At 44.0% G+C, this 72,089-nt stretch overlaps 2 protein-coding genes across 3 annotated transcripts; both read left to right on the top strand.

Annotated features, from left to right (window-relative positions):
- Positions 1–13,970: 13,970 nt before the first annotated feature.
- On the top strand, positions 13,971–18,646 carry LOC142499911 (putative inactive cytochrome P450 2G1). Its single transcript, XM_075609966.1, has 3 exons — positions 13,971–14,057; positions 18,183–18,324; positions 18,465–18,646. Exons 1-3 carry the CDS (start codon positions 13,971–13,973, stop codon positions 18,644–18,646), a joined length of 411 nt encoding a protein of 136 aa, XP_075466081.1.
- Positions 18,647–22,219: 3,573 nt separating this feature from the next.
- On the top strand, positions 22,220–60,976 carry LOC142498732 (cytochrome P450 2G1-like). 2 transcript variants are annotated; one of them, XM_075607067.1, is made up of 10 exons: positions 22,303–22,435; positions 24,389–24,657; positions 33,710–33,872; positions 45,151–45,300; positions 45,993–46,153; positions 46,471–46,647; positions 57,050–57,191; positions 57,897–58,084; positions 59,182–59,323; positions 59,907–60,976. In XM_075607067.1, exons 2-10 carry the CDS (start codon positions 24,478–24,480, stop codon positions 60,089–60,091), a joined length of 1,488 nt encoding a protein of 495 aa, XP_075463182.1. In that variant the 5' UTR covers positions 22,303–22,435; positions 24,389–24,477; the 3' UTR covers positions 60,092–60,976. The 2 variants fall into 2 exon arrangements, with proteins under 2 accessions (XP_075463183.1, XP_075463182.1); XM_075607068.1 differs by lacking the exons at positions 24,389–24,657; positions 33,710–33,872 and having other exon boundaries at positions 22,220–22,435.
- Positions 60,977–72,089: the final 11,113 nt, after the last annotated feature.

The following is a 72,089-nucleotide window of genomic DNA, read 5'->3' as shown; positions in this document are numbered from 1 at the left end:
CTATCAACCCCTGTGCATCTAAAATCTGTTCATTAATTTTCACCACCTTGTCATACTGTCTAGCAAGGACTGGGTCTTCCCTTTGCTTCTGGTGAAAGTCAGGGAGATACAGGTCTGGTAAATCTCCAGAGCCCATATCCCCCTCCCTTTGGCCATCCCCAGCCATCACTTGTGACCTCTGACTACTAGAATGGTCACCTTGAGACCCAGGTTTCTGCAACCAGTCCTGTTTGTCCAAGCGTCTTTGCTTCCAAGTCTTTTGAACCCGGTGTCTACTGGGAAAAAGGTCTGCCGAGAAGGGTAACAGTTTGCCAGGGTTCTCCTGAGCCCTAGAAGGAGGCTCCTCGTGAAGGACTGGGGCCATTAGGTCCGAAAAGAAAGGCCAGTCCCGACCGAGCACAACGGGGGCAGGAAGCCAAGGAGCGACTCCTACTTTGAGGTAAGCCTCCTGACCTTTTACCTGTAGCCGGATTTTGGCCGTCGGATAGCGTTTTACATCGCCGTGTATACATTCTATGCTCCACGGGGAGTCAAAAGAACACACGTTGGGCGGTAATAGTTCCTGGAGGACCAGAGTTTTCCCAGAGCCCGAATCTACAAGGGCCTGGATGGTTTTTCCCCCAATCAGGGCTGGAAGTAGCCAGGGCTTGTAATTTTCCCCAGTAAAAGCCGAGGCAACGGTTCTGCTGAATGAACAATCCATCAGTGGACAGTCCACATACCGGTGGCCTTGTTCTCCGCAGGCGGAACATGGGAAGGGTTCCCTCGCAGGAGGGGGCTGTGGATAGCGCTCCGCTGGACCGGTTACTGGAGACCAGGCATCTGGTGGGTCCTGTGGGTGACGTCCTCGGAAGTTCCTCTCACTTTGCGACGAGCCGAAATCTGGAAGGAGATGAGGGTCTCTGCGGGGACCAGCATTTGGACTCCGTCCTTGCTGGAACTACTGCTCCTTCCGTTGGACTTGGCGGTTCCGTGACGGGCCGTAGGTTCCCCATTGATCCGACCTCCCTCTTTGGGCATCCGCTAGTGCCGGTGGAGTCGGGTCCAGGACACTCGCCTGCTGCTCAGCCCCAAGGAAGTTCTCCACGAGTCGGACCGCCAAAGCTAGGATTTCAGCAGCGTGGCGTTTTACCCACGAGCGTGCGGAAGGGGGTATTATTTGTAGAAATTGTTCCAAAACCACCTGCTCAAGAATTGCCTCCTTAGTGCACTCCTCAGGTTGTATCCAGCACGTACATAAGTCCAATAATCGCTGAGCGAGGACCCAGGGTCTCATCTTAGCGGTGTACTTCATGTTCCGGAACTGCTGCCGGTAGGTCTCTGGGGTCAGACCTAAGCGATCCAGTATGGCGGCTTTTACTTGTCGGTAGTCCATTGTCTGATCTGCTGGGAGACCCTAATATGAGGCCTGGGCTTCTCCTATGAGGAGCGGGGCCAAAGCAGTTGCCCAGCGATCTGCAGCCCAGCCCTGAGCTTCAGAGACTCTTTCAAAAGTCAGTAAAAAAGCCTCTGGATCCTCGTTCGGAGCCATTTTCCTCAGGAGTATCGGGGGTCTGCTTGCAAGTTCTGGACTGGCAGACCCCTGGAATTGGGTCAGCAGCTTGGCCATTCGCTCCTCCTGTGCTGCCTGCTGCTGGGTTAGGAGCTGGGTTTGCTGCTGCAAAAGTCTTTCATCTCTCTGCTTGCAGCCGGGCCTGCTCCTGCATTAACTGTCCCTGCTGTTTGGTCTGCTCACACAAAAACTCTTTCAAAAATTCTTCCATTTTTTTCAATCTTGTGTGTGTGTGTGTGGCCCTTTAACTGCAGGGGCCTTTCAAAATCCTTCCCAATTCTTGACACCATATGTTGCAGGGTACATGCAACTACTGTACACACGTGGGTTTCTTGACAAGGCTGTTTTATTTTGCCTTGAAAAATATACAGCACACAAAACAAAAACAGCTCTTTTTCAGCAACAAACGAAAATGGCTTTTCCTTCAGCAAACCGAACAAAACAGTTTCTCTTTAGCAGACAGTTTAAATATATGCAGCTACCCTTTTACTATGCAGGGGACAGACAGTTCACAGTTTCACTACTTTGCTACTCAGACCTTGTTTTCAGGAATCACTTTAGCAGCTTACTCCTCTCTCATCAACAGCCTCCATCTGTCTACAGCCTGGGTTTTAACACACCTTGATTAGGCAGCTGGGATCCAACTAATTATCCTGAGGTTCCCAGCTGAAGTTAACCTAGTCAGTGCTGCACTGCAGACTAGACATAGGATTTCCAGGCATATAACTGGTGGCTTTTGTTTACCCTGTCACAAGGTCCCCGTAACCTGCGGCCATATAGCAGCTCGTAGGGAGAGGACCCGGTAGATTCTTGCGGAGTGGGCTACCTATAACAGTTGCTGCCTATACACCCTCGGTACTACTAACTGTCTCCTACCAGTCCAAACACTATCTAGACCGGTAGACCCTTTTTTCTCTTTATACAAGAGTCAATGGTGCATAAGTACCGATATGACCCACTGTCTGATGTGGACTTGGATGCTCAGAGCCTTATGACCTCCAAGCTGGGATCAGACCTCACCGCATCCCTAAACTGTGTCCCTAATTCTGGCCACCCACCCTTAGTCTCTAAGTCGGGGGGAAGGGGAACAGATGAAGGGGAAGGTAAGTCAGCACACTGTTGCAACTCAGTCTGGCTTACCTGCCTTGTCTCCTCAGAGACCCCTGGAACTGTTGGTCTGAAATGCAGAGGGACGGCGACATCCTAAGGTGCAACTCTTGAGCTCTGATTCCTGGTAAACTCTGCAACCAGAGCCAGTTCTGCCATAAACACGCATGTAACATGCTCCAGGTCATTACCAAGGGAACCTCAGTATCTAACCCGGGAAATACCCCCACCTCCCTCATGCCATGTCCGGCACCCCAATCAAGGAATACCTGGGCAACTTGAAGGGTCCGCAGTCCACCATACGGCATGGTTACTTGCATCCCTGTGCCCGGGAGAAGGTCCTCTGGCTGGACCATATCAGGTTGGACAAGGGTAAAAGCGGCACTGAAGTCAAGCAAGCCAGCCGCTTGGCGATCTCCAATGGTCACTTGGCGTAAATGCTTCTGCCGGACATCATTGGATTTCAGCCCGACCGGCGCAATCTGATGTCTCTCCATCTCCGCTGCTGTACCATGGGCTATAGGTTAAGGAACCCGTTGGCTCCTCTCGCTGGACAAGCTGGATGGCTGTACCTGGCTCCTCTGTTTGTGCCAGTCACACTCAGGGGACTGGCCTCGCAACTGGAGAGCGTTGCCCCTGATGGGATCTACCGGACCTCAGACAGTCCGAACAGTCTGGCTTTATGTGCCCAGATTTATTACACTGGTAGCACCTCCTCTCATGTTGAATTCTGCAGCTTTGGGTGCACTTCCATCGGCTGCAGTCTTGCTCTTCCACTGAGGCATACTTTTGGCCGTCTTGGCCGGAGTGGTCGTGTCCTGGGTAGCCCCTTTTTTGCGCATCACCGCCTGACTGGTGACAAACTCATCAGCTAGTTTAGCAGCTTCCATATAGGTCCTTGGTTTACGGTCAAAGACCTACTTCCTCACGTCCGAGGGACACTGCTGCAGAAACTGTTCTTGAAACACCAAGCCCAGTAACAAGTGGTACTTGGTAGCACTATAGTCCTCCACCCAATGAATCCCCAGCAATGCCATGCGGGATGCAAACCACACGTAGGATTCCCAGTGACATCTCTCCTCTGTCCTAAACATGTCCCGGTAAGTTTCTGGGGTGAGTGCAAACTGTCTGAACAACATGGCTTTTTTGTGTCCATAGTCATTGCCATCCTCGGTGGGAATAGCCTGGAGAGTCTCCTTGGCCGCGCTGGGCAATAACGGGTTTAAACGCAAAACGCATCCCCGTTCTGGCACCTGGTACCATTGGCATTAGGTCTTAAAGTTCGTTAGAAGTCCGTCAATCTTGTCCATGCCAAATTTGCCAAAGCTGTGGTGGTCCATGTGGGGGGGCGGCTTGCTCCCCGATAACAGGGTGGGAGGGTGGGGCTGATGTTCCTTGTGTGGAGGCAAACAGCCGAAATCTTTGATACATGAGGCAAGGAGTGCGGCGATTCCAGGTGTGGAATCAGGAGGAGTGTGATCAAGCGTAAACTGCTTAATGGTTCCTGGATAGAGGATATGAAAGGTGGGAGATTGATGTTTATTTATTTATTTATTTATTTATAAAATATTTTACCAGGAAGTAATACATTGAGAGTTACCTCTCGTTTTCAAGTATGTCCTGGGCACAGAGTAAAACAAATAATACATGGTTACAAATACAGTTACATAAATGAACAAGGTATACATTTATATACAAGACATTGCATGCACAGTTAAAGAAAATATATATTATGAGCGTATGAAACAGTTACAGACCAGATTAAAGTGTGAGACAGCCTTAGATTTGAAAGAACTTAAGCTGGTGGTGGATATGAGAGTCTCTGGTAGGTTGTTCCAGTTTTGGGGTGCACGGAAGGAGAAGGAGGAACGTCCGGATACTTTGTTGAGTCTTGGGACCATGAATAGTCTTTTGGAGTCTGATCTCAGGTGATAGGTACTGCATGTGGTAGGGGTGAGGAGCTTGTTCAGGTAGCTGGGTAGCTTGCCCAGAAAGTATTTGAGGGTGAGACAGGAAAGGTGAACTTTGCGCCTAGACTCTAGTGATGACCAATCTAGTTCTTTGAGCATTTCGCAGTGATGTGTGTTGTAGTTGCATTGGAGAACAAAACGACAAATTGAATTGTAGAGGGTGTCAAGTTTGCTAAGGTGGGTTTGAGGAGCCGAGCCATATACTATGTCTCCATAGTCAATAATTGGCATTAGCATCTGCTGTGCAATACGCTTTCTGACCAGGAGACTTAGGGAGGATTTGTTCCTGTAAAGTACCCCTAGTTTGGCATAGGTCTTGGTTGTCAGGGTATCAATGTGCATCCCGAATGTTAAGTGGGAGTCAAACCATAAGCCCAGGTATTTAAAACTAGTGACAGGTGTTAGGGTGGTTTTAGCGTTGGTTCTAATCAGGAGCTCAGTCACTGGAAGCTTTACAAATTTAGTCTTGGTCCCAAATACCATTGTTACAGTCTTGTCAGTGTTTAAAAACAGTTTGTTTTGGGAAATCCAGTTTTCGAGTCTCAAAAAGTCAGACTGAAGTATGTGTTGAAGGTCAGAGAGGCTATGGCTGTGTGCATACAGGATTGTGTCATCTGCATACATGTGTATTGAGGCTTCCTTACAAGCTGTGGGAAGATCATTAATGAACACTGAGAAGAGTAGGGGCCCCAGAACAGAGCCTTGCGGGACACCACAGGTGATATCCAGGGGGTTGGAGTTAGAGCCTGAGATGGACACATGTTGGGATCTTCCTGATAGGTAGGACTGAAACCAGTTTAAAGCATGTTTCCCTATTCCAGAGCTCTGGAGTTTGTTAAGCAGGATAGCATGATCAACTGTGTCAAAAGCCTTTGCAAAATCTAGGAATACTGCACCAGTGAGTTGTCCCCGTTCCATTCCACACTGGATTTCATTGCAAACTTTTAGCAGGGTAGTTACGGTGGAGTGTTTGGGACGAAACCCAGATTGGAATTGGCTAGGGAAATTTGTCTTGGTATTGAAATCGCTTAATTGGGAGTGGACACATTTTTCCATAACTTTGGATAGAATTGGGAGAAGTGAGATTGGCCTGTAGTTTGAGACAGTGTTTTTGTCCCCACTTTTGAAGATTGGGACAACTCTGGCAGTTTTCCAGGTCTTAGGGATATGGCCTGCAGACAGGATAGAGTTGACTATGGACGCAATTGGTTTGGCAATGGCTGGGGCACCAAGTCGTAGGAACCTAGATTGTAGTAAGTCGGGTCCACATTGGCTGCTTAGTTTTAGTTTGAGGAGCGCTTGTGTAATCTCCTCTTCAGATACTGAGCTAAATTGAAAATTGTGGGCAGTGTTGGGAGGGGGTGGGACTATAGGGGTACTCCCAGGATGAGATTCAGGTTTGGGGTTTGTGCTGCGTTTCGCTAATAAGTTAGTGGCACACCCCACAAAGTAATCATTGAATGCATTTGCAATGTCAGTGGGGTTTGTCAGAGTAATATCCCCCTTAGTGATATTACTTGGTTGTTGATGGTTAGGAGGCTGGAATATATTGTTGATAACCTTCCAGAAATTAGCTGGGTTTGATGTATTCTGGAGGAGATTGTCAGAGTAATATTGTGCTTTTGCATGCCTTGTTTGCCTTGTGCACACGTTCCGCAGGCATCTGTAGTGATTGAGATCCTTGGTAGTGCCAGTTACTTTGTAGCTTTTCCACAAGGCATCCCTGAACTGGTAGAGTGCTATAAGGTCAGGTGTAACCCATGGAAGGTGGGCCCCCCGTACCCTTATTTTGCGTAGTGGAGCATGGGTATCGCAGAGTTTTAAGAACTCGGATTGGAAATAGTCGAGCGCAGAATCAGGGTCGGGAATTAAATCGATTCTGTGCCATGGGCAGTTGGTAAGGTCATCCAGAAACTGTTGTGGGTTAAAGTTTTTAAATGTTCTAGTGAGGAGAACTTTGGGGCTTGAATGGGGCGGTTTAATTTTCCTTACACAGTACACTATTGCATGGTCACTGAAAATGTCAGGAAGGATGCCAGAGGATTGGATTCTGCTGGGGTTTGAGGAGAGAATCCAGTCTAGCAAGGAATGGTTATGCGACTTCAGGTTTATTCGTGTGGGTTGGGAAATGAGTTGCGATAGGTTAAGTGACTTGAGTTGTATCTGGATTTTGTGGTTTTTAGGGTCAAGCCAATTGAAGTTGAAATCCCCAAGAACTAGCAGCTCACTCTTCTCATTCAGAGAGGAAATGGAGGCAAGAAATTGGGTGATATCAGTCAAGGATTGTAGAGGGGCTTTAGGGGGGCGGTAGATGCCAGCAAGCAAGATGGGCTTAGAAAAGGGGAGGCAGATTTTGCCAACTAGAGTTTCAAAAGAGGGTGGACTTGGTGGGCAATTTAACAGTGTAAATTGTAAGGTGTCTGCAATATAAAATAACACCCCTCCTCCTCTCTTTGACCTATCTCTCCTAAAAATGGAGTATCCCTGAATGGCGATATTTGCATCAGGGGTTTTAGAGGATAGCCATGTTTCTGTAAGAACGATGGCTTTGGGTTTATGCATAAGGCACCATGCCCTTAGTTCGTCTAGTTTGGGCAGCAGGCTCCGGATGTTTATATGGGCGACAGATAGCCGTTTTAGGAATTTAAAGGTGGAATTCTCAGGGGCATGGGACAGAGCTGAAATGGGAGGACCTGGGTTAGTTTCAATATCACCTGCTAGAGAGAGTAATAGTATGAGTAGAAATTTGGGTAGTTGTTTGCAAGTTGTAAATTTGTGGTGTTTTCCATTAGAGTGAGCAGTGGTTGGTGTGCTGGTTTTTAGAGTTCTCCACCAACATTCAGTAGATAGTGCAAGGCTTTTGAGTAGTCCAGGGTGTATGGTGATGTTGGGTGTGGGCCAGGATGGAGGAGTTTGTAGTGAATAGAGGGAGTAACATCTCCATGAGGCCAGGAGAAAGAAAAAAGTTAGAAGACATAGCAGGTTCATGATGCCAGAGGTAGGCAGTGTTGCATGGAGCTGTTATGAGCAGAGTGAGTGTGTGCAGACTAAACAGCAGGGGTGAACCTGTACCTTGTCAAGTGTTTTGCTGCATTGCAATGCTAGAGTCAGTTCAGGGTTTCAGTGTATTGTGCAGTCAGTTTTGGGAGAGGCTGCAGTGAAAGAAGTTGTAAAGGGGTGGGGGGTTAAACTATGCAGGCTAACAAGCTTGGGATCATAGTGTGATCTGAATAGCTTACCATTTGTTGTCTTGAGTTAAAGAGTTTGCAGAAAGAAGCAGTCCCCAGTCACACTGTAGTCTAACTGTATCACTTAAAAAGCTCACTTTAAATGCCTCACTGCCTAATGCAGTTCCTGCCAAATGCAGCTGAGCTGTTAGTATTATACACAAAAAAAAGGTCACATGACCCTCCCCCTCCCCAATCAGTCACCTTGTTCCATTTGTTCAATTAACAGCACAGAGTTAAGAGGAAAAAAAAAAAATTCCTTTTTACATTCAAACATACTAACTTATATATCAATTCAACAAGGCCAGATTCAGTCTTATACAGAGAGTTTCAACATCAGGAACATACCATGTTGCCCTTAAGAGGGTCAAACTAATCCCCGTGGCAAACTCCTTGGACCTGCTACAACATCACAAGTCTAGACTGTTTTACTGTGACCAGAACCTATAGTACTGCCTCAGGGATGATTAAGAAAAGTATACTAAAGCACTGGCATATACTTGCTATTGACAAAAAAAAGGCAATAACTTTTTTAATCCACCTTTATTTTGCTACAGGAGAGCGTGGAACATCAGTGACTCTTTGATGCAATTCGACCCGGTGTCTAAATACAATAATCCCACCACCTGGCTGACCAGGACATCAGGAGTGCACAAATGCCATGGGTGTATGAATTGCCAACATATGCTCTTAGGCAAGAATTTTGCACACCCACACAGTGGCAAGGCAATAAGATGTCCGTGTGGCCGTTATTACATAGGCAAGATAATTCTGATGCTTAAAGAGCTTTTTGCATGAAATGCCTCCTGCTATTCAGTAAACAGCGAAAACTCGGCGATAACAGACTTTTTCGGCAAGTTTTTAGGTTCAAATTGTTTTTACAGCAAATGCGCGGTGATAAGCCACTATTTGGAACTGATTAGCAGTTTATCAAACTCGCTCAATTCTAGTAGCCCTGATCAGCTTATTGAGGCTGATCACCTCTCTAGAATTGAGATTTCCTCTCAAAATCGCCTTGCCACAAAAAATTGTCAAGAAGGTGGTGAGAGGCTGTTGAGAAGCGGCGAGACGGTGTCACGAACGTGCTAGCCACAAACCGGGACCAAACTTAGGCCACAGAGTCAGGTCCGGAGTGCGAATTCCGTGGTCAAACATAGATGGGTCGGGATTGGAGAAAGCAGCGTTAACGTTATCCAGGCTGGGGTCAAGTTAGGCGGCCCAGGAGCGGTGGTTGAGGATGCAAGCAAAGGTCGGCAATGGGAAGGCAGGTGCGCAGCGCTACAGCATAGCAGCTTGTGAGGATTCGCCATCCTGGCGGTTGCAGACCGTCTCCTCACCCCAGCAAGCCTTCTGTGATGGTCACTCAGGATGAGCGGTCTCTTGCATGGCCTGATCCCCGTCCGCGGATTCGGACCCCGACTCCCGCTCTGATACACACGTGCGCTCGGCTAGCCTCCCTGCTGATGCGCGGTTCAAATCTCGCCCCCGCTCTAGTGATAGACAGAACTAGCATGGGAGTGACGCGCGCTCTCGGCTCTACCCCGACCTCTGTGACACGCGTGGTTCGGTGCATGATTGATCCCGTCTCCTCTTGCCCTATGAATCAGCGTGGGAGTGACGCACGCTCCAAGCTCTGCCCCCTTGCCTCTGTGACGCGCACGGGATGGCACGCAAGCAGTTCTGCCCCCATCCCCGATTAGGCTGCATCATAGGGCTCACCTGTGTGCACCAGCAGCCTATCAGCGCTTACTTCCGGGTTCAGCCCTGGCTGGCTATTGGAGGCTCATCCATTATATACCTTCAGTCTGCTCTCATTCTTTGCTGAGCATAGTCTAGTGTGACGCCTGGCCTTGCTGCATTCTAGCTCCAGACCTTGCCTTTCTGATTAACCTCTTGTTGCCTGACCCTGCTTGTCTCTTGGATTCCACACCTCTCCTCTCCTGATCCGGCTTTAAATACCATTCTCCTGTCTCCAGTCCCGACCTTGGCTAAGTACTCCAACGATCCGATATTCTCCAATCCTGAACCTGGCTATGTACCCTGACAATACTCTACACTCCAACCCCAAACTTGGCTACGCACTCTGATGATCCTCAACTCTCCGCTCCTGAACCTGGCAGGTACTTTGACTATTCTCCTATCTGTAATCCTGACCTTGCTTGAACGACTACTCTACATCCTATGTGCGCCCGCTTGACTGTGGGTTGGCGTTAACCAATTCCCTATCTCAGCACCGCGGTCGCGCTTCGTTTGTGGTGAGCTACGAATTACACAGCTTCAGTGTAGAAAACTGGAACCTGGAGTGGGGCCGCTTCAGCGTGGGAACAGGAACATGGAACTGGGCCGCTACAGGGGAGAAGCGAGGACAGGGGAAGGATAGCTGTCATGATCGGGGTATGAGGGCTTAATGGGATCTGTATATGTGTTGATCTGCACCCCCCTGCTTCAGCAGAATGGCCCCAGGTCTTAGATTTATTTCCCCAGCAGTCTGTGTAATATTCCTGTATGTGTATAAATAATGTCGGGAGGGAAAGCGTTAACCATATTGTGTATATGTGGATCTGCATTTCCCCGCTTCAGCAGAATTAATTGCTATGTTATGTATTAACATGGATGGAGGGGGAGAATTGTATTGTATCCCTGACAATGGGTAAAGTGTAAAAAATTATAACTTTGTATTTATATATGCTAGAAAGGGGAAATTTGGATATGTTGTAAACTGCCAAGAACACGTGTCGCCTACCTATTGTTAATCTAATTTAATATATGGGAAATATAGTTGAGTTATCGCTGTTTTTACTATAATTTTGGACATAGGACAAAAAGCTTGCCAGATGACAGCTTTGATGTATAATTGTACAATCAAAGGAAGCTACTTGAAAGGTCCCCTGTGGAGAAGTTAGAGGTGAGAAAAGACCTAGACATCAATGGAGGTGACTCGCCTCATTGCATATGCAGCCAGCTCTCACAGATGGATACCAACCATTGTGACCGGTTAAAAGTAACACCCTACATGAAAGTCCCCTGCCCAATAAGCATTTTTGTTAGCCAGGATGGCACCCAATCCTCATGTCACATTTTTTTTTATAAATGGGCTGGCCAAGTAAGAACAGGGGGGGCGGGGGGTGTATTAATGAGGGGCTGGGTAAACCCTGCTTCTCACTTTACCTGTCAACCTGTGATTGGGACAAGGTAATTGTTCACCAATAACTGAACTGCCATGTTAGGAATGGGGGCCTGCGTCTATATAGTTGCTTGCACCCTTTATTCCTGTGCTTGTGGTGATTGTAACAACTTAATGAGCTGCTATTGGACTGAATACCTCATTATCCAACCCCAGTAAGTGTAAATATTTCTGTAATGTTATTTGCTTGATGTATTGTCTGTTCTGCTCATAGGAAATAAACTCATTCAGTTTACTATATCCTAATCTTGTTCAATCTGGCCCGGTTATTCTATATATTGTCTGTTCTCTCGTGTTAGGCATATATATTAATTGGTGGCAGCGTGGTGAGAAACAGATTGAGCCTGTGTTTGCAGTTTAATGTGAGACTCTGCAATACAGTGATAGCCGCTAAGAGTGCGAGCTCCTAAGACTAGTGATATCAGACAAATACGTTTTGCAAGATATAACAACAAATATCACATTGTTTACCTGTACTCACCCTTGAGCACTTCATCCCATCATGCGTGATCTGGCTGAGCAGTACCATGCCTGGACCGGAATCCAGGTAGTGGAGCGATGTGACGCTTATGGACTGCCGGTGGGACACAAGAGCAAAGCACAGTTGGAGCTGGACATATTGGCTCACGAAGCCCGGATGACCCCACCGTTATTAAGGAGGACCACCTGAATATTGGTGGCTTGACATCAGTGGAGGCAAAGAGACTGGCTGATACAATTGCCGGACTTGCCATCCCTGTGTCAGGAATCGGCATTCTCCGCGCTCCTCACACAGAGCACTCTCTCCCCTCAGTGAGTCCCTGGACACACAACACAATCCTGCCTTACTGGTCTCCGCGGCACCCCACCGCCGCCGTCGCGGGATCACTCCCCTCGGCGATTCCTCTGCTCAGCGCCGGGCGTGCCCACGCCCTCCCGCGTGCACACCTGCACCACCCTCTGGCGTGGTCTACGCGCGTACACGCATTACGGAGCGCGCTCATTCTGCACACTCTTCTTCCTGTCCCCCGGACCTCAGGCTCTGCCCCCGCACACCGCACGGGCATACTCAGATTACCAACAAGACTCGCCTGGCTTGTTATGCCTGCACCAATCTGCAGTGTCTCCCTGTAGCTCTTCCTGTCCCGCCTCCGTTTCTTATTGATCCTTCCTGCTTTATCTAGCTCCTCTCTGCTCTCAGTCTTTGCTCGACATAGTCTCTGTATGGAAGTACTTCTGGATTCTCTCAGTGTTTTCACAGGTTCTGACGCGGCTTGTACGACTACCCCCTCAGGCTCTCGATCTCGGAACTCCTTGGACAACGCACACTCTGGTAACTCCTTGAACACGGCTTGGACTACGACCTATCTCAGCTCTCCACTCCCTGACCTCGGCAAGGCATTCTTTACTCTACCTCTACAACCGGTATCGGCAAGTATTGTCTACATTACTACACCTGGCCTGGCATCACTTTATACCACACTCCAAACATGCTCCCTTTGCTGCGGGTTCGTGTATTACCACTTCCCCCTTCAGCTCGGGGGACGGGTCTGGTCTGCGTGCAGCACCGGCGTAACATTATGTCGAGCAGACCAGACCGAACTTCAACAGTTTCTTTCCAATCTTCTTCAGCAAAACCATGCCATGGCAGACCAAATTGTGGCACTTACACGGTAGGTCGCAGTACTCTCAGATCGAGTACCGACTGCGACCTCGCCAGTTGAAAGCCCCCACTCCGCAAGCGCAGTTAGCAGCTCCGATGTAAAGATTCCACCCCCCAAGCCTTATGCAGGTGAACCGCAAGAATGTAGGGGTTTCCAAAACCAGTGTGAGGTGCAGTATGAAATGGCCCCCCATCTTTACAATACTGGTCGCAAGAAGGTAGCCTACATTTATAACCTCCTCACTGGCAGCGCCCTGGCTTGGGCTTCCCCGGTTTGGGAGCGACGTTCTGACCTTACCCAAGATTACACGGCATTTAAAGCCGAGTTCCAACAAGTATTCGATTCCCCCGCTCGTCGGGAGATGGCATCTGTTTCTCTCCTCCAGATCACTCAGGGACGGCGAATGGTGACGCAGTACGCTGTGGAATTCCGGACTCTAGCAGCCGAGACTAACTGGGGACAAGAGGCTCTCGTCTCCGTATCCATGCAAGGCCTGGCAGAACCCATCAAAGATGAACTCTCTCGCCAACCCAGGCCGGATCAGTTGGAGGTCCTCATTGATTTGGCCGTCTGAGTGGATCAAAGTATCCAGGTACGCTGCTCAGAGCGTCAGCGCACTCGCTTCCATAACTTTCAAGTTCCTTTCTCCTGTACTCCCAGCAGCACTCCTGCACTCCCAAGTGCTACCACACCTCTTCGTCCTGCACTGGAGTTGCCAGAGCTAATGCAATTGGGGGTACAACGCATCCGCACACCGATACGGTAGTTCCACCACGCCGGGGGATTGTGTTTCTACTGCGGATCCATGGAGCATCTGGTTTGGGAGTGTCCACTGCGTCTGGGAAACGGGAACACCCAGTGAGTACAGAGGGGCTCTCTCTGGGTGTAATGTCTCCACGTCCCCTCCATAAAGGTGAACTCCCTAAGAAACTTACATTTCCAGTCTCCCTTTCAGGCGATAAGTTCCAGACTTCTACCACCGCTTTCATTGACTCAGGAGCTGGAGGAAACTTCATGGACCTTGAATTCGCCAGGCTAAACCGCATACCGCTCATGAGGAAGAAAGTTCCTATCGCACTCGTCGGTATCGATGGACGTCCACTTACCCCGGCACACATCTCCTTAGAGACGGTCCCCTTGCTTATGTCCACACATCTGCACAAGGAGATCATAGTTTTCAATGCCATTCACGCTCCTGGGATACCAATCACCCTTGGTCTTCCTTGGCTACAGCTTAACAATCCTCTCATTGACTGGATTTCCTCCGCTCCAATCTCCTGGAGGCCGATGTCAGGCGAGAATTATCAACTGCTGGCGAATGCCTCTTTTCCTGAGGTTATTCTATCTTCTGTTTACCAGTTAATCCTAGTTAAGGTGATTAACTGTGCCTGCTATCATGGGACAGGGGGTTTGGCCTGGTATTAAAGGGGTTACACCCCATTTGGCCACCCCTGCTCTCACCTGTTTACCACCAATTCTAGGATAGGATTGCCTGGTGGGTGGGGGGGGGGGGGCTGAGTGAGCTAGTGGTAGCCGGGGAGGAGAGGCATCAGTTAATGCAGGTAGCCTTCCCCATTCCACTGGTGGGGAATCAGGGGGTCTCTCAGACTAGAGCCCAGCTGTTGCAGCTTTGCTCTGAGTTGGAGGCATCAGGGGCGGTAGCAGAGTTGTGCCACTTGGCCAGGGGGTAAGGCAGGTGCTTGTGTACAGGTATCACTGGTCTCGTTCCTGGTGATGGGGAAGCTGGGGCAGGGAGAGGTGCATGCACAGGTAGGTCCCTTGGCTAGGTTAGAATTGCATAGGGGGGTCTGAGTGAGGTAGGTCTGTGGGTAGGTAGGCAGCCAGGAGCAGTAGCCGGGGCTAGGATAGAACAGCATATGGTTCTGTTCTTAGATCAGCCAGAGGTATTGGCAGAAGGAGAGGGCAGCATAATGAAGGAGATGTTGAGGTATGTAGGGATATACCTACAGAAAGGAGCTGGATGCAGTCAGCCCAAGGATTTACAGGCAGCCACAGGGCAAGCGCATAGGGGGTCCCTACTAGCTAGAATTGTGACTCCTATTGTGATTGACTTGGCTCAAGGGCGACGGTCTGTGCTGCCTGTCTGGTTTCCTGCCTGGGGAGGGCGCTCCCGAACCCTGAAGCTGCCCCTGGCCAGTGAACCCCCTGGTGTGTATGTGAAGTGCACCCTATTGCACGGAGTAGTGGTTTATGCCACATGGGGAAATGCCACACTGCCGAGGTGAGGCTGGCCCCTACAAGACTCAGACTTTACCATCCACCCTAAAAGGAGCAGAGGGCATAGCCCTGTTAATGGCGTTGTGTGACCAAGGAACCCCTCTGACTGGGAATCCTCAAAAGCTGCCATGGCCCAGGCTGAGGTATCTGGACTAGTGGACACCGTTTGAGGAGGGGAGGTGTCACGATCGGGGTATGAGGGGTTAATGGGATCTGTGTATATGTTGATCTGCATCCCTCTGCTTCAGCAGAATGGCCCCAGGTCTTAGATTTATATCCCCAGCTGAAGGAAAAACCTCTTCCTTGGCTAGGCTCCAGAACTGAGAGGAACCTTTCCTCTGCCAAGAAAGCTGAAGGCCTTGTGACTGGATTATACACACACACAAACATCTGCACCGTATTGCAGCAGACTTCCCCGGGAAGCTTTCACGCCCTGCCACTTGTTATCTCTGATTTCTGTTGAACTTACAGGCCCGGGAATACGAAAGGAATGAAACGTAACGCACGCCATGTTTCAAATCTTTTGTCTCCATTTATTACACATAGGGTAATGACTTTTATACAGGAAAAAAGAAGATATTGGTTAGAGGCGTAACATAGGCATAACATAGGCGTATCCTGGGTGTGTCTTCGGCGTAGCTTTGATTAGAGGTGTGATTTAGGGGCAGGACATATTAGTGGCATGATTTTGGGATGTGTCTCTCCCAATACAAGCAATGTCTGAATACATAGCTTATTCATTGTCTGTTATCAAAAGAGACCCTGAATCTTTAGCAACTAAATGAAACTATGTTGCTTCTTGCAGAGAACCAGCCTATTATATTCTAACTAAAAGAGCAGGAGACTGACAATACAAAAAGTATCTTAGCAATATCCTGAGCAGGAAGAAAGGAAATGTAAGTTGGCAGAAACTGAGTGCGTTAGGAATTATATTTCAGCAAAAGGCTGACAACAGAATCTTAACTAGTTATGATCAGACAAAATGGATGCTTAACATAAGTGTAGATTCTGGCCTGACCTACTTGTCCTAACAATTCCCTTCTTTTTGTTCTCTAAAAGAACAAATACCCTTATTTGGTAACTCCTCTCTATGGCTAGAGCCTTGTAGTAACCAATAGAGACATATATATCATTAAATATTACTATAGATTAGAAAATGGCTTACATCTCAATATGTCACATAATTTAAGGGTCAGCTATTTGTGAGAATTGGTGGGGGCTCATTTCTGCTAAGAGCAACTGCACAAACATTCTTCTTGCACGCATCTTTCATACTGCATTTACTCAGAATGGCAAAACGGACCAAGATGGCTGCTATGGTCAAAATGGCTGACTTGTGATCCTTTCATTGTGGTTGACTCACGGCCCTTGGTGACCTCCCACCTTCCTCATATCCAGTCTTCTCAGTCCCCCCATATCATTAAGAGACAGTCTATTTAAAGAACAGAACAGTTAACCATTTCATAGTCCTGATGGACCAAGATGTCCAAGTTGTGCATAACTTCATTCCTTTTTTTTCCGGCCATTATATCAGCCCAGTTGATTGCTTCTTCGGTCTCTTCTTCTGGGGGACTGGCGACATCATCACCGCAGAAAGGCATAACGTCGGTGGGGTTTGCAGCGCACACACAGACTTGCAGAAAATGTACGGCTGTACTGTAGGTTGAATTGCTATTAGACTTTTAAGACAACAGCTCGCGATCGCCCACCTGAGTTTTTAGACGGTATTGCAGTATTGCAGACAGCGCTAAAAATCCGAGCGCTAACATATCGCAAACTGCTCCGGAAAAAAAGAAAACGGACCGCGCCTGGCTGCAGTTATCAGAGCGGCGTGGCTATTGCCGCCTTAGGATAAAGGCGATCGCAGCTGTATAATTCTCATCTTCATAATGATTCTATTGGGTCCTGTTAGGTGTTTATAAGGTACTTTTCTACTGTGAACACGTGTGTATTTAGAGGGATACTGTTTATCTTATTGTTCCCTTTAACTGAAGCTATTCCTACTGTTATTGAAGCTGATTTTACTATATTCAAAACTCTTATTTTGTGGGAGAGTCTTCACAATATCTAGCTCAAATGGATCTGACCTATTTTTCTGTGAAAACCTATTCATGTTTCTATGTTTATTTTGATCATAATCCATTTTATCCCTCCGATATTATGTCTGTTTCAGATTAACAATTTCTTTCTCCGTTTTGTCCAATCTATCTTATAGTTGTTTATTTAAATCTGTAATATCAGTATTTTGGCTATTTGTTAATTCATTATCTAGCAATTTCTCCTCCTTATATGATCATGTTTGGATTTCACATTATCAGTTATTTCCTTTTTTCTGTCTCATATTGAATCTCATATGTGCTTTAGTGCTTTAATTATGTATTTGTCATACAAAATTGGCAATCTTTTTTCCAAGCATTTATTAATTTTTTTAGTGCTCATGGTTTTTCCACATAATACATATTATATATCATAACATTTTTTTTTTACAAACATTTTTATTAGTCATTGATACATCACATTACAAACATTTTAGGATAATCGTAACATATTACCATAATAGTTATTTTTTACTTTTTGTTGACAGAAGGGTAAAAGAGGGGGGGGGGCACTGAATACCCACCCGGAGGTGTGGTTGACCGCTCGGGTCACTCAGTGGTCCCAGGGACTAGACTCCCAAAAAAGAGAAAGGAAGAAAAAAAGGGGGGGGGGGAGGAGCAGGGAGGGGGGAGGGGTTGGGAGAGGGGATATTTGGGATCTCCTCTACCCCCCGGCGGCACTTCTCCCATTTCCTTCTGGCTGTCCCGGATAGTTGCTGAGATTGGTGGGAGAATGTGGCAGATACGTTCAGTGGGTCAGCCAGGGTTCCCATATAGTATAGAACCGCTCCGTTGAGTGATTGAGGAATGCAGTCAGTTTTCCCATTAACATAACCTCGTTTAATCTCTCTCACAATTTGTATCGTGGGATATAATAACATTTTTATATGTTATCACATCAAAAAAAATTAGTGCATTTTTTCACTTAGAGTATATTACAATTTAATTTTGGTGCCTGAGGCACAGGGAGATTGAGTGATCTAATTTCCATTATCCCCCACATAGAATGTGAATAGCATGTGTGTCAATGTGTTGCAGGGCATTAAAGTCCGCAAAGGGATTATCCCAGGTTATCACTGACATGGGAAATTCCTGTCAAAATTATGATTCGTAAAAAAAAAAAAAAAAGAACATAAAGAAGAAAGTGCATGTTCTGTTTCTCTAGGGCACCAGTGTCTTCTCTCTGCTGTGCTCCGTTCTCCGGGACCCCACACAGTCCTCTACACTTTATAAATTCAACCCCAATCACTTCTTGGACGGCAACGGATGCTTCACGAGAAATGAGGCCTTTATGCCGTTTTCCATGGGTACGATTCATCACTCTTATGACAATATGATAAAACGTTAAGGTCCCGATTCAATATGCATGAAGATACTGGAGAATACATTGCTCGTTTGACCCATAGAACTTTTTAATCCCCTAAACCCTCACTTTCTCTTGTCCCAGGGAAGCGGATCTGCCTCGGGGAGGGTCTGGCCCGGATGGAGCTCTTCCTTTTCCTCACCACCATCCTACAGACCTTCACGCTGACCTCACAGATGCAATTTACAGAATCCGACATCACACCCAGAATGACTGGATTTGCAAATGTCCCTATATCTTACCAGCTCTCCTCCGTACCACGATAATGTCACTGTATTAGTGACTGTGCAAAATAGATAAGATATATATATCCTCTCTTACTCCTCCTATAGATCCCTATAACTGCCACTTACTGTATAACTTTTTAATGCTTCAATAGACAAAACGGCTCAGTGCTACATCCAATATGACAAATTATATAGTTACTGTAAACACTTATCTGTTTTTCTTTTCATAAATGAGTGTAATTTACTGATGTAGCGACCGTTACTCAAACATATCACGCGTTGTATACCTCGGAATACCCATGTCATGGCGCGTCATTACCGTGGGTTGACTCGTGTTTTATCGAGTGCAGAAAATGGCATTTTTAGTGTTCTGGTTTTTAAACACCTGCAGATTGACACAATACTGTACTGTACACATTACAATGCATTCATTTCTTCTACAGAAACGCGGAGAATTGCACCCAAAGCAATCGGGATCCATGAAATTCAAACAAAATCAACCGTGGGATTGGCTGTGTGGAGTACAGCAGCGCACACGAACACGGCTCTGTGATATGTGCGAATAACGGCCGCTGCATCTGTATTTCAATTCTTTGGCCATAGTATTTTAAGCTTGCAAACAACACCAAAGTATGCAATCTTTACTGCACCCGCAAAAAGCTCTCATAACCTCTATAATGGAGGGAGAACTGTCTTCACAGACTAGTCATTCCTCTTATTGCTCCATATAAAAACTCCCCATACTTTCTCTTATTGCCCCATAAATTTACTGATTATAACTTCTCCGATTGCTCCATATAACCGCTCCCTATAACTCCTTCTACTGCTCCATATTACCAACCCCTATAACACCCCATATTGATCCATCAAATTGCTCCCTGTGGTCAATATTTACTAAAGGGTTAGCACGCCCTAAATCCTATTGAAATAATTGGAAGTTGACATTCTAAAGCTGTGAACGTTTTAGTAAATATGGGCCTATAACTTCTGCTATTGCTCCAGATACTGTAGCTGTGGCCTTCATGTACAGTAAGCACTCTTATGGTTTATATAAGACACCCACAGGGCAGTAGCAGAGGGGATTTTCTCACATCACTATATACTGTAGCTGAATTGAATCACAAGCATTATCAGCATGGAACTTACACTCACGTGAACCTGTCCAGGTCAGAAAAATACATTGTAGGGACAAGTCAGTGACTCAGCAGTCCTGTTAGTTAGATAATGTGGGTGAGGAGTTTGAAGGGTCAGTTAATCATTGAACCAAGTGAGCTAATGATAGTGACATCTTTAATGCACTAAATACACTCATATTTTAGTAGGTTAAATCTTTTTTTTATTTTTTTTACACAAAATCTAACAAGTAGAATTAGTTCAACTTATTTGTTAAGCTTTTAATATTACCATTATAACCTAATGCTCTATAGGATTTTTACCACCTTTACCTAATCTCTCGGTATAAAACAATTTATGATTTTTTAAAGTACAGTAGCAGGGCCGCCGACAGGGGGGACAGATGTCTCGGGCTTGGAGGCTGGGGGTGGGACAGATGTCTCGGGCTCAGAGGCTGGGGGGGCCCAGCTGGCCTGTGCTGCAAGTCGGGCCCGACCTCTAGCCAGGCCGGGCTGCCGGTCCTCTCGCGGCTGGGCCCCGGGTCTCCCTCAGCTGCAGGCCTAATCACTATGTCCCATGCCGACGGACCTCTTTGACATCATCATGCCGTAAGTAGGCTTGGCTCAGCTTCCGTTGCGCGACGGCATGATAGGGGGGCTTGTTAGTAGCTCAGCGTTGGACAGAGGGATAGAGGCCTGCAGGCTGCAGCTGACGGAGAGCCACTGGACCAGTGGTGGGATTCAAAAATGTTAGCAACAGGTTCTCTCTCACCACGGGGGGGAGGGAGGGGGGAAAGAGAGACAGGTGGGAGGGGAAGAGAGACGGGGGGGAGAGAGACGGGGGGGAAAGAGAGACGGGGGGGGAAAGAGAGACGGGGGGGGGGAAAAGAGAGACAGGGGGGGGAAAGAGAGACAGGGGGGGAAAGAGCGACGGGGGGGGGAAAGAGAGACGGGGGGGGAAAGAGAGACATGGGGAGAGAGACGGGGGGAAAGAGAGACGGGGGGGGGAAGAGACGGTGGGGGGGGAAGAGACGGTGGGGGGGAGAGACGGTGGGGGGGGGGAGAGACGGGGGGAGCAGAGAAACCAGGGTAGTGGGGGAGAGCAGAGAAACCAAGGTAGGTGGGGAGAGCAGAGAAACCAGGGTAGGGGGTGGGAGCAGAGAAACCCGGGGGATAACAGAGAAACCCGGGGGGAGAGCAGAGAAACTCGGGGGGAGAGCACAGAGACAGGGGGGGGAGTGCAGAGAGACAGGGGGGGGAGAGCAGAGAGACAGGGGGGGGGAGCAGAGAAACCAGGGGAGGGTGGGGGTGAGCAGAGAAACCAGGGAAGGGTGGGGGGGGAACAGAGAAATAAAGGGGAGAGCAGAGAGACAGGGGGGAGAGCAGAGAGACAGGGGGGAGAGCAGAGAGACAGGGGGGAGAGCAGAGAAACCAGGGGAGGGTGGGGGGGGAACAGAGAAATAAAGGGGAGAGCAGAGAGACAGGGGGGAGAGCAGAGAGACAGGGGGAGAGCAGAGAAATCAGGGGGAGAGCAGAGAAATCAGGGGGGGAGCAGAGAAATCGGGGGGGGGGGAGCAGAGAAATCGGGGGGGGGGGAGCAGAGAAATCGGGGGGGTGAGCAGAGAAATCGGGGGGGGGGGAACAGAGAAATTGGGGGGGGAGCAGAGAAATCGGGGGGGGGGAGCAGAGAAATCGGGGGGGGGAGCAGAGAAATCGGGGGGGGGGAGCAGAGAAACCAGGGGAGGGTGGGGGGGGAACAGAGAAATAAAGGGGAGAGCAGAGAGACAGGGGGGAGAGCAGAGAGACAGGGGGGAGAGCAGAGAAATCAGGGGGGGAGCAGAGAAATCGAGGGGGGGAGCAGAGAAATCGGGGGGTGAGCAGAGAAATCGGGGGGGGGGGAACAGAGAAATTGGGGGGGGGAGCAGAGAAATCGGGGGGGGGGGAGCAGAGAAATCGGGGGGGGAGCAGAGAAATCGGGGGGGGGGCAGAGAATCGGGGGGGGCAGAGAAATCAGTGGGCGGAGCAGAGAAATCAGCAGAGAAATCAGTGGGGGGGGGGCAGAGAAATCAGGGGGGGCAGAGAAATCAGGGGGGGCAGAGAAATCAGGGGGGGGGCAGAGAGATAGGGGGAGCAGAGAAATCAGGGGGGGCAGAGAGACAGGGGGAGCAGAGAGACAGGGGGGAGCAGATAGACAGGGGGGAAGCAGAGAGACAGGGGGGTGCAGAGAGACAGGGGGGAGCAGAGAAATCAGGGGGGGCAGAGAGACAGGGGAGAAGCAGAGAGACAGGGGGGAGCAGAGAGACAGGGGGGAGCAGAGAGACCAGTGGGACCCAGTGCAATGCATTTTCCAAAGTGCAACTTGCAAGCAGTGCAAGTACAGATTTGATACATTGTATGTTTTTCTGTCTCAGCTAAAACAGTGCCGGGAGGGGGAGAGAGGGGGGGGTTGTGTGCCAGTTCAACTGAGCGGCTGTCTGCAATGCTTACCCGGTAGTGACACAGTTGTGGAGCAGCAGCTGCAGGCAATTCTCTCCAACTTCTTATGGAGTGATGCCAGCTTGTGTAACTGGGCATACTCTGACCCCCACTTCCGGGAAGGTGTTACAGGCAGAGCGGAGGCTGGTGCTTCTCTGCACGGGGTCTAAGCAGCAGCAGCAGGACACAGAGGAGGGGAGGCTGAATCCCAGCACTGCACCCGGCCTGACCAATCAACAAGGTAAGTTTTTTTTTTAAATATGTTTTGAGAGAGTGGGGCTTTTTTAAAATGTATTGGGGTGTAGGAATTGGGGTGGGGGTATTTTTTTTTATTTGTATTGGCGGTGAGGGTCTTTTTAATATGTATTGGGGGTTAAGGATCTTGTTTTATATGTATTGGGGGACAGGGAACTTTTCTATATGTTTTGCGGGGGTCTTTTTAATATTTATAAGGTGGGATGGGAGCCCTTTTATATTTATTCGGGGGTGGGGATCTTTTTAATATGCATTGGGGTGTGGGGGAGGAGTATTTTGTAATATGCATTGGGGGGTGGGGTGTATTTCTTAATGTGCATTGGGGGTGGGGAATTTATTTTTTAATATGCATTGGGGGGGGTGTGTATTTTTATTATGAATTGGGGGTTGGGTTATATGTATTTAGAGAGGAGGGTTTTTTTGGTATGTATTTTTTGAGGGGATTGAGTGAGAGTGGGGTTATTGAAGGAAGGTGGGGCGAGTCAGAGGAGAGAGAGGAAGGGAGTGAGTGAGGAAAAGAGGGAGTAAGAGTGAAACACAGGGAAGAGAAATACATGTGAGGAAGAGGGAGTGAGATGGAGGGGAGAGAAATACATGGAAAGAGGGTTGGAAATAGAGGTGTGAAATGGGGGGGCTCGCAATACCGCCTAGAGGGGAGGGGGAAGCTCGAACGTAACGGGTCCTGGGCCCGGGGAACTCTGTCAGCAGCCCTGTACAGTAGTATAAGAAATGTACCTTAATATTCTTTGTTCGTAAAGTACTAATGAGGCCATCGTTACCAGATAAAATAAGTACAAATAAATACATATTCATTTTTGACAGGGATCAAATAGGTTGCTTATCTGAAAGAGACCAATGAAGATTATAACAGTTTTAGGCTTGTTTATGCGAAACATTAAATAAAAAGGGATCATACTTTGGGGGTTAATAAAGTACTTGTACAACTGATTAGGATTCCTTGAAAGTTAGGCATTGATAAGCTGACAGGGAGCTTGTGGAGGGCTGGAGAAATATAGCAGCATACCGAATAATATAATAACATGCAGAGTGATGTAATAAAATCCAATGTGATATAATAACATGCAGAGTAATATATTAAAATGCAAAGAAATAGAATAACATGCAGAGTAATCTATGAAAATGCAAAGGAATAGAATAACATGCAGAATAATAGAATAAAATGCAGAGTACTGTTACAGCATGCAGAGTAATATACTGTAATAACATGCAGAGCAAAGGGATATAATAAAATAACATACAGAATATAATACCATGATAAGAGATATAATACCATGCAGAGCGATAAAACAGAATAACATGCAGAATAATAAAATAACATGCAGAATAATATAATAACATACAGAGCAGTGTAATAACACGCAGTTATTTAATGTGTTGCAGAGTAAAGCATTGCTAGTAATTCTGATAGCAAAAGAGTGAATGAAACAAAATTCACACCGGCAATTCTCTGTACCTGAGTTATGTTTACTGTATGTAATGACCTGATACATTTGAAGGACTCATGAGTAACCACCAACCCCTTTCCCCATACCTGTGCTGTCTACGCATGCCAGGTTTAACAATAGTTTCTCACTCCCCTCTAGAATCAAAATGAACTAACGGCAGTTTGAATTTTAATCGGATTAATATAGGAAATGGACAACTTTGTAAAAAAAAAAATAAGGCCCTTATAGTAAATTTTGGAGGGTTTTTAAAATCTTTACCTAATGTCTATAATGTTAATATGGCAAACTGTTCTACAGTACATACATGAAACTGATCCATGCACATTTAAATAGGAATATAACAGGCACTATTAATACACAAATTTGCAGCGCGTATAGAATGCCAAAAGTCACATCAGGACATGTGGAAACAACAGATCCAGTTCAGCCTCGACTAGTGGAAACAAAAACGCCCACATTCCCTTCTTTTTCAGAAAACATTATTTGGAGAACAGACACAGATATAGACAGTCCGGTTACTACACAACGGTTTTGGTAAATTCTGGTGCAGACTACCGAGAATATGTTGGATGTGAAAGATTTCGCTCTCACCTTTGTGGCTTTTATCACCTGTTTGGTTATACTCACTGTCGGGAAGAATATGTGGAAGAGAAGAAAACTGCCCCCAGGCCCCTTCCCTCTTCCTATATTGGGGAATTTCCTACAGTTTCAGTCAGAGGGGTTGAGCCCATACTTTTTAAAGGTAAGTCTATGGCTATAGCTATGTACCTATGTAATGTGGAATGTTGTTTATCCAGATAACATAACATAGCCCATTAAAATGCAGAATGGTTTCCATAGGACTTAATGTCAGTGTTTATGCAGAACATCAAAACATATCCTAACTCAGGCGGTGGGCAATTCGAAGACTGAGCAACCGATTGAGCCCCCTGTGCTGAACCAGAGATATCATGAAAACCTGATTTGTTGGTGGCTCTTGGGGACTGGAGTTGCCCACCCCTGTCCTAATGGGACAATGACACCTGCTGCATGTGCACTAAATATATTATGTGTTTCTTATGTAGCCCTGACAGTGTATGCAATAGAAAATAATCCTTGGGTCTAAAGGTGTTGACATATTCTAACACATGAGGTTTGTCTTACCAAACAGTAAATAGGATAACAATGAGATGCACATTTCACCCCCAATCAGTTCCATGTGTTCTATGATAGAAACCCCATCCAACATAAGCAAATGTATAGTACATTAACAGTTAGTTGAACATAGAAATTTGCCTCATATGTTAAATATTTCTTGTGTAAGACTATGTGAATTAGCAGTAAAATAAACTTGGATATGTGTGACTGGTTTTCTATATTTTTGGAGAGAGAGTTAAAGCGTCATCAGGTAGGCCACTTGAAAAAGATTAAAACCAAGGTGTCTCAGATCAATAATGTAGAACAGGTTTGCATACAAACCCAGCACACTTGTAATTTTACATAATAGTATTTTTGGGGATTGGCATTGTGGTCCTTCTCTGGACTTTTGTCAATATAAAAATAGGAGATATAAGTTGCCCATTTAAAGTCATACAGTGAAAAAAAGGGGCAAAGAATGTGTGTTACTGTCTAGTATGTGAGGGGGTAACCAGGCTCACTAATAAAGGTCAATCCCACTTGGTTGCCCCTGTCACGTTGTGGGGTCCTACAGTGTCAGATCTTGGACCTGGCTGTCGTATATGTACTGCTACTGTATGCATTGTATGAAAATATGCGACAATAAATAATTTTTGTGTTTTTGCCTTTCCAGGAGTGCCAGCAAGCAGAGGTTGCTTGGCCATGAGTTTCAGGGTGGGTTTTGCAAAGATTGTCTTTTCAGATTGTGACAATGTGGCGGGGTTGCAGAGTTACTGGATACCCCAAAAAGGTAGCCAGGAATCAGGTCAGATTCTCTGATACCTAGAAGTACAATGCTCCGGTCAAAATCCTACCCTGAAAACGTTCTTGCAGTTCACCGCCAGGAGATCCTGCTTCAGCCAAGACCAGAAAAGTAAAAAGGGGCATAGGGATTTGTGTGTCCCGGGTATAGTCAGGGGTCCCTGGTTTTGGGGGACTCCCCCACGGTATATGCCCCAAACCCCCAGACCCGGTATAGGGGTTCGGGTTGTCTCTAACCATGTATAACGTTGCGGGAGTGAAATTATTTCTAAGCAGCTTCGGTACAATTGAAGCAACTCTGAAAATTAACCTAAGCATTATTTGAAGCAACTTTTTTGAAAACTTCTTGTAGGAAGATCTAGGAGCCCTGAAAATAAACATGCACATCTTTTCAGTAGATCTTAGGGGATGAGGGACTGAGTAAGATTTTTAGTAACATTGTGGATAACAGTGTATACTGTATGTGTATGCCCTGTATATGAACTGGGGAATTTCCAAGTCCATGGTTCTGAGAGACCAGATGACCAGATGGTGCCACTGTGTCTGGTCAGGTCCAGACTTGAAAGTCTCAGAGATGCCAAGGGGGTTAGGGTGGGCGGAGTACCGGAGTTACACTCAAGTACACACGTCCTGACATGAATAAGGGCTATACGGCAACCATTTGCCTAGCCTCTGAGGATCCTGGAACAACAGGGGTTTCAATATGCTAAGTGGCTGAGGTGCCAGGTTGGCGCATGTCTCTTAGCAAAATTGAAATCAGTGCCCGCCCGGCTTCAGAGTACCGGAAAATCTGTGATAGGCTGGTAGAAATATTCCCACGCGCTGATTGGCTATAGCATTTTGTAAATGGAACTGAAAATCCTATAAGAAACCTAGCAGCCAATCCAGTCAAGAAATTCTATGCGCCAAGAGAGCAGCGGCAATTTGAACTGACCAAAAGATGCTTTGAGAGAAATAGACGTGAGCCGGCTTCACTTTTCAGGTGCCAAGTTCTGAAAAGAGACGTAGCAGTCGCGGCTGGAACTAAAAGCCGAAAAGAGTACCAGGACGTTTGGTACTCGCTCCCGGACCAGGGATTTCAGCACCTCCAGAGTGGAAAAAGCGGTGGTGTCAGAAATTGCATGCCGAATTGAGTTCCAGGACTGTTGCGGGTACACCTGTCATTGAAAGGACTTATAAAGACTTTTATTAGTTTTGTAGCCCAGATCCCCAGCAAGTGTGTTGTCTTCTGCATATTGTAATTCATTGTGTGTATGTCTGTTTCTAAGGAATACATCACAATTTGTTTTCACTTCTTGGTTTTGCTCAGTGAAATGATCCCGGTATAAAGGTGTAAATACCTGGTCTCCTGTTGTTAGCATATTACCCTAGTAAAGGCAAAATAAATACATTCCACATGCATGCAGCATACACAGAATAAGATTAAATACAGATCATATTCAGTAACCAGCACTGAAGCAGGTCTCTCACAGGGTCCACATTGCGAGTGATGTACTGTAACCAGAGTCATACCACATAACAGTACAGGTGTTTGACATTATGCAGGGCAATACCAAGATTCATGTTGGGTCTGGCACATCATGAGGGGGATTGGGTTAGGGCCATCTATGGTCATGTACATCACACGGGGAAACCAGAGGCTGGTTCAGGCACTGGAAGAATATAGGGAAATCACTGCACATTAGTTGCGTAACTACATAATCAGTGATGGAGCAGGTCAAACGTTAATGCAGTCACAATTATACTCATAGATATAGTTATTGGGGCAGTGCTGGCATGGCAGAACCTTAGCCCCAGGAGGGAAGCACTGGACACAGCGGTTTATTCACACACATACATACATATATATATATATATATATATATATATATATACATACACATAACACAATAATAATAATAATAATCAACTTTATTTCATATAATGCTTTTCACCCAATTCGAACTCAAAGCGCTTCACAATTCCTTACAGCGCGCGCGAACTCCCGCAGGAGCTTTCTAGATGTTGCGGAGTCTGGCTCCGCCCCCGCTTGTGACGCGCATCAGAGTCGCGCGGCGCACACACGTGACATGTGCATCGCTCCCAAGCTGCGTGTCAACTTTCTTTATCATGCCCACCTGTCACCTGTGTCTCTCCTCCTATCCGTGCCTCCGTGGAGGCCGCACCTCCACTCCGCTACCTCTCTCATTGGTCTCCCATATATGCTCAGCTGTGCCACTTTCACTTTGGCTGAGCATAGTTCCAGTTAGCGCTGTTATCCAATTTCCTGGTTCTGCCTTGTCTTGTTCCCTGCTGCCTTGCTTTTAGATTGACCTCCTGTGTACAGACCCGGCTATTACTTTGGACTCCGTACTTCTGGCTTACCGACCCAGCTTACCTCTGACACTCCGCATCTCTACAATCCCGGCCTATAAAATCAAATATGTTTATTGTAGGGCTGTAGTGTGTAGTTTTTTTTATTGTGGGTAGCGGGGGTGGGTGAAGGGGGTATTAGCCCCAACGGTGGGTGTTTAGGTCTTGCGGGTGGGTAGCGGGAGTGGTTAACCCCTTCACTATCGTAGCGTATTAACCGCTAAGCCCTAAACACCCACCAAGGGCCCAATACCCCCTTCACCCACCCACGCTACCCACAATAAACCTGGCATGGGTGGTTAACCCCTTCATTGCCTTAGCGGCTAGCTGCTAAAGTAATGAAGTGGCCTGTAAATGCATTTTTCCTGCCTCAGATGTATGCATGAACTGGAGACCGTTTTAAAATGTATGCTACACTCACTAAAAGCGTTATAAGCGGATCCGCGTTATAGCGGATCGCGCTATAACGGGGTTGAGCTGTTTATATTGTGACAAATGGCTTTCTCCGGGGCTCCGCCGTCTGTCCAGGACTGTTAGAACACGGTCTTTTAGGGTAGGTTAAATGATGAGGCGTCACGTGCTGTTCCTTTAAACGGGCTACTGCCTGGTTTATTCAGTCCCAGGCACTGAGACTGCCACATGGAATACAAAATAATACATAAGCAAACAAAACCCTGCTCACCTGAGCAATAACTTAACTAAGCTAACTTAACTAACCCCTGACTGGGGTTGGAGCGGCTTATCCACTTCCAAAACAAAATTAAGGTACTTTGCAATTTTAGGAAAAAGGAACAGAATGATTTAACCTGTTTGGGGAGAGGCTTTTCCCCTCTCTGCTTCCAGCAGCCTTCCTGCCTCCAGTCTCTTGGGGAGAGGGGAGAGGAACCAGGAAATCAGCCTTAAATACCTGATCTCTGTCTAGCAGGACAGGTGACAGAAATCAGGCAGCAGACAAACTCAGGTCTGGATCCATCATCCCTCAGTTCCAGCACTTACCAAACTGTGGGATGGAGTGCATGCATTCCTTAAACAGGATAGCAACTGTTCAGTAACCTGGGAGCCCTATATATGGAATTTATTACCATCCCCTGGTTTCTGTCACAATATATATATATAAAGAAAAAAAGCGCCATCTCCATAGCATAATACTGTAAAAATGGGAAACTTTATTCAAACATGTAGTAGTCATCAGGATCTATACTCACATGGTGGGTAAAAAACACAATCATTTGAGACAATATGTACTTGCCAGGTACATTCACATGTATTAGACAGGTCTGCAACCCAGCCTTTCAACCATTATCACCTAGCATACAGTGCTCCCACTACAGCAAGGGGTTCTGGGAAATGACATGCAAATGAGCAAACGTGTCACCTTTTGCCTGGAATATCCATACACATGGAGCCCATTTAAGCAAATGCATTGCCATTCACACCGCTTTTAAGCACAGCATGGGACTAGCAAAGCAAGTCAAACCACTCACCGACATGTTGAGCTGTGTGAACGACGATGCATTTGCTTAAATGGGCTCCATTTGCTTGTCCTTTCCCATAATCCCATAAGGCAAACTACTCACAGACATATTTCAACCTTGAAGGGTATCATCAGTGTGAGGTTGGTGTGATGACTCAGGAGATTCCTTCCCCTTCCTCTCCCTCTCTCCCATCATCCTTCCTGCCCCTTCTCAATCATCTCCTTCACCATCTACTTCTTCCCCCTTGCCGCAGCGCGTTCCCCGCAGGTCCCGCGTACCTACGCGTCCCCACAGTTCCTGCCATATTCCTCCCCGCTCCCCCGCGGTAGCTCCCTTACCTTCCCCTGTGGTGCCATCCGTCCCGTTGCCTCCTCCGCCTGTGGTGCCCGTGGCGCGGCTTTCCGCGCGCCTAGTGACGCGTCCGGTGCGCGCGCCCCCTCTGCCCATGGGGGACGCGCGTGCATCATCTCTCCCCTTGCTGGCCATCGCGCGGGCGCACTCCTCGCCCGCGTTTCCCTCTGCTTGGCTCTGTCCCCCTTCTGCTGCCTTTCCCCGCTCCGTGCGGGCCGCGCCTGTGTTGCAGTCTGTGCGAGCGCATCCCCAGCTTACAGGGGCCGCGTGCACAGACTCTCCTTATCAGGATTTCCCTGTCTCCGCCTCCCAAGCTGCTCAGGCCATTCCCAGGACTGCCCCTTCTGTCTCCTCCTCTTCTCTCCCTGACCTATCTCTTCTCCCACTTCTCTCTCTTCTCCCCCCCTCTCTACCATTGGTGCACCTCCCTTTATAATCCCTGTCTGTCCACCTCTTCCTCGCTCTGCATAGTTCCTGTTTCCCTGTGTGTACCTGACCTATGCTGTGCTCCCTTTGTGCTCCTGTGATTACCTGCTCCTGTGTTATTTGGATTTCCCTGGCTTTGACCTCTGCTCTCCCTGGACTACTCTGCTCTCTGGTAACCCCTTGAACCCTGCTACGCATACGACTTCGCTGACCTCTGGCTTCCTAGGACCTGGCTTGCTCACTGACGACTACTCTCTAGATCCCCTGAACATTGGCTAACGGACACGACGATTCTTACGGACACTCCCAAGCGTTGCAAGTATAACTTAACAACTCTCTCTACAGGCCCAGCAACGCTATACCACACTCTGGGCTTGCTCCCACTGCTGTGGGTGTGTGGTATCATGCCGTTCCCACCTCAGTACTGGGGTCTAGCTTGTTCTGCGGGCATACAGGCGTGACAGTTGGTTTGTACTTGCTTTGCAATATTTCTGGGCTGGATATGTTTACCATTACATTTTAAGTTATGGTGGGTGAAAAAGGCAACAAAATACCTCCACCGTTAGCATATAGCAAATAAAGAATATCACTTGTGAGCACATTCACATGTCTTAGACAGGTCTGCAACCCTGCCTTTCAACCATTATCACAAAGCATACAGTGCTCCCACTGCAGAAAGGGATTCTGGGAAAAGACATGCAAATGAGCACACGTGTCACCTTTTGCCTGGAATATCCATACACATGGAGCCCATTTAAGCAAATGCATCGCCGTTCACACAGCTTTTAAGCACAGCATGGGACGAGCAAAGCAAGTCAAACCACTCACCGACATGTTGAGCTGTGTGAACGACGATGCATTTGCTTAAATGGGCTCCATTTGCTTGTCCTTTCCCATAATCCCTTGCTGCAGTGGGAGCACTGTATGTTAGGTGATAATGGTTGAAAGGCAGTGTTGCAGACCTCTCTAAGACACATGAATGTGCTCACAAGTGATATTGTTTATTGGCTATATGCTAACAGTGGAGTTTTTTGTTGCCTTTTTTACCCACCATAATATTCAGGAATACCTAATGGAAAACAAAATCATTTATAATAGCATGAATTTATGAAGGATAGATCATGCCAAACTAACCTTATTTGTTTCTTTGAGGAGGTACATAGGAATGTAGACCAGGGTAATGCAGTTGATGTGGTCTACATAGATTTTGCAAAAGCTTTTGATACAGTTCCACACAAGAGGTTGGTGTAAAAAAGAAAGCAAATTGGACTCAATAATAATGTATGCACTTGGATTGAAAACTGGTTGAAGGATAGAGAACAGAGTGTTGTCATGAACTTTTTCAGGTTGGACTAAAGTTGTGAGTGGAGTACCTCGGGGATCGGTACTGGGACCCCTGCTTTTTAACTTGTTTATTAATGACCTTGAGGTTGGCATCAAGAGCAAAGTCTCCATCTTTGATGATGATACTAAATTATGTAAGGTAGTAGAATCAGAGCCGGATGTAATTTCTCTTCAGAAGGACTTGGAGATACTAGAAACGTGGGAAGGTAAATGGCAGATGAGGTTTAATACAGATGCATTTAGGATGCAGGAGTAAACTGGCGACTTGCACATTAAATGGGGATAAATTGGGGGAATCCTTGATGGAGAAGGATTTAGGAGTGCTTGTAGACAGCAGGCTTAGCAATAGTGCCCAAAGTCATGCAGTGGCTGCAAAGGCAAACAAGATCTTATTTTGCATTAAACGGGCAATGGATGGAAGGGAAGTAAACATAATTATGCCCCTCTACAAAGCATTAGTTAGACCACACCTCGAGTATGGAGTACAATTTTGGGCGCCACTCCTTAGAAAAGACATTCTGGAACTAGTGAGAGTGCATAGAAGAGCCACCAAATTAATAAAGGGGATGGACAATCTAATGAGGAGAGACTAGCTAAATTAGATTTATTTACAGTAGAAAATAGGCTTTTCTTTCTCTTCACTTGTCCTCCCTTTCAACGAGGTGCGCTGTTCATCTTTAAAATCCCCTATTGCTGAGAATTGGGAACAATTCTATTCTTCAGCTGCACCACATCATACTGTATATACAAGTTTAGACTGCCTACAGTTAGAGCGCTTCCTTTTTCTGTTATAATTAGAAAAGAGGTGTCTAAGAGGGGATATGATAACTACAGTATGTACAAATATATTCGGGATAGTACAAGGAGCTTTCAAATGAACTATTCATCCCAAGGGCTGTACAAATGACTTGAGGGCATCCCTTTAGGTTGGAGGAAAGGAGATTTCACCAGCAACAATGGAAAGGGTTCTTTACAATAAGGGAAGTTTAAATGTGGAATTCATTACCCATGGAGACTGTGATGGCAAATACAATAAATTTGTTCAAAAAAGGTTGGACATATTTTTTAGAAAGGAAAGGTTTACAGGGATATACCAAATAAGTAAACATGGGAAGGATGTTGATCCAGGGATTTATCCGATTGCCAATTCGCGGAGTCAGGAAGGAATTTATTTTTCCTCTTAATGGGGTTTTTTGTTTGCCTTCCTCTGGATCAATAAGCAAGTATAGATATAGGATAAAGTATCTGTTGTCTAAATGTAGCATAAGTTGAACTTGATGATCGTACAGTATGTCTTTTTTCAACCTCATCTACTATGTAACTTAAAAAATCTATCTATATTATATACACTACTTTGGTTTTACCACTGTGGGTTATTATGTTATCTTAGGCCCCTATTAGCACACTTTTAAACACTGTGCTGGTCATAAAAAAAAATTGGACAGAGATTGATTGCAGCTTAAAGCAGTAAATCCCCCCGCCCCCCCAACGCTTAAATGAGTTTAACTCATATAATGTAATTATCTTGCCCTCTGAGCATGTCCTGCTCTTTAAAAAAAAAGAAAGAAAAGCATTTCTAGTGTTTAAAAAAATGGTTTTCATAATCACTAGCTTTTCAGATTACCATTGTTACATTCATTTTGCAATGGGCTTTAGGAAAAACTTCATTGTAACCTCCCGAACAATTAATATTGCAAACAATTATATTTTCTAAATGAAGCATTAGATGTAATCAACAACAAACAGCTTTGGAAAGGGCAATAATATATCTCTTAAAGTAATTTAATGCAAAATAAATGGTGACCAAAGCAACTTGCTGGTTTAAGATATGGTTGCACAGTCACTTTCCAGGATTTCTTTACACACACACGCACACATGCACACACCCGCACACACCCGCACCTGCTGACTTGTCTGGTGCTTCCACAGATGAGTGAGAAATACGGCTCCGTATTCACCGTTTACATGGGATCCAGACCCACTGTTGTTCTGTGCGGGTACCAAGCAGTAAAGGAGGCTTTGGTTGATCATGGAGATAATTTTGGGGGACGAGGGAACCTCCCTGTGTTTGAACGGCTTTTCAATAAAAGTGGTGAGTAACCAACAACAAATTCCATCTCAGCGCCCACACTCTGTAAAATCGCTTTCAAAACCTAAAATACAATAGTTGAAGTTTAATTGTTAAAAAAAAAAAAAACAGTAGTACATGTACAATGCCTGATTCTAACTCTTAGTCAAAGGATTATGCATTATTTATTTGGCCATATGTCTCCAGAAGGACACAAATTAACTAGAGGTTGTGCAAAGAAAGCTACTGTATGTACCATAATAGAAAAAAAGAAAAATGATAGCGCACTGCAAAGAAAAGGGCTGGAGGCAAAAAAGTTGAAAAAATAAAAATGCTTTAATAAAGATGCATAATAGCCTAAGCTAAAGGAGAACAAAAAATAAAAAGGATATCCCTAACGCGTTTCACGCCTAAGTGGCGCTTTATCAAAGGGTATCCTCTGTTTTACAAAAGCTTACCTTAAATAGTAGCCCCAATGCGGAAGTATCTTCACGCCAAAAACCATCCGTGACGTCAGATGGTATGGGACTGGATAGTGATGTCAGCTGGCATTAATCAAGACTGAGAGCTTATTCATTTTTTATGAGTATAGATTACTTTATATCTAGTTTATTATTGTTTGCAGTGCGCTATCATTTTTCTTTTTTTCTATTTGTTACCTTTTGCATCAACGCACGCCTATTCTGGGATTGTTTGGAGACCTTCAAGGAGTCTACATGTGAGTTTACTCATTTTTCCTTGCCCCTTCATAATAATATTTATTGTGTTTGTGATGATCTTGTTGTGCTCCAGCCTATAGACCTAGGGGCTTCTGACCTGGTTTATGGGGTTGTTTTACCTATATGTGGGCTTACCTCCGTATACCTGGGTTTTAGTTGTTCCCCAGTTATAAAATTAGGCTTTATTGAGAGCTATGATTTCCTCATATACACAATATTTGGGGATTATGGTCATTTATACATCCCGATTTCAGCTAAATTGCTGCCATCGCTTTGGGTTTTGGAAGCACCCATATGGAGATTTACTTCTCTTTTTTTACTGTACCATAATGGTGCATGGTGTACATCATAAAACTTATTAGGAAAGACCAAGGGAGCTCAACGTGTAACGTATGGAGGAGAATAGGGATAGGGATGTTGTGGCAGGGCGGCCTCACATTGAAGTCAGGAAGAGTCCCAAACCGTGGATAAGGCTTTAACTTCAGTGGTTTATTTTTACACAGTCAGACAATTAGTAGGCACACTGTCCCTTTAAGGTACACACAAAACATAAAATGAACACCTACTCCACTGTAGGGGGGCTAACTATACAATATAAGCCTAGCTGCGCGCTGGACGGCTAAACCGGTTACTAGCTTTTAAATCACATTCATGGATAGAGAAATAAGATCAATTCCTGATCTGTTTGGTTGGGGCTCCAGTCCTAAGAGCGTTTTGGATCCAGTAGCCTGGACAGGACAGCTCTGTAGTATGAGACAGCCACCAACTACATCCAGTAGCCTCCTTATCAAGCTGCTGACAGCTGTTTTAATTCAGCCCTGATTGCTCAGGTACCTCTAACTGGGTTAACACTCTGACTGCTGTTCAGCAGTCCGAGGTATGTTTCCCAGGCATACTCATTAGCAAACGTCTTAACCCTGTCACAAACTTCCTCTGCTTGTGTGTAGAAGAGAGAAATGGCAGAGCACAACCGGAATCATCCAAAAAAGAGAATTAGGAGGAAAGTGCGTTATCCATAAAAAGATTTAATAGTCATGGAAGGAAAAAAGGGCAAGGCATTACCCTACCAACATGTTTCGTGCTATACAGAGCACTTTATCAAGGCATACACATCCCATCATCATTAACAAATTTAAAGAGTAAAAAATAATTGACTAACCAATCATGAACCATGTCTGGGATCCTCTCCATAATCTGCCCGATGAGGTTCTGGTGTGGGGTCACCAGAGCACGCACACGCGCCCCCACACGCAGCACCCGTCTCCCACACGCAATCCCGGGCCAGCAGAGAGAAGAAGAGCCCAAGCTGAGACGCGCTTGCGCAGAGCCAGCAAGGGCTTCGTCACCATGGTGACCATGGAGCGTGTCAAGGGCGGGGGAACACGCCAGACGCGCACGCGCCCATCTCCTACTTTCCTCCTAATTCTCTTTTTTGGATGATTCCGGTTGTGCTCTGCCATTTCTCTCTTCTACTGCTATCTATCTCCAAGGACGGAGGCACACCTGAAGGTCTGGTGGGATCAACATGGACGCTGCAGCAGATTCGTGAGTTTTCTTGCTTGCTACATGGTCATTTTATTCTACAAAGGGACTGGGGTACTTTTCATTGGGGTGATCATTAGCCTTTAGGTTCCCGGACAATTTGAGTGCCATCTATGGTGGTTTACCAACTAGGATTCCGCACCCAGTACCCCCCCCCCCCACAATCAAGAATATATCCCAGACCTCATATAGGATTCATCATCTTTATACTATCATCATCATAGCTGTATACAGTCCTTAGCACCACGCATTATACTCCTCTGCTTGTGTGTGGCTAGTGCCCCACACGGCTGAAGCCTGACCCTCCACTCCTTCTCGCGACAAAAAAAATCTGCATTTGCATGCTCCTTCCCCTGTCTATGTTGTATGTCAAAGGAGAAGGGCCATATACCAACAGGTCAACCTTGGATTTGTGTCCTTAAGGGTATTTAACCATTTTCAGGGTGCGTGGTCAGTGACCAGGTTGAAATGTAAACCCGCAACATAATGTCTCAATGCCCCAATTGCCCATTTTACGGTGAGGCACTCCTTTTCAATGACTGAGTACCTCACCTCTCCTTGAGAACAGCTTCCGGCTGATAATTAATATGGGGTGTTTTATGCCTTAAATTGTTGGGATAGCACGCTCCCAGTCCTACCTCTGATGCATCCATTTTGATTATAAAGGGTTCCTAAGAGGTGGCCCTCTGATAGGCATTTTTTTAATGTATCAAAGGCTCTTTGGCACTTCCCAGACCACCATACTTGGGTCAGGCACTCTTTTTTGTTAGATCTGTCAGTGGTACTGTGATCTCTGAAAAATATGTCAGTAGTCACCCTGCTAACCCAAATGGGAGCGAACCTATGTCTTTTTCTGCGGGATTGGGACTTCCTTAATAGCGACCACCTTATTGGTGAGTGGCCTTACCAAGCGGCCTGACAGACTGCCTTAATTCAGCCCTGATTGCTCAGGTACCTATAACTGGGTTAACCCTCTGACTGCTGAAACCAGTAGTCAGAGCTATGTTTCCCAGGCATACTCATACTCATACGCAAATGACTTAACCCTGTCACAGGGGTGTGAAAGAAACGTTCATATTCTGTACATCAAGGGTTTTAAAAAATTGCAGGAGGGAAGCATGTTTCCGAGAAACACAAGTGGTAGAAGAGAAGGTTGTGCTCTGAAGCTGAAGGGTGACAGGTTCAGTGTAAATATACTGTAAGGAAGTACTTCTTCATTGAAAGGGTGAGGAAATTGTGGAATAGCCTCTCAGCCTTCGTGGTAGCAGCTAAAGCATCAAAAAGGCAGGGAGGCATGCTACCTGATTGGCTATCTTCCCTCCCTATTTTATGACGTCACATCACTCCAAGAAGGAAAGGCATGACATAGTATGCTGTTATGCCAATGTTATTTTACTGTATATTTCTTTTGTTTTACAAACAAATGGGCAAATGTGCTATTAGCAATATCTGTCTACTGGTGCTTGCCCATTTGTAGGTGTGAGTATTTATACACACACACACAGTATATAGGGATGCCTCAGTCACGCTGCAGGGTGTTTTGTCTCGTATTATAGGCAGGAAACCTTAGGGTTCATTGTATTTACAGGCATAAAACAAAATAACAACCAAACAAAATGCCTAGCTCCTCTCTGAGAGTGCAAACTAACACTGTTGTTAGTCACCAACTACCGGTTAGAGGGCTAAGCCCCTTACCAACTACAATATATAAAAAATGGTCATATGCTGGTAATTTTACCTACTGGCTCCCAGTTCTCTTTTTTCAACGTTGATCCAACAATTTTTTTTTCCCCTCCCCTTTTACTTTTGGTCATTATCTTCTTCTTTTGATATCAGTTGGAATCTAGTCAAGTAACATCTTTGTCCAATTATGGTAATTTCTTCTTGAGAAACGTGCAGGCAAATTCTATTTTCATTTTGTCACTGGTCATTTATTCTTGTGATGATGTTTCGCCAGGCTATAGTTTGGTTTTGAACTCATTCGGTCTTTTCTAGTAATTCCCAGAATACATCTCTCCATTCTTCTTTGATTTGTTTGAAGCTTCTGAATTGTCTACGCATTTAGCGTCCAAGTTCCCATCCATACGTGAGCACAGGAAGATTGCACTAGTCAAATACCTTACTTTTGAACCCAGTTGAAGGTTCCCTTGTAAGATTGTAAGATTGTCTTGTTTCTTTCAAATGCATTACATCCCATCTTCTTTCTCCTATTGATTTAATTCCAAAGGTTAAAATCTTTCGATACTTGCTGGCCAAGGTAGAAATAGTCTTTCACTTCTTCTATGTAATCTAGATGTTGTAGAGTTGACACATTAGTTGAACACAGAAGATAAATCATGGGGCCCAGGACAAATGAAAGGAACAGGGCCCCCCCCAACCCATAGCGCACCTACCACGGCAAAAAAAAAATTTAGCGTGCAACTTTTACTTAACCACCCAATACATAGAAAAATACACCCCCACCCAATACATAGAAAAATACACCCCACCCCCCAATAAATATAACAATATACCCCAAACGCCACCAAATACATATAAAAAATATACCCCCACCACAAAATACATATAAAAATATGCCCCAACCCCCCCCAAAACATATACAAATATACCCCAACCCCCTCCCCATGCATATATAAAATACACCCCCAATGCAAATAAAAATCAGACTTAACTTGTGGATGGTCTCAGGTCAGGCCGGTGGCTGTAGGGGGGGCAGTGTTGTAGGCTGCGGGGCATGGCGGTGCTGTGGTAGGCTTTGACTGTCGAGGGTTGGCCCGATGCTGCATGGGCCTGGCGGAAGTTCACAGCAGTTGCTGCCGGCCCCGCTGCAGACACCTGTCCCATGATGCTGCTTCCGTGTGCGCCGGGCCTCCGTCTCACGCCGGCGCGCCGGAAGCTTTGCCCAGCTTACTTCCGGCACTGCCAACAGGGAGATCCGACACAGCGTATTTTTTTTAAAATGATTAATTAACTGGCCCAGCCAGGGGCCCCCCTGACTCACGGTGCCCGGGACGCCAGTACCTTCTGTCCCCCCTGTTGGCGGGCCTTGTTGAACATCACTTTGGTCTTGTGGATTCATATGGAGGCCCACTTTCTTACTGTACTTTCTTTGACAAGTTCTCTGATTTGTTGATTGAGGTATTTTGGACTTGTGGCCAAAAGAACAGTGTCATCTGCAAAATAGTAGGTCACTCCAGTATTAACCATTGATTGTGATTACCTTTTTTCCCCATCTAGTGTACTGAACAATTCTTCATGTATTCAATTCTTGTGTCTTTTGATTGCTTAATTTCTTGTTGTATTTTCATTAATGGTTTATTCTCATCAGATATTTTTTTCATTCTGTTTTTTTTAGCAATTGTATCCAGCTTTTTCTGTGCTTTCAATGTCAGTCTTCATAATTCTTCATAATCGTTTGTTGAAACATGCAATTTTACGTTCTCCCTTTTTTTGTCTTCTTATCGGATGATGCATAATTCTACAGTCTTATCTAAGCTGCCTGTAAAATGCTGCAGCTGCAATATAAGATTAAATAATGCTAAATAATATTGTTACAGCTTTCACAGCAATAGATCGTCTTCTTTTTGGAACACAGTAACAGATGTTTGTGATACTTTGTTTCCAAAGGGCAGGGCTAAAAAAATGTGTCAGAGCTTGTTTCAAAAGTGGAAGTGGATGTGGCCTTTCTAAATAGTTTCTGTAGCAACCAAAGGATAATGAGTACATTATAAAAAAAATCGTAAAAATTGAAAAAAAAAATGCAGACAGTATTATCTAATACTACAAGAACTGATTTATTATAAATATATATATATATATATATATATATATATATATATATATATATATATAAGAGAAAAAAACAAAAAACAGGCGCACTCATAGTGTAGTAAGGTTAACAATTTTATATGGGACTGGATAAAGTATGAACTGTGCACTCACAAACGGAGTAAGGTTAATCGCATGTATGAGATAAATACTCAATCGCCAACGCCAGTGGTATATAGGGGATATATGTCCCCTGACGAAGTCTCTAAGACGAAACGCGTAGGGCGTTATTATTTGGAGTATTTTCATTTTATGTTATTGAACTTTCACTCTCAAAGAACGGAGAAACTATCCCTGTACTATCGGGATTTACTGCCAGTACAGCGCTTGATGCACTGTTAGTGACGAGGCTGACCCGGAAACCTTCCATGTACTCAATATACTGTGAGTGACGAGGCTAATCCGGAAGCTCTCTACGGTGAGAGAAACGCTTGGACAGCAAGGAGGTGCCTGGTTCCTGTCTTCGATATACAGAATATCTACTACAACGGGTTCCTCCTGTACAGCAACGTAACGGCTTCCTAACCTGAGTTGCAATCGAGTTCCTGCTTCACCTGTTGGCGATTGAGTATTTATCTCATACATGCGATTATCCTTACTCCGTTTGTGAGTGCACAGTTCATATTTTATCCATTCCCATATAAAATTGTTAACCTTACTACACTGTGAGTGCCCCTGTTTTTTGTTTTTTTTCTCTTCTAGATATCCTCAAGGGAGTGGTGTTCCCCTCAAACGGGCTGCAAAGACTCTAGAGGACAGTGTTTTGGGACTGGTTTTTGTATCTTCTATTTTTTATTTTTTATGTTTTTTCTATATTTTTTTTTTATTACATATTTTTTATATACTGTATATATTTTTTATTAGTATTTTATAGTTGCTACATTTTTTAATTGTGTTATATACTCCTACACCGTAAATGGTTCTCTAGCTCTTTACAACATATAATATACATATTTGGTCAGTTTTGTCATCATTAGGCGCCACTTCTAATTTCTCTTCCTTGTCTATATATATATATAGACAAGGAAGAGAAATTAGAAGTGGCGCCTAATGATGACAAAACTGACCAAATATGTATATTATATGTTGTAAAGGATTTTTCCTTTTTTGCTGCTTTAAAGTATCCCCGTGAATTTTGAGCAAACAAGCTATTTTAAGCTCTACTGTAGTTTAAATTCTCGTCAGTCTTAAAGTTCTTGATGTTTATTGTTTTTGTCTTTTTATAATGTTTTCTTCTCTCCATTTTTACATTCAGATGTAATTTGCAGTAAACCAATCGGTGATCACATTGTGTTGAAACGGTTAAGTACTGTGCAGTCTTCAATCACATATTTATAGTTAGTTTCCTTCATTATTCCACTTGGCCTACACCATGTCCATTTTCATTTTGGACTAGTCTTGAAGAATGAATGAATGAAAATTGAACCAATCTCTCTCCACAATTATTACTGTTGCCGTAACCATCAGGGTCGCCAACAAGGGGGGACACTCAGGACTGCTTTCTCGGGCCCTGACAGGCAAGGGGCCCTGTCTCCCTGCTGGCAACTCTACAGCTCTCTCTCTCTCGGTGTGTGAAGGAAAGACAGGCCCTCCTCTTTCCTGGGGCTGCCCCCATTTGTCCCTCTCCTCCCTCCTCGCCTGTAGGACAGGTGTGCCCTTTCCTTCCCACGGCACCGCCCATCTGTCCCTCCCTTAAGCTTCGTGGGCCTGCAGGGCTCTGTCTTGTACTGGCCATGCTGCTCCAGTTAAGCCCACATGCCCTAGGCCCCCCAAATACCACCTTCCCAGACCCCAAGTTAAGGGTTTATATGTATTTTTTTATATATGCATTGCTGCTTTTTTATATGCATTGGGATTTTTTTTAATATATTGGGGCTTTTGTATATGTATTGGGGCGTTATTACATATTTTTGGGCTTTTTTTATATGAATTGGGGTTTATTTATATGCTTTGGGGCTTTTATATAAATATATATTTTAATATGTATTGTTTTCTTATATGTACAGTATAGGGTCTTTTTATATGTATTTGAGGATTTTTTATATGTATTGGGTGATTTTTAAAATGTATTGTTTTTTATATGTATTATTTTTTTAAATGTATTGAGATTTTTTTTTTTAATGCATTGTGGCTTTTTTTATGTATTGAGTTGTTTTATATATATTTTTTTTAATGCATTGGGGCTTTTTTATATGTATTGTTTTGTTAATATGCAATTTTTTTTATATGTATGGGTTTTCTTTATATGTATGTTTTATTTTTATATGTATTGTTTTTTCTATATGTAGTGGGGCATTTTTAATATGCATTAGGGCTATTTTTAATATGCATTGTTTTTTTTTATATGCATTGGGGTCTATTTAAATGCATTGGGATCTTTTTGATATGCATTGGGGTCGTTTTTAAATGCATTGGTGTCGTCTTCATATGCCTTTTGTTTTTTTATATATATATGGGGTTTATAAATGTATAGTTTTTTTATATGTATTGGGGGGGTTATATGTATTGGGGGGTTATATGTATTGGGGAGGTGGTGGTGTTTGTATGTATTTGGGGTTTTTTGTATATATTTGGGGGGGTGTATATATTTGGTTTTGGGGGGTTGCATTGGGGAGTATGGTTTTTTGGTATACATTTTCTGGGGGAATTGTGTGAGGGGGAGGGAATGAATGTGAGGAGGGGGATTGAGTGAGAGTGGGATAATTGATGGAGGGGGTGAGTGAAAGGAAAGAGGGGGTAAGTGAGGAAAAGATGGAGTAAAAGTGAAACGCAGGGGAGAGTAATACATGTGAGACAGGGGGCAGGCATTGAGTGAGAGTGGGGTAATTGATGGCGGGGGGAGAGTGAGAGGTGAGATGAAGGGGAGAGAAATACATGGGATGAGGGAGGGAAATATAGGGGGCTTGTGAGGTGTGAAATGATGCTCGCACCACTGCCGACAGGGGAGGGGGGCCAAGTCAGAACTGTAGTCCTGGGCCCCGGGAAATCTGTCTGCGGCCCTGGTTACCATACTTAGGAACTATTGCTTCGTCTTCCTGCTGGGCACCAATCTTTGCATTGAAATCTCCCATAATGATCATAATTTCCTTTGTTATTAGATTGGTTAATATTTCATGGTAGATGTCTTCTTCTTCAGTTTCTCTGATTTATGGGCATACACTTAATTAAGGAGTGTGTAGAGATACAAGGGATGGTGGAGAGATGCAGGGAAAGTAAGAGCAGTCTGTCAGGCATATTGAAATAAAATGTGAATTTTGAATCCTCCCAAAAACATTTTTCTTCTGATTTTTCTGGTACTCAAATTATTTTTGGGATCGCCCTATAATGGGCTGATATGGCAATAGGTATCTGCTTTAGAGCCCAGTGAGACCTTTATCTTTTCTTCTTACATCACTAAGACTCTCAATACTCCATATAACTTTTCAAGCTTTTTCTTCGAGTTCTTGCAGTGGTGCTTTACTGGAGAGAGTTCGGCAGTTTTAGGTAGCCAGATTGAGATTAGAATAACAAATTATTTTGTTTAACCTCCATGGATTCTAGCACTCTCTGCCTACATGACTTCTTTCTGAGCACTGTTAAGCCCAGGGAAATCCTGCCTCTGGAGAATGAAGATTGATTTTCAGTGTATTCCATATTCTTGGCCCCAGGCTCCTGACACCTCCTCCTGATTGGCTGCTTTTGGATAATGCAGCCAATCAGGAGGAGGTGTCAGGAGTCTGGGGGTGGTGTCAAGAAAAGGAGTAAACAGCCTCGGAACACAATGCCTAGTTCACCTACAAAGCAGGATAAAAATGTGCTCCGGAAGTGAGGTTGGCAGCTCTTTACATAGACCTCGGTCTCCATCTGAAATTACGAGGAAGGGCTGCCAACCAAGAGGAGCCTGGATGCTACATGCAGGCCAATCAGTGAATGGATGCAACATGGGCCAATCACAAGAGCGAGCTACATCAGGGCCATGGGACATTCAAACTAACCACAGGGTATGCAAGGGGCTACTCAGTACATTAAAACCAGGTAGCTCTGGGGTCTTGTGGCCAGATGAGCCCCAGGGAAAAATAGACAGGGGCCAGAGACCAGGTTTAAGCTTTATTTCACTGGTCCCTGGGGTCCTTTCCGTCACAGTCCCTATTCAAGATGTTTAAAGCGACACTGTCCTAGATGCCCAAGATGCCAAGCACTCAAGAACTAAGAAAACATAAGATCTTCTTTTGCGCCAGTATTTATGGCCCAGACGTTGAGAAGTATGTCCGGTCTTCTGAGATCTACTGCAAATTTTGCCCATCATGACAAGCCATGTGCAAGGACCAGCAGGGCTTGAACCAGTGGTCTTGGTTCCTCAGGGCACTATCTCTGACAGGAAGCCAAATCAGCTCAAAGATAGTTACAATGCATCTAAGCGAGACTGCAACGTGTTCACCGGCAGGTGTCAAGTATGGCACAATTTACTAGCTAATGTTGCACCCATTATGAAACGCTAATGTATTTCCAGTGGTGGAAGTTTAAATGGGCTTGTAGGAGGACATGTGCAGAGGTACATAATGGAGACTGTTTTAAGGTGAAATTAAAACAAGGCTTTATTGTGCCTGTCACTTTAAACACAGCAAAAATCAACATCAGAGAAATAGAGAGCCCAATAAAACTTGCTCCACTTTGGCATATATGTATCCTTCTATTCCAGCCCCTTTTAACTGGGTGGCTACCCAGGCTATTCATCAGCCCAAGTCATATAGATATATATATATATAGACAACAGTCAATGGAAAATAAAGTCTTATCTGTTTCCAGTGTTGCTGCCTTTTCTCCGGATTATCAGCATCCAGGTTTAGAAGTCTTATTTGTCAGCTCCAGAGATCTGTGTTCTCTTGGTCAGTCTCTCCTGGGAGACTCAAGAACCTCTGCTCTGTTTCCTTGTTCAGCTCACACGTGAGCTAAGGAGTCTCTTCCTGTCTCAAAGGCAGGCTTTTTCTACCACCTGCAATCAGCCAGGTGGTGTTAGTTAATTGCCTACCAGCAGTTAACCACCACACTGCTGGATTAGAGGCACATTTGTGAACAGGGATAAGTCTCCTGTTACAGGGCTATTGTGCTATTTGCAATTCAATGGAGCCACGAGTGGCCAAATTTAGCAATTTAATGCCTTACAGCATAACAACGGATTCAATAGCATTGGCTACACCTGTAATAAATGTACTTTCTATGCATTGTGATTTCAGGCTTGGCTCTTACTAATGGAGAGGCCTGGAAGCAGCTGAAGCAGTTTAGCCTCCTCACGCTGAGGGATTTTGGGATGGGCAAGAAAAGCCTAGAGGAACCCATCCAGAGAGAAGCTCAACATCTGGTGGATCACTTCAGAAACTCGAATGGTGAGCATCACACAGGTCCCCAAAGATCCTGTCTAATTTAAGGAATATACATCAGATCTACTGTAAAGGGACAGGTCTTATAGAGTTAGACTTCAAACTTAAATGTGAAAGCATATGTCAGGTGATATGCAGTACGTGCTACATTCGTTATAGGCAAATAAATTGATGAAATCCAATCACAGTATATGTTTGATATAATGATGATTATGTTTGTTTAAGGAAGCCAATGAATAGTATTTCCAAAATGCTTTTTAAGTGAGATGAGTGACTTGGATTTCAAAGGTTTAGTTACCCTTTTTTGTTTTAAATTTTAGCTGAATGGGATGCCCTTCAAAACAGATTAACAACATTATTTGTAATTTTATTATTTTTACCTAGCTTTTGTATTTCATTTTAGTTTGGTTTTCTAACAAGCCTCAGCCTGCGGCAGTGTGTCCTTGCTACTTGCTCCAGGAAGAAAAAGAGTTGCCTAAAGCCTCACTGTGTTGCCGCTCTCTTATCCTTAGCTTCTCTGTTTAAAGTCCATATACAGAATGAAGCTACAAAACCATTTTAATTCTGTGTCTTGGACTTATTTTTAAGATTACGACACAACTAAAAAGGAAGGAATCAGAAATAATACTAGAGAGGAATATGATGGTATGGTGTGGAATAGGAAAACAGATCATATTGATACTTATCCATTTCCCCAGAACAGCCCATAGACCCCACAAACATTATGATCTGTGCTTCATCGAATATCATCGCTGCCATCATTATGGGGACCCGCTATGACTACAATGATAAGAAGTGGATGAAAATTCTCCATGACATGCATGAAGCTTTTTCTGTCCTCTGCTCTTTCTGGGGTCAGGTGAGACAGGTTTCTTTTGGGGCTGTTCTACACAAAGTTAACAGGTAAGTGCAGTGATGGGAAGTGATATACAATATACCTCCTCCCATCGCTCCATATGATTGTTTCCTGTAACTACCCCTGTTGCCTCATTTAACCTCTCTATATAACCACTCCCTAAATCTCTTCCTATCGCTCCATATAACTTCTGCTATTGTTCAAAAGAACCACTCACCATAACTCTTAGAGTCATCCATTTTTTGGCAAAAACACTTGTCTTGTTACCCTGATACTGTACATCACACTTGCATTATGCCTTTTGTGTTCTTTGTTCGCAGCTCTACGACACATTTCCAAACATCATGAGGTTTTTACCTGGACCCCATAACGGCCTGTTTAAGCTGCTCCAGGAACTTCAGGATGTCGTCAAGGAAAGGGTGAAAAGTAACAGTGAGACACTAGACCGCAACTGCCCGAGGGATTATATCGACTGCTTCCTCATTAGGATGGAACAGGTACGGGTGGAGCTGGAGAGACACAAGTTAAAATCTTCGTTAGAGTGGTGTTGCTATTTTAGTTTTGGAAGTTGATTACAAGGTATGAGCCTATGAGCCCTGTTCTGAAGCACAGAATAGAGTCACAGGGGCTTCTTCACTAACCTTCGATAAGTGCACTGCATTGCTGAGTGATTTTGCATTGTCTTACAGCACTATAAAAAAAATGTGTGTCAAAACGGTATTCCCTAAGATTTGGTATAAAAAAATGCAAAATCGCACTACTTGTTTTTTTTATCGCACTTAAAGTGTTTGCTTAAGTTGCAGTCTGGAAGAGCTGCATCTCAGTGAACAGCTCTTACAGGCGATCGTGCAGTTTTAATGTAAATTTAAATAACAGAGTACTGTAGCAGGGGGTCTTCTGAGTTTAACCGTCTTCATTTCAGCCTCAGGGACCCCCTGCTGCCCGAGATACAGACCCTGGTATGGGGTGCCAGTATCTCCTACATGTTTAAATCTCCCAGTTACATGACGCAGGACATTTAAACAATGCAGGGAAATACCGGAACCCAATAACGGGGCATGTAACTCGGGAAGCAGGGGGTACCCGGACCTGAAATTAAGGTGGTTCAGCTCAGGAGACCCCTTGCTAAAATACTACAGTACGTTATTAAAATTTACATTAAAACAGCTTCATTACCTTGGCGGCTAGCCATTAAGGCAATTAAGGGGTTAAGCGCAGTAACTGTTTTATTTGGGGTGGAGGGGGTCAGTGAATGGGGGTGCATGTCCCTGGGTTGGTGGTTAGGCCTACCAGGAAGGTTGCAGGAAGACTTAGCCCCTTCATTACCATAGCGGTGGTTACCGCTATGGTAATGAAGGTGTTAACTCCACCCTCTACTCCCCGGTATGCATAAACACCCACCCTGGGCCAATTACACCAATTCACCCACCCCCTCTACCCGTGATAAACTTTACACTACAATAATGGGCAAAATTCATATTATCCAGACCTGGATAATAGCACATTTGCCCATTAAAAATGAAACGTTAGCCAGCCAGCTTTTAGTTACTTAAAGCATAAAGTTAATTATAGTTCTACTTACCCCTGCCAGGATAAAAGTCATCCTCGTCCTCCTCTTCCTCCACCTCTTCAGTGGACAGCAACATTACAATAAAAAACAAACTACTGGCCACTAACCCCTTAATCACCTTAGCGGTTAGTAACTGCCACAATAATTAAGGGGTTAATCCCCTTCTGCTACCCACCCGGGAGGCCTAACCACCCTCCCCGGGGAAACTACCTCCACCGCCCACACCCATTGATTGTTACAGTGGTAAACCATGCCCAATATGGGCATGAATTGCCACTATAGCAATGAATGGGCAAGCTAAAAAAAAACAGCCACAAAATAAAACACGTAATTTAAATAAAACAATCATTTGAGAATAGAGCCATTGATTGTGACTGTGGTAAGGCATGCCTAGAATATGGGCATGGATTGCCACACTGACAATGAATGGGCAAGCTAAAAATAAAAACACGTAACAAAAAATACAATACATTACAACAAAATAAAAACAAACATTTGCCTAAAAATGAATTGCTTGTCACATTGATGATCTATACCCAGAAAGGGGCATAGATAAGCACAACAGCAGTCAATGGGCAACCTAAAAAAAAATACACAATTAAAAAACATACAATCAATGTGATTCTTACCTTTGCTGTCTTCATACTCCGAATCCTACTCCATCCATCAGCAACTCTTGACCAACGACGCAATGCTCCTCAAACAGCCGATGCGCATAAATCCATGGTCCTCTGTTGATTGAAAAGATGTCTGCGGTAAGTTCTATCTTCTTTTCTTCTTTATTTTCTTCTGTCTTCTCTGCTGTAAACTATAATCCAAGGGGGCGGATGTTGTCCCGTCGTCTTCTTGGTGTTAAATAAGACAGGAAAGGCCTTATATTTATTTATAAAATATTTTTACCAGGAAGTAATACATTGAGAGTTACCTCTCGTTTTCAAGTATGTCCTGGGCACAGAGTTAAGACAAATAATACATGGTTACAAATACAGTTACATAAATGAACAAGGTATACATTATATACATGACATTGCGTGCACAGTTAAAGAAAATATATATTATGAGCGTATGAAACAGTTACAGACCAGGTTAAAATGTGAGACAGCCTTAGATATGAAAGAACTTAAACTGGTGGTGGATGTGAGGGTCTCTGGTAGGTTGTTCCAGTTTTGGGGTACACGGTAGGAGAAGGAGGAACGTCCGGATACTTTGTTGAGCCTTGGGACCATGAACAGTCTTTTGGAGTCTGATCTCAGGTGATAAGTGCTGCAAGTGGTAGGGGGGAGGAGCTTGTTCAGATAGCTGGGTAGCTTGCCCATGAAGAATTTAAAGGCAAGACAGGAAAGGTGAACTTTGCGTCTAGACACTAGGTGTTGACCAATCTAGTTCTTTGAGCATTTCGCAGTGATGTGTGTTGTAGTTGCATTGGAGAACAAAATGACAAATTGTATTGTAGAGGGTGTGAAGTTTGCTAAGTTGGGTTTGAGGTGCCGAGCCATATACTATGTCTCCATAGTCAATAATTGGCATTAGCATCTGCTGTGCGATACGCTTTCTGACCAGGAGACTTAGGGAGGATTTGTTCCTGTAAAGTACCCCTAGTTTGGCATAGGTCTTGGTTGTCAGGGTATCAATGTGCATCCCGAATGTTAAGTGGGAGTCAAACCATAAGCCCAGGTATTTAAAACTAGTGACAGGTGTTAGGGTGGTGTTAGCGTTGGTTCTAATCAGGAGCTCAGTCACTGGGAGCTTTACAAATTTAGTCTTGGTCCCAAATACCATTGTTACAGTCTTGTCAGTGTTTAAAAACAGTTTGTTTTGGGAAATCCAGTTTTCGAGTCTCAAAAAGTCAGACTGAAGTATGTGTTGAAGGTCAGAGAGGCTATGGCTGTGTGCATATAGGATTGTGTCATCTGCATACATGTGTATTGAGGCTTCCTTACAAGCTGTGGGAAGATCATTAATGAACACTGAGAAGAGTAGGGGGCCCAGAACAGAGCCTTGCGGGACACCACAGGTGATATCCAGGGGGTTGGAGTTAGAGCCTGAAATGGACACATGTTGGGATCTTCCTGATAGGTAGGACTGAAACCATCTTAAAGCATGCTTCCCTATTCCAGAGCTCTGGAGTTTGTTAAGCAGGATAGTATGATCAACTGTGTCAAAAGCCTTTGCAAAATCTAGGAATACTGCACCAGTGAGTTGTCCCCGTTCCATTCCACACTGGATTTCATTGCAAACTTTTAGCAGGGTAGTTACGGTGGAGTGTTTGGGACGAAACCCAGATTGGAATTGGCTAGGGAAATTTGTCTTGGTATTGAAATCGCTTAATTGGGAGTGGACACATTTTTCCATGACTTTGGATAGAATTGGGAGAAGTGAGATTGGCCTGTAGTTTGAGACAGTGTTTTTGTCCCCATTTTTGATGATTGGGACAACTCTGGCAGTTTTCCAGGTCTTAGGGATATGGCCTGCAGACCGGATAGAGTTGACTATGGACGCAATTGGTTTGGCAGTGGCTGGGGCACCAAGTCGTAGGAACCTAGATTGTAGTAAGTTGGGTCCACATTGGCTGCTTAGTTTTAGTTTGAGGAGCGCTTGTATAATCTCCTCTTCAGATACTGGGCCAAATTGAAAATTGTGGGCAGTGTTGGGAGGGGGTGGGACTATAGGGGTACTCCCAGGATGAGATTCAGGTTTGTGGTTTGGGCTGCGTTTTGCTAATAAGTTAGTGGCACACCCCACAAAGTAATCATTGAATGCATTTGCAATGTCAGTGGGGTTTGTCAGAGTAATATCCCCCTTAGTGATATTACTTGGTTATTGATGGTTAGGAGGCTGGAATATATTGTTGATAACCTTGCAGAAGTTAGCTGGGTTTGATGTATTTTGGTGGAGATTGTCAGAGTAATATTGTGCTTTTGCATGCCTTGTTTGCCTTGTGCACATGTTCCGCATGCATCAGTAGTGATTGAGATCCTTGGTAGTGCCAGTTACTTTGTAGCTTTTCCACAAGGCATCCCTGAACTGGTAGAGTGCTATAAGGTCAGGTGTAACCCATGGAAGGTGGGCCCCCCGTACCCTTATTTTGCGTAGTGGGGCATGGGTATCGCCAGAGTTTTAAGAACTCAGATTGGAAATAGTCGAGCGCAGAATCAGGGTCGGGAATTAAATCGATTCTGAGCCATGGGCAGTTGGTAAGATCATCCAGAAACTGTTGTGGGTTAAAGTTTTTAAATGTTCTAGTGAGGAGAACTTTAGGGCTTGAATGGGGTGGTTTAATTTTCCTTACACAGTACATTATTGCATGGTCACTGAAAATATCAGGAAGTTTGCCAGAGGACATCAACATTATATAATGCCTGTGACATCACATTTGAGTGTCAAATGGCACACCCCCAATCGGATTGGCTGGTATACCATGTGACAGAATCCCCTTTTTTGGGGGGGTTGGTGACCATGTGATGGCAGCCATTTTGTTGTTGCTGAAGTGACATCATCATAAAGGAATGGAAGCATAAACTACCTGATTGGCTGGCTTTCCTCCCTTTTTGATGATGCCACATTCTTAAAAAAAAGAGGGGTTTCTGTCACATGTTACACCAGCCAATCGGATTGGGAATGTACTATTTGACACTCAAATGTGATGTCACAGGCATTATATAAGGCCCCATTGGATTACAGTATACAGTAGAGAAGACAGAAGAGAAAAGAAAAGAATGAAGAACTTACTGGAGACATAAATTCAATCAACATATGATCATTGATTTCTTCGCATTGGCTGTTTGATGAGCATTGCGTCATGGGTCAAGGGTTGCTGACGGAGAAGGATTCTGAGGCTGAAGACAGCAAAGGTAAGAAACACATTGATTGTATGTTATTTAATCAAGTTTTTTTTTTAGGATGCCCATTGACTGCCAATGTGCTTATCTATACCCCGTTCTGGATAGATTACCCATATCTCTCAGTGTGTTAAACATACTTTGAATATATACTATCAAGGAGTTGGCGAAGGTCTTTTAATAAATATGCGGCAGACCATCAGGTCCCGGGCTTTTCCCATTAGGCAGGTCTTTTATCACCTTTTCTATCTCCTCCCACGTTATAATTGCATCTAATTTAGCTCTCGCCTCAGGTGTGATTGTTTAAGTTTGAATATCTTTCATAAATATTTCTATATCTTCCTCTATTTGCTCCCTTTTCCTTTTCTGTACAGCCTCTATATTATATAACTTTTCGTAAAATAGCCTGAACTCCTCTTTAATTACTTTTGGGTCCTGCGAGACTACTCCGTCCTGTTTCCGAATTTTACTGATATTATATTGGCTCTGTTTCTGTTTTAGCTGATTGGCCAGCAATCTATCCATTTTATTACCTTTCTCATAATATTTATGTTTAAGCCATATCAGTGACTTTTCTATTTTTTGGGTTGTTAACAAATTAAATTTTCCTCTGGCTGTTATTAGTTCTGCTAGTATCTCCTTATCGGCTGTCCTCTTACGTTTTATTTCTAGATCTTGGATTAGTTTACTTATATCTATCATTTCTTTTTCTCTTAGTCTTTTCCTAAAAGAGGCTTGTTGAATAAATTCTCCTCTTATCACACTTTTATGAGCCTCCCACAATATTGCCGGAGACATATTTCCTACATTGTTTTCTGCAAAATAATTTTTAAGAGCATCCTCAATTACTAGTACTACATTACTATTTTTCAGTAGCGACTCATTCAGTCTCCATGACCACTCACCTTTCTGTATAATTCCTACCTCTAAATCAATTTCTAAGATTACTGGTGCGTAGTCTGACCATGTGATATTGCCAATAATAACTTTCCTTATTTTACTCACATTAATTTGATCTATAAATAAATAATCTATCCAGGAGTAGCTGCCGTGTGGGTGTGAGTAATATGTATAATCCTTCCCTGACGGATTAAGAACTCTCCAGGCATCGACCAATGCCTGCTGGTCCAACATTTTATTTATAGATTTTCTCTGCCTTTTACTCATTTTTGCATATCCTTTTGAGGTATCTAACACCGGATTTAACGCCACATTAAAGTCTCCACCCAGATATAGAGCTCCTTCTCTAAATACGTTAATTATTGATAGTACTTTCTCTAAAAAATCTACTTGTCCCACATTGGGGGCGTATATATTTGCCACGGTGATCTTCTTCCCTTTTATCTGCCCTTTAATCATAATATATCTACCTTCTAAATCTTTCTTAGTGATGATATCTTGCAACTCCAAATTTTTGCTAAGTAAAATTCCCACCCCATTTTTCTTATCTCTTTATGAGCTATAGAAGTTTTGTACAATATATTTATTGATCATTCTTGGTTCTTAATCTCTCTTAAAATGTGTCTCCTGCATGAACATTACATCACTTTTCATCTTTTTTTATTTCTGCAAGAGCCTGTCTCCTTTTCACAGGTGAGTTTAGTCCCTTCACATTCAGGGTACCTATCTTACATGTCATATTTGTTGTGGTGTTTGGGTTCGTGGTTGATGGATATTAACCGACCTTAATGTATCTCTTACTGCAATCTCGGTCTTCCTTATTGTCATCTTTTCTTTGGACATCAATGTAGAGAGTGATGCAGCGCACCGCGATCAAAAAGAAGAACAGGTCTGGCCAAAAATGTGTAATCTTTAATGAAGCATCATAAAATCAAGGGATGCAACCCTTCTACGCGTTTCGTGTCTAGCACTTTATCAAGAAGTATTGATTCACTTCTTGATAAAGTGCTAGACACGAAACGCGTAGAAGGGTTGCATCCCTTGATTTTATGATGCTTCATTAAAGATTACACATTTTTGGCCAGACCTGTTCTTCTTTTTGATCGCGGTGCGCTGCATCACTCTCTACATTGCTGGACTTCATTTCTCTACAGCAGCACGCGATGGAGGGGAGACCCTGGTGGCAGTAATACAGTGAGTACTTAGGGCCAACCCAATGAGGTAGGGGAGGCTGTCCTTGGACTACCTACCCCGACCTTCAGGGTATCTGGTGCCCCAATTTTATGATACTCAAGTGTATATATCAATCCAATTCAATATCCAGAGTGTACTCCCCTCTTTCTTGTGTATAGTACACTTATGAGCACCTTACCTCACCAAACTTTCTTTGGACATCACCTGCCAATTGAGACTTTGGGTGCTTTTTCTCTGTATCATTTGACTTATAGAAAAAATACAAACAAAAACACATTAAAATACACTCAAATAAAAATAACAAATGTAACCAAAAATTGGGATCCATTTCTAGATCCCCCATTTCCTGAGACCTTCCCTCCAACTCTCACGAAATGGGTGCCTCTGTTACTCCAATCCCTAGTAAACAGAGCCACACGTCCACATCACCTCACCAATTGTGGTGTGGAAACGTAAAGAGGGGGAGACGAGTGTATACAGGCCCGGACGGTCCAGCCTAACCCTGGCCCAGCACCACAGGGGGGGGTGAAGGAAGGGGAGGAGGGGGGGAGGGGAGGAAAAATGGGGGGGGGAGGGGAGAAAAAAGGGGGGGGGGGAGGGAGGGAGGAGGGGAGGAAAGGAGGGTGGGAGAGGAGGAAGGGGGGGAGGAAAAGGGTGCGAATGCCACTTATCAATAGTTTCTTACCCCTTTCTTATATATATATATATACATAGTATTTTGCTTTAATTTCACACTTAATAGCAAAACAACATTTTACCTTTGATTTATTAACTACAATACGCCTGTTATAGCTACACAGTACGTCTATAGATCTCTTTATAAACCAATCTAACAAAAAACAAACAACCTTCCCTTAAATCTAACTTTTACCTGTACTAAATGTACAGGTTAATAAAAGCTTCAATCAGACTTAAAACTATGCAACTAATTTTGACAGATTTATTATTAATCATTCTTCCTGGTAATGCACAGGTTATTAAGAATTTAAATTAGTGTTAGGGACCCTTGAGATGTGGTCTGCCGTGTAGTGGCTCAGGGGCTTACAACACTTTGGCCAAAATGTTAAACTAAAAGACCATTTTATTTAATAGATATTTATACATATATATATTTAGGCACTCTACCGTGTATAAGTTTCACTGGATGTGCACTGAGCTCTGTCTGTGTTTCATGTTCTGTCTCTGGTTTTAAATATATATTGCCATGCTCAGCAGCACTCCTCTGTGACACTTATATGCTTATATATATGTTGTAGTTATTTTGGGGGTTCAATATGAGCTTGTAGGTGTCCTGTATGTTTAACAGTTTTTGTATGTCATCTTTGGTCGCTAGATTAGTCAGATCAGCCTTTGTAGCATATTCTATCTTTCCCTCAGCCATTAGAGTCTTTTTCCTTACCCTGCCCAGACGCGCCTTGCGGGGAGTGAGATGGCGTTTGCGAGTCCGCTGCGTCTGTGTGCTTTGGCGTTGCTTCCGATCGTCGGAACTTCTGAAGTGTGTTTTCAGCTACTGTGGGTTTTTTTCTTGCGGCGTTTGGCATTTTCCACAGTTCTGTTGCTGCCTTGCACTTCAATTTTGTTTTGATTTGCAGTTTTATTGCAGTTTTAGTGAGTGTTGTTAGTATGTGGCTATATAGTCATTTTATTTGGTTTATATAGTAGTGGTAACCCCTCTGCGGTCACTGTACCTCATCTATGCGGCCGTACCGTCCGATGCCTGCCACATCTCCCTCACTCACTCCTGTGGGTAGCAGCCATCTTGGGTCCTGGGACTGGGAGACACGGGCCAGCCGGCCTGCCAGGGCTCACATCCACAGTCTTCTGACTGTGCTCCAGCCAGGGGGGGGGGCAGTTGTTGCTCTCCCCACTACCCAGCAGAGTATCTGCTCTGCTGCCCCAGGAGAAGTGGGGGCTCCGGATCCCCGGAGCTCCGGTGGGGAGGAGGGGGGGGGGGACGGAGGGGGTCACACCAGCCACTTCCAGAGCACCCACCGCCGATTCCTCACCTCCTGGGCGGCTTATCTGGAGCCTGGGGCTGTCGGGCCGTTCTAGCTGCCGCCTCCCCTCTCAGAAACTCTCCTCGAGGAGAGCGGGCGCCATCTTGGATCCACCGTGGACGGCGGTGAGCTCGAGCGCTGTCCTTCCCTGCCGGGGCTGTCGCCGCCGTTCATTGGTGGGAGCGGGTGTCGGGTGAGTGCTGGGGGGGTCCCGTATGGTTGGGGTAATTTTTGGGTACTTTTGCGGGTCCAGCAGCCACTTTCCCTGCGGTCCTGCATTGAGCTCTGAAGTCGTGCGACCGCTCTGTTCTGCTGCAAGCCACGCCCCTCCTGTTGTATTTTTAATGGGCAGATGTGCGATTATCCACATCTAGATCATCAGAATTGTGCCCATTACTGTACTGTATTGGACTGTACGGTATTGGTTGGGGTTTGATGAGGGGAGATGGGAATGGGTTGTATTTATTTTTACTGTCATTTTTTTTAATGGGGAAAGCGCTATTAGCCATCTTTAGCAAAAAGCACTTTTACCAATTCCGGTGTTGTATTGTTGGTAAAGGGGGTTTGTGATCATTGTAGTTGCCCAACGGTGGATGTTAAATCATTGCGGAAGGGTAGTGCAATGGGTTAACCCCTTCATTACCTTCATGGTTGTAACCACTAAGGTAATGAAGAAGTTAACTTCTACTGTCACCCTCCCGCAAAGCCTAAACACCCACCCTGGAACAGCTACCACCTTCACCCACCACCTGTATCTACAACAAAGCAGTACCTGCTATTTAACCCCTTCAATACCTTAGTGGTTAGCCGCTACGGTAATCAGACTGATTACAATTTTTTTTTACTGCATAGGATTGAATCCGGGGGTCGCTGCAGCTGAAAGAAATGTGCGGGTCAGCTCCGGAGGCCCATGGGGACCCCCAGAGATGTGGGGACCACTGGAGAACCAGGGACCCGCGGGGACCCTCAGAGACCGGTGGGGACCACTAGACCGATGAGGACCCCCGGTATCAATCCTATGCAATAAAAACAAAAGAAATTTCCTGTTATGCATATTGCAATTTCTTTAGCGCCACCCTTTAGCTGGCGACAAAAGAATGCACGTTTTTATAGTACGATATGCATATCGGCGTTTAGTGAATTGCAGTTGCAGGCAAAAAATGCGCGTTTGGGTATTATTTAAGCTATTGCACCGCTTGCTATAACCAGAGTGTTATAATACTATAGAAAGCCGTTGTAGCGTGATATTGCCCTGTTATCGGACATTTGTGAATAGCTTACACATGCAATATAGCACTAAAAGGTCACGTATAGGGCTATAATGCACTTATTGAACTTTAGTGAATAAGTCCCAAGTATTTTGAAACGGTGCATATGTTTTTCCAATCTATATTTCCAGGAAAAACAGAATTCCAAGGCACCTTTTAATACAGAAAACCTGGTAGCGACAGTCTTTGACATGTATCTAGGGGGGGCTGAGACCACCGGTATCACTCTAATTTTTGGCTTCTTGATTCTTCTGAAGTACCCAGAGATTCAAGGTAATCTATCCGTGATTCTCTTCTCAAAATTACATGCTTAGCGGGATAAGGATTAAAATGATGCACTATGAACCTTATATTTGAGTTTCTCATGTGGGACACTGATCTTTCAAACAAAAGGCTAATGCTCAGCTCCGACCTAGCGACTTTACCGGGCACAGATGTTGATCTTGTTACAATATTGCACTGACAAGAGTCTACATACAGTATAAGTGCTCTCCATAATACCTTCCCTAACTGCCTCCTATAGACACTCACTATAACTCTTCCTCTAACTGCTCCCATAACACCTCCTATAACCGCTCTATAACTTCTCTCCTAACTGCTTCTATAACCCCTTTCCTATGTTTTCATATAACCGGTCACTATTACTCCCTCCACTATTTGCTTCTACTGTATAACCTTACTCTATAGTCCCCCTCCTCCCCTAACTTCCCTTTACAGCTCCCTATAACTTCCCTCCAACTCTACTTATTGCTCCATTTAGCCAATCCCCTATAACTCCTCCCCTAATTGCTCTGTAGTGCTCCTAACCATCTCCAACACACAACGCCATATGCAAACTAGTGGTCTTCAGTGCCATTGATGGTTAACAGTCTGTATATCTTAATTCCATGAAAGTGGAACAGATATGACTAAACAGGGGAACCCGAGTCTCCTTGTTTTTTGTCTTGTATATTTTTTGTTTTCCCTGACTCAATACAGAAAAGTTGCATGAAGAAGTTGACCAAGTGATTGGCCAGACACGAGAGCCAATGATAGAGGACAGGAACAATATGCCCTACATGAATGCCACCATTCATGAGATTCAGAGATTCAGTAACGTAAAGCCACTAGGTGTCATCCGCTCCACCACTAAAGAAGTAAACTACCGCGGATACCACATTCCACAGGTACAGCTATACTATTCACCCCAGATCTTATTGGATGTTCTGGTTTCTAACACATACACACTGTCTATTAATGGTGCAGTCCATGGAGCCAAAAATAAACCAATGCTTGCCGAGCAAGAAACCGTGTCTTTTTTTGGAGGGATGTAACAATCTAATGGTCTTCTTTTTTTTCAAGAAGATTTGTCTGCCTTTGTTTCTTTGGAAAATAGACACAAATTGCATTTCTTGGGGACTTCAGAAAGGAGATGTGTTTGTCAATCAAGTGTTTTCTTTATCCTCACCCCACTCTGTCCTTTTCAGAGAGCCAATAAAGATATGGGGAGAGTGGGAGACTTTGTTTGTGATAACTCTTGTTGAACATAGTAACATAAGAAAATAGGGAGCAGGCAGAGGAAATCAAAACTCTTCCAATCTCAGCTCTTCAGGTTTATAAACTGACTTTAACACATTATGTAAAAATATGTATACAGTAGATGTGAGATCTTGGTAACAAAAGACATCAATCACAGAGATGTAATCCCCTAAAACATGTCAATGCCATTAATACATATTGGTCCTATGGGTGATATTTAACAAAAATCATTCACAAATAAACATAAGTCTGCATTGGCAAAGCCCCTCTTCTACCCATTCCCTTCTCTTTACTGGGTCTCTGATGAGGACAGAATGGGACAAGGGTAAAGAAGACACTTGACTGACAAACATTCCCCCATTAAGAGCCCCAACAAAATGACATTTATAATTGCTTCTTTACATATTAATTGCAGTACAGACAACTTTTTCTAATTGTCCAATGACAATAAGGAATTGTTTTTTTACCAAAATGTATAGTAATAGGAGTTTGAAAACATGGGCTGGGTATATAGGATGTAAGAAAATACTTTGAGGTTATTTTTATTTACAGATACTCAGTATCAATATAATGTGTAGCATATTCATCTGCTGCCCCACCAGAATAGTATAGATAAGTGCAAATACAGTAAGTAAGAGGAAGAATGAAACCCACAACCCTGCGTATAAATAACCAATGGCTTAACCGCTAAGCCACATTGGTAATGTTTGGAGATTGTCAGTGGAATAAAGTCTTTCGTCTCTAGGGTACCGATATGCTGCCCATATTGGGGACTGTTTTACGGGATCCATCACAGTTTGAAACTCCTGACGAAATCAACCTCAAACATTTCTTGGACGAAAATGGAAAGTTTAAGAAAAACAATGGATTTTTGGCATTTTCAGCAGGTAAAGTAGTACGTGCCTATGTCACAGTGCTGCTGCTTCTAAGTCTGTCATTTCCGCACACCATACGGTGAGAAGGACAGGCTTAATGTCCCATAATTCCCTTCAACCTGTGTCCCTTTGCTGTTTGGGGGACAGACCTAATGTCATATACAGTAGCTCCATTCTGTTTTGTCATTATGTCACCATGCAATGGAAGTGACAGACTCCATGTCCCTCCCTTAGATCCCATCTGTCTGTGTCACGGTCACCCTGCAGTGGGAGGCACCGACTCTGTCCCATAGCTTACTTATATTTCTATCACTGGGTAACCCTGCAGTGGGAGGGAGAGGCTCTATGGGCAAATTCACGAAGGTCTGTTGTTACTTGCCATTCAAGTCAATGGCAGTTTGCTGGATCAGGGTGCAATATCCAGCATCGAACTTCAGTAAATCAAAGTGTACAGTATGTCCCATAGCTCCCTTCTGTCTCTGACATTGTATCACTCTGATGTGGTATCCATTCTGGATCACTGCACCACCACACCATCCTACACTAGAAGGGGTCTTTGACTAACAATCTTTCTCATATTGTGTCATTGTCATAGGGAAGAGGATGTGTATCGGTGAGAGTTTAGTGCGCATGCAGCTCTTCATATTCTTTGCCACCATCCTACAGAAATTCAAACTGAAGACGACTGTTGACCCAAAGGACCTGGACATCAGCCCTGCAGAATGTGGCTTTGAAACATTGCCCCCCTCTTTCAAAATCAGCTTCATACCTCGGGAATAACACATGAGGCTCAAGTGCCAACCGTTAAAGGAGCTATATATAGCTAATGAGAGGTGCTACACCATTTTAATTTTATTCCGGTGACCACCCTGATTCTAAAATCATTCAATAGCTTTCTGTGCAGGAAGAATGTTAATGTAGTTATGAATTCTCCTGGGCTTTTTAGAGATCACTGTGACTTTGCAATCCTTGCTACATACTTTCTTTACTTGGAGTTTAACATAGATCTTAACAAAGCGGTGTGTCATAGAATGTGATATTTTATATTGAGCATTTCACATTTATCGTCTACTTTTGCAAAGCTAATAATAATCTTTCGTCAAAGCTTCTACACAATAGGGTCTATTTATCAAATTCTCTCGGCTGTTAAACTGGGACAAAGAAATATAACACCAGATTTATTACATGAAACAAATCCATTTACTTTCTATTGAACTTCATTTGCTGATTAAATCTGGTATTTATCATTTTGCACATGATCCATAAGTTATATTGCTGGTGTCTGTTCAGTTTATTGCAAATTCAGTATAAACACCCCCTCACATCATTCCTTGGTTGCCTATTTTAGATATGATAATAAGCTTGCTCTTGTGAAGGGGATTCATACAGATTCATGGAACCATCTTATTAGATCAGACAGCATGATCTATTCCTACATTGCTAAAGCAATCACTCAGTATTTTAGGCCCTACTTATAGATTGAACGCACAATTCCATTGAGATAATGATCCAGTTCATCCTTTCTTTACACTCAATTATGTTCTGTGCTAATATAACTAAACTAATAAAACATATGAAAAGCGCTTCGTCTAAAAATTTAACCTGTGAGATATAAGTACCCAATGTACTATTATATGTGATAATAATAAATCGATGTGTAACCTATTTAGTGATTCCAAACTTATAACAGTGATAGTATGATATCAAAATAAAGTGGAACTCAAGAAGCACAGTGTCAACTTGATGAGTGACTTTCTCCTAAATGAGGAGTACTGAAAAAGTTACCAATTAGGAGGAGTGTGTTTTACAATCGTTGATTGGAAATTGGCATCCTAAGGGACAAGAAGGACAGGTCTTTCCAAAACTTGTCAATACAGACATAGAACAAAAATATTCAAGTCCCTGGCGCAATGAAAACAGAAACAATTACGATACCAGTCCCTAGATAATGTATGAAAACAGGTCCTGTTAATCAAGGGAATATCCAGATACTTGATCCAAATAATGATGATTCTGTGGAGAAAATCAAGAGAGACAGACCATTGCGCAGTATTTCTCCACACTGTGACACATTGCACAGTACAATAGCTGATGTGGATGTGCTTAAAATAACAATCAGCTGAGAGATCAACAGGTGAAAAATTATACATTTCAATTTAAAACATTTAATAAAACATATAATAAAACATGGAACATAAGAAAAATAAAAAATGTGATTAGGACAATGAAGTTAAGTCAGGTCAACAATGGTGAAGATAGTTGAAATGCCCACTCACCAGATAGATGATACAGGCAAGCAAGCGGTGGATAGATTTGAGAGTATCCCCTCTCTAGAGTGAAACTGGATCTGCTCCGGGATTTCTCCAAACGTGGGGGGTGCACACACCAGACGGCGTGTGGGCGGGTAGCCCCGCTCGGTACACCAGGGAGATCATGCAGCTATTTCCGGATCAGCTACGGCAGATTCGTCTGGCACTTCAATGTGTATTTCAGCTTACAAACGCTGATTCGCCACCAATCTCGTGGAGGAGGAGAAATATCAACCAGTGAAACAGTTGTGTCTCCTTTGCCGCCCTACGCGTTTCGAAAGCAGGCTGCTCTCAAATTTATCCACTGCTTGCCTGTATCATCTATCTGGTGCGTGGGCATTTCAACTATCTTCACCATTGTTGCAGTGTGTCGACCTGACTTAACTTCGTTGTCCTAATCACATTTTTTTATTTTTCTTATGTTCCATGTTTTATTATATGTTTTATTTAATGTTTTAAATTGAAATTTATAATTTTTCACCTGTTGATCTCTCAGCTGATTGTTATTTATAATAGATGTGGTTTGTTTTGTATGTTTTTTGTCTTTAACCATACAGTATTACGCTATGTATTGTGCTTTTCCCTTATTTTAAGCACATCCACATCAGTTGGAGCCATTTCCTGATCGTCCAACAGGCTTGGTTTTTATATATCCTTTTTATTGGTATTAGGCGCCTTTAGATACACATTTCCTTTCTCTGCTCACTGCTCTGACCAGGGGGTCAGTTGTTGTATCCTAGTCAGCCCCGTATGTGTAGATATTAACCCACACCTAAGGTTTTATACTGTGGTTCTATATTTGTAGTGGTTAGCGCAGCCGGTTCCTTTTTTTCCTGTGACTTTCCCCTTTTAGGCTAGCAGCTTTCCAGCCCAATCATGTCTCAACTATTTGCTCAACGAGTTAGTAGAAACATAGACATTAATAGTATATTTTCAGATGAAGAAATCCCTATTGTGGTTGATAATGTTACAAATGACATGCAAGAAATGGCAGACAAATTAGAAAAACTACTTGTGAATGAAAACAAACAACTTTGGGATGCGATTACAATTGAGAAATATGTGGAGCAAAAACGGATCCCCTGAGGTCTCAGGCTATTTAAAAAGCCAACCACAGATTTTCAGAGTGAAACATTTATTCTTGAATGGAATCGCATACTCGATAATTGTTAATTTGAACTTATGCTTTTGCTAATATCAAAATGAAAGGTTTGTCTTCAAACACTAGACAAAGAAATCAATGATATGAAAGGGTATTTTGATAAATATAAAGACAATAGCGAATTACCCATGTTAGAGAATAGAATTAAAAACAAAATGGATAAATTGCAAAAAGATACCATTATTTCCAAACAAACAAAGTTCCAAAGGGACAAAATAGATTATGTAACTGGATGTTACAGGAATTGGAAAAAACCTAAACAAGAAAATGAAAGATATAAATCTAACAAGGAGAAGTACAGTATCCAAAGGATTACTCTCACAAAATACCACAACATTATAGAAAAAACATTCCTAGTATTAAAGACATTTCAACGGATCCTGTGCAATTTATTTCTCCAAAGATGCCTGAAAGAACACATACACAATCTAAATCAAATTTGAGTAATCAAACACCTAAATCTAATATTCCCGCCCCTCCTGCTCCTCCCATTCCATTATCTAATCAACCAGAGAATGATATTGACAATATATTTGAACAATACCATCATCACAATAAATATCAACCTCTGATTGATTTAGACAGAGAACGACATCTCCCCACCCACAGTCGTGAAGAAGAGAAAGCTACATTCTCTTTTTTAGACTGGAGACAATCCAGGGATCCCAAACATGCAAGAGAGGCAATAAGGGATATATTGGGAAAAGAGAGTACATCACAAAAAAAGAACAAACACCTTAGAGGAACGAGAGGAGGTCGAAAGAATGGGCAAGGTACAAAAACACTGACATCTAAACCTAGGTACAATAATATTTTCAATATCAGTCAATACCCCATTTCATCCAAAGAAAGTAAACTCTTATCCAAAGGATTATCCTTTGCAGCAGTTACAGGCCCTGTCAGTTTCAAATTATACATAGATGTTCAACGCTATGTACGTAAACTGTGCCTCAAGAAATACTTCCTCAGAGATGCCTTGTCTAAAATTGATACTAATAGTAATTTGCCCATCACAACAACATCTCAAAATAGTACCAAATTTAAAAATCCGTCTACTTTTTCCCCGAAATTTGTGAGTGGTCCTTTTATAGACACATTTGCCCAAATGGTCACAGATGATATGGAGACCCAGAGTCGCAATTTTAAGATCAAAAATGACAATCTCAGTATTGATGAAAAACATACATTACGTGCACTAGAAACAAATGATACTATCATTATAAAACCGGCTGATAAAGAGGGGGGGGGGGTTGGTAATCATGGACAAATCCTATTACATAGAGGAATCACTTAGAATCCTAGGAGATAGGTCCACTTACCAACCCCTCCCCTCTGACCCCACTACTCAATATCAACAACTGTTTAATTTTTTAATATTAGGTTTAGACCAACATATCATTACCAAACAGGAGTTTGATTTTCTCTATAACTCATACCCCAAATTACCTATCTTTTATATAATACCTAAAATACATAAAAATTTACAATTTCCCCCCGGTCGTCCCATCATATCAGGTATTCAGTCCTTAACTTCCCATCTGTCCCAGTACATTGATAACCAATTACAACCATATGTCATTCAATTACCTTCATATCTAAGGGACACAACCCACATACTGCAGACCCTACAAGACATTCAATGGCAACCTCATTACTATTTTGTTACAGCAGATGTCAACTCATTATATACCATCATAAATCACGAATAAGGATGTGAGGTTATCTTAGACACACTAAATAATGACCCTTCCATTTCTACAGAACTTAAAACTTTTCTAATTCTAGGTATTAAATTTATTCTTTCTCACAATTTTTTACTTCAATAAGATGTATTATTTACAGGTTTGTGGCACCGCCATGGGAACCAAATTTGCACCAAGCTATGCTAATTTATTCATGGGGAGCTGGGAACAAAAACACATCTGGTCCGGCTGTCCACATGGCGCAAATTTGGTGCTCTGGCGGCGCTACATCGATGACATTATTTTTATTTGGTCAGGCACTTTATTACAGTTAGAGGAATTTAAAACATACATGACTGATAACATTTATAACCTTAAATTTACATTTGTAGTTAGCACCACCTCAATCGAATACCTAGATTTAGTTATATCAGTTAAAGACAACTGTATACATACGAGCACATATTTCAAACCTGTTCAATCAAACAACTATATACATGCACATAGTCACCATAATCCATCATGGGTTAAGAACATACCAAAAGGTCAATTCATTAGATTGAAAAGAAATAGTTCAAATCTAGACACGTTTAACATCCAAGCTGAAGATCTTAAAAACAAATTCATAGAAAGGAAGTACAGGCATACCCCGCATTAACGTACGCAATGGGACCGGAGCATGTATGTAAAGCGAAAATGTACTTAAAGTGAAGCACTACCTTTTTCCCACTTATCGATGCATGTACTGTACTGCAAACGTCATATACGTGCATAACTGATGTAAATAACGCATGTGTAACAGGCTCTATAGTCTCCCCGCTTGCGTACAGCTTCGGTACAGGTAGGGAGCCGGTATTGCTGTTCAGGATGTGCTGACAGGCGCATGCGTGAGCTGCCGTTTGCCTATTGGGCGCTATGTCCTTACTCGCGAGTGTACTTAAAGTGAGTGTCCTTAAAGCGGGGTATGCCTGTATCCCCCACAGGATTTAGACAACATAATAACTGAAGTTGCAGCGATGGACAGATCCAATCTTTTGAAATACAAAAAGAAAAAAATTAATAACACTTCTAATTTGGCATTCATAACCCAGTTTAACCAAATGGCACCCAATATACGCAAAATCTTTAAAAAATATTGGCCGATCCTAAAAAAAGATAAGGAATTAGAGGGCATATTGCCAGAACATCCACAGATCATATTCACAAAAGCACCAAATATAGGACAAAGGTTGGCTCCAAGCTGCCCATCGCTGCAACCAATTCACCGTAAGAACATTCCATGTGGGGGATATTTTCCTTGCAATAGATGTACAGCTTGCAAATATAGTACAAAAAAATCAACATTTGTATCAAATAACACTCTAAAAATATTATAATATTAAACAACATATTACTTGTAATAGCTCATATGTAGTTTATTTGCTTGAATGTCCCTGTGGTCTGCAGTATGTGGGCATGACCACAAGATCAGTTAAAAGACGTCTATATGAACATATATATAATATCAAAAAAGGTTTAACAACACACAATGTATCAAATCATTTCCTTCGACAAAATCCTACAGGATTAAAGTGTATTGCAATTGAAAACATTACTCCAAACTGGAGAGGAGGTAACGTTGTGAGCCTATTGGGGAGGAGAGAATCCTTTTGGATTTATGAATTACGCACACTTTCCCCATTAGGCCTCAACGTAGATTTTGACTTAAAGGCATTTTTAGTTGGTTAATCTTGCACTGCATTCATATACAGGCATACCCCGGTTTAAGGACACTCACTTTAAGTACACTCACGAGTAAGTACATCTCGCTCAATAGGCAAACGGCAGCTCACGCATGCGCCTGTCAGCACGTCCTGAACAGCAATACCGGCTCCCTACCTGTACCGAAGCTGTGCACAAGCGGGGAGACTATAGAGCCTGTTACACATGTATTATTTACATCAGTTATACACGTATATGATGATTGCAGTACAGTACATGCATCGATAAGTGGGGAAAAGGTAGTGCTTCACTTTAAGTACATTTTCACTCTACATACATGCTCCGGTCCCATTGCGTACGTTAATGCGGGGTATGCCTGTAGTTAAGTTCGCACTGTATTCATATTGCTATTTAGCTAAATATTGTCTTCTTACAAGTTTTGGTAACTTTTGGTAATTTTTTGCAATTTTGGGTAACTAAAACCGATACATTGTTTAAAATATTATGTTAAATATAATCTAAAATTAATGACATTATTTAATGTTATTTACTGTATGGTCACTACATGTTATATGCACATTATTATAATTCATAACACTAAGTATCCACACATTTATAATACATAAATAAGCACACACACGATTAGTTTAATAATAAAGATAGGTATTTATAAGTATAAATCACATTTTCACAAGCTCAAATATATTGCATGGTAAAATTGTTTATATATTATGATAACACTTTATTAGTAGCATACCTTTATGTACAAAACACATGTTATAATGTTATGGGAACACACATCATATTAACTTCCATCACGCACTTTTTATATGTACAATACACATTTGATTCAAGCACCTTTATCTTGCAATAATAGATATCCAATAAGGTATCCAAGCACTAGTATCACTTTCTATAATATCCCTGTATATCAGGTTGTTTTAGATTAGTCATGTATGTTTTATATGTTTGTATCAGCTGAGACTGTCAATGCTAGCAGCACGAACACTACTGCTATGGACAAATCAATGCGCATGTGCATATTACCACAGCGCGACCATTGACTGTTTAGACTGTCCATATGCGCATGTGCAAGAAACTGCAGGTGAAAATTTACTAATTAATGGATTCTCTATTTAATGGACACTCGAGGACACATTCAATATAACCCCTGAAGAAGAAAGCAGCCTGCTTTCGAAACGCGTAGGGCGGCAAAGGAGACACAACTGTTTCACTGGTTGATATTTCTCCCCCTCCACGACATTGGTGGCGAATCAGCGTTTGTAAGCTGAAATACACATTGAAGTGCCAGACGAATCTGCCGTAGCTGATCCGGAAATAGCTGCATGATCTCCCTGGTGTACCGAGCGGGGCTACCAGCCCACACGCCGTCTGGTGTGTGCACCCCCCACGTTTGGAGAAATCCCGGAGCAGAGGCAGTTTCACTCTAGAGAGGGGATACTCTCAAATTTATCCACCGCTTGCCTGTATCATCTATCTGGTGAGTGGGCATTTCAACTATCTTCACCATTGTTGCAGTGTGTCGACCTGACTTAACTTCATTGTCCTAATCACATTTTTTTTTTTTTCTTATGTTCCATGTTTTATTATATGTTTTATTAAATGTTTTAAATTGAAATTTATAATTGTTCACCTGTTGATCTCTCAGCTGATTGTTATTTATAATAGATGTGGTTTGTTTTGTATGTTTTTTGTCTTTAACCATACAGTATTACGCTATGTATTGTGCTTTTCCCTTATTTTAAGCACATCCACATCAGTTGGAGCCATTTCCTGATCGTCCAACAGGCTTGGTTTTTATATATCCTTTTTATTGATATTAGGCGCCTTTAGATACACATTTCCTCTCTCTGTTCACTGTTCTGACCAGTTGTTGTATCCTAGGCAGCCCCTTATGTGTAGATATTAACCCACACCTAAGGTTTTATACTGTGGTTCTATATTTGTAGTGGTTAGCGCAGCCGGTTCCTTTTTTTACTGTACAATAGCTTACTTACTGTATACTTACACACAGCAATCTGGAAGGTCAAAAGTAGAAAGTGTGTGTCTTTAAATGCCTCCTCTGACTGTGTTTGCCAAACAGCTGGGTCCTCTGATCTCCCACGATCTATAATGGAGAATTTCTCTTCAAATGGCATCGGCAAAAAAAGTTGGCAAGAAGGTGGGGATGAGCAGCGAGACGCACATAGAAAAATCCGGCCCTTTTCCTGCATCAGATTGATGCCGGGTTCCCCGGAGCTGATATCCATTAATACCAGCACCGGAGACCCCCGGCATGCATCCGATGCAGGAAAAATGCATTTACAACCCATAGCGGCTAACCGTTAAGGCAATAAAGGGGTTAACTACCAGTGCCAGGCTTATTGTGGGCAGCGTGGATGGGTGATGGTGGTATTTTGCCCTTGGTGGGTATTTAGGCCTTGCAGGGGGATTGTGGGTGGACTTAACCCCTTAATTACATTAGAGGTTAATGCCGCTATGGTTATGAAGTGGTTAACCCCTCCCGCTACCCACTCGCAAGGCCTAAACACCCACCCCCTTCACCAACAGCCGCTAACTACAATAAAAACAATACACACAACAGCCCTACTACCTACTCCTAGGCCCCCAATAAACATTATCATATTTAGTGAACACACCATCCACCCCCTTTGCCCCCCCCCCCTCCATACTGTAAAACCATGATTTATTTTTTTATATACACGATTAATACCCCAGGCCGGCGGGGGACCCCCGTGATCCTGATGGGTGTCCGCAGGCCCCACAGTGCACCCCAGGGGGTAGCCAAGGGTGTCTGGAGGCCACTAGGTGGTCCCCGCTAGGCTCCTTGGGTCTCCATGTGGGCCCCACGGGTGGTCCCTGCCGGTGTCTAGGGGTCCCCGGGTCATCCCGACAGGTGTGTCGGGTGGTTTCCATGGGGGTCTTGGGGCCCTCGGGTGGTTTCTGCAGGTATGCTGGGCCCCACAACTCGGGCTAATGCTGCTCTAAGTGGATTAACCAAGGGGAGCACAATCTTTTTCCCTGTGCCCCCTCCTGGCGTTTAACCTCTCCCTCCCCACCCCTGTCTCTTACCTTGGTCCAGTGTCAGCGTCATGACGACGCGTCTCCAGAAGAAAGTTAATTGCAGTTTACAGAGGTCTTCGCCGCTTCCCCGGCACTTAATTTAAGTGCCTTCTGGAAGCGCGCAGGGTCTCTTTAAAACCCGTGCCCCCCGCAGACATTCTCGCGCCCCCCCCTGGGGGCCACGCCTCCCTGTTTGCACACCGCTCGATTAACCGTATCCATAATAATGTGTACAAAAGAAAAAATAGAGCACAAAAGTGTGTAGAGTTATCAAATGTAAAACAATTTTATTAAAACAGCAAGCAAAAATAAATGTTCTGGTATAGTTACATAGTTACATAGTTACATAGTAGATGAGGTTGAAAAAAGACTTCCGTCCTTCAAGTTCAACCTATGCTAAATTTAGACAACAGATACTTTATCCTGTATCTATACTTACTTATTGATCCAGAGGAAGGCAAACAAAAAAAAAACATTAAGGGGAAAAATTAATTCCTTCCTGACTCCAAGAATTGGCAATCGGATTAATCCCTGGATCAACATCCTTCCCATGTATACTTGATTTGGTATATCCCTGTATACCTTTCCCATCTAAAAAGATGTCCAACCTTTTTTTGAACAAATCTATTGTATCTGCCATCACAGTATAGACCACAAAGTCTGTCACGTCATCAGATTAGTGTAGGTCAGCTGTGTGAGAGTATTCCCCAATGAAGGAGCTGAAGGCAAAGAGAAGTGAGCCTAAAATATTCAGTGATACATCCACAGTTATCAAGCAAAGGATTTGAGAACTGACCGGTGATTTTGGCAATCATCCCACGGATCGTGGGATTCCTGGGCATTTTATCCATTTAGTAGTGCCAGGTGTAGTGTGAGTATGTGGACGGGCCGTCGGACGAGCTACACCACTCCCTCTCTTAAATACCATCAGCTCAGCGAATTTACCTAATTGTGTTCCCAGATCAACATGCATATGTCTGTCATGGGAGACCAGCACTTTTAACACCTTAATACCCAGATCCTTTGATTGAGCAAAGCAAGAGATAAAATAAATGGTCATTTATTTACAGAATGAATATACACAGCTTGATTACAATTACAACGAAAAATACACGTACTAGTTACGATGTTAAGTCTGATTACAGGAGGAATCTTTCACTGCATGATGAAACTCCTTCCTGATGGGGTGCAAGGTTTCTTATGCACTAAACAGTCCCATATTTAACCCATGCAGCCAATCTACTGTGGGAATAATTCCTTCCCCCTATCACGGAGTTGCCAATACTTTTCAAACCTGGCAGAGGGGCTTCTCAGTCTGCTCTGGGCATGTGCCAACTTTGCACCTTGGCTGCTTTGCGTATGAGGCCCGTCCACTCTACCTGGCGCCGCTCAGTCTGGGCAGAGCAGCCATTTGCCAAGACGGCTTATTGAAATTCTCTCCCCCGCCCCCTTGCTAACAAATGGTTAACACCTCCATATCCTGGATTGCCTATGAAGCTTAGAGGGCGGAGTAGCCCCTGTTTCCCATGCAAATGGATTTTTATCCATACTGAATGACTTTCTCTGAACCTTACTTTAATAAAAATACAAAACTTTGTGTACTTTTAAAACCATTTTTTTGAAGTGAAACTTCTTTAGTGGCACCTCATCCCTAATGGCACAAAAATGGATTGTAGGTGCAGAAAATGAAATGGATGTGACGTCAAAGTGCTGACGTCACAGTGCTGGCAGGTGAGGCCGGGTTGTGTTCTGGCCGCTCCTAATAGGCACCGCTCCCCCCACACGGCCGATGACATATGCAGCGGCGGCGGCAATAGCCGCCGGCGCCGCTCCTAACGGCCACCATTACAACCATTCCCCACACACCGTTCCCCGCCCGCTGCTCGCGCCTGCTGACATCTAACTGTCGACGCATCCCCCACACAGCCGCTGACATGCGGCGGCGCCGCTCTCCCTCACCCACTCCTCCACACCGGCAGCCGTCCTCAACGCATGCGCAGAGGCTCTGTCCATAGCCATGTTGTTGATGGCAGGTTTCGTGTGTGTGGTGTGGTTGGCAGAGAGCGCTGCTGCGAGGCAACCGGTGATTGGCTGTCGCGTCCCGCCGTTGACGATTGGTTGAGGGGCTGTCAGTCAGTTAAGGGGTCCCTTAATTCCCCTCATCCGGCACGGGCTCTGCGGTGCTGCCCGCCGTGGAGTACGCTGCTCCGTGGTGGGGTAGCTATCTGAGGCCGATGCTCCACCCCCTGCCCTGTCGCTCCTGCTTTGGTAACGGGAGGAGGGGGTAACGGGACCACCGTGTCGCCGGGGGGGGGGGGCTGGGAGTCCGCAGCTCCGTGTCCGCAGCTCCGCCGGGGGTAGTGGGAGTCGGGAGGAGGGCGGTAACGGGACCACCGTGTCGCCGGGGGGCTGGCTGCAGCAGGACACACAGCCGTGTCCGCAGCTCTGCCTGGGGTAGTGGGAGGGGGGGAGGAGGAGGGGGGCACAGCACAGAGAGACATTCACACAACACAGAGAGAGAGAGACACACACTGACTGACACACACACACACACACTGACTGACACACTGACTCACACTGACTCACACTCACACACTGACTCACACACGCGCACACACACACTGACTCACACACGCGCACACACACACTGACTGACACACGCGCACACACTGACTGACTGACACACGCGCACACACACACTGACTGACACACGCGCACACACACACTGACTGACACGCGCACACACACACTGACTGACACACGCGCACACACACACTGACTGATACCCGTGCACACACAAACTGACACACGCGCACACACACACTGACTGACACACGCGC

Source organism: Ascaphus truei, chromosome 7 (genome assembly GCF_040206685.1).
Source record: "Ascaphus truei isolate aAscTru1 chromosome 7, aAscTru1.hap1, whole genome shotgun sequence".
Classification (NCBI taxonomy): Eukaryota; Metazoa; Chordata; class Amphibia; order Anura; family Ascaphidae; genus Ascaphus; species Ascaphus truei.
This window is presented reverse-complemented; position numbering and strand designations above follow the sequence as displayed.

Bases quoted from the DNA above. Each gene is read 5' to 3' on its own strand.
- LOC142499911 (XM_075609966.1), top strand. From the start codon at position 13,971: ATGTCAGGCGAGAATTATCAACTGCTGGCGAATGCCTCTTTTCCTGAG. The intron at 14,058-18,182 runs GTGATTAACTGT...CTGTTTCTCTAG, and splicing joins ACCAGTTAATCCTAGTTAAG to GGCACCAGTGTCTTCTCTCT. The intron at 18,325-18,464 runs GTACGATTCATC...CTCTTGTCCCAG, and splicing joins CTTTATGCCGTTTTCCATGG to GGAAGCGGATCTGCCTCGGG.
- LOC142498732 (XM_075607067.1), top strand. From the start codon at position 24,478: ATGTTGGATGTGAAAGATTTCGCTCTCACCTTTGTGGCTTTTATCACC. The intron at 24,658-33,709 runs GTAAGTCTATGG...GTGCTTCCACAG, and splicing joins TGAGCCCATACTTTTTAAAG to ATGAGTGAGAAATACGGCTC. The intron at 46,648-57,049 runs GTACGGGTGGAG...CTATATTTCCAG, and splicing joins TCCTCATTAGGATGGAACAG to GAAAAACAGAATTCCAAGGC.